Here is a 72,089-nt window from a genome sequence, read left to right on the forward strand (position 1 = left end):
TCGATGCAGTTTGAGGGAAACACCATTACCGGAGATGAAGAGTTTTGCAATGCATTTGCCTCATATTTCTCCTCTGTGTACACCAACAATTCCTCGGTACCGTCTAACTCAACATCGGCTTTATCCTTCATAAGTGATGAGGTTAATTTATGCACACCACTAATCAACGATGATGAGGTGGAATCTGCTATTTCGTTGTTGAAGCTTTCCTACGCACCTGGGCCTGACAATATTCCCAGCGCAAATCTCATTAACTGCAAGGCTGCTCTCATTCCCATACTGACCAAACTATTCAACAAATCCTTGCAATCGAAATGCTTCCCGCGTCTTTGGAAATCATCGTGGATGTTTCCTGTTTATAAAAAATCTGACAAAAGTAATGTGTGCAATTATAGAGGAATTTCAATGTTATGTGCGTGCAGTAAACTGTTTGAAAAGATAATGTCTGGTCATATGCTCCAAGCCTTTTCACCATTAATTTCTAATGTTCAACATGGCTTTATGCCGAAACGATCGATTGAGACCAATCTAATATACTTACTTAACTTTTGCCACTCCTATATTGACAAGGGCTTACAGGTTGACGTCATTTATACTGACTTCTGCGCTGCTTTTGACAAGGTCAACCACTTTCTATTGCTATCTAAATTATCAAAGTATGGTGTTCACACAAATGTTGTTGAGTGGTTAAGAAGTTATTTAACTGATCGTTGCATTAACGTTAAGATAGGAACTAGTTTATCTGCCACATTCCATAATTTATCTGGTGTTCCTCAAGGGAGTATATTAGGACCTTTACTATTTATTATATTTATTAACGATGTCGTGTTTGCTATTCCTCATGTTAAATTGTTATTATATGCTGACGATCTAAAAATGTTCCTACCTGTTAAATATTCTGACGACTGTGAAATGTTGCAAGACTCGTTAAACTATTTTTCTGCATGGTGTTTTAATAATGAAATGTTACTTAATGCTAGCAAATGTAGTTGTATAACATTCTCAAAGAAAAAAAATCCTATTATTTATAACTACAAAATCAATGAAGACAGCGTTCCACGTTTTTCTCAGGTTCGGGACTTAGGAGTTATTTTAGACAGTAAGCTTAGTTTATCTAGCCATTATCAAACTATCGTCACTAAAGCTCTTAAACTGCTGGGATTTGTCTTACGTGTCTCGGCCGACTTTAAAGATCCTTTCAGTTTAAAAAACATTATACTGTTCTTTAGTCCGTCCCATCCTGGAATTTGCCAGTGTAGTTTGGTGTCCCCATCAAATCACATACATAGAAAAAATTGAAAAAAATCAGAAAAAAATCACACGTGTTATGTTTCATCGTCTTCCCTGGTCAAACCAAATTCCACGTCCTTCGTATAATGTTCGGTGTTTACTATTTGGCTTAGAGACTTTACAGCATAGGAGAACTACGGCTCAGATAACTTTTATGCATAAATTATGAAATGGAGATTTTGATTCACCTGACATTTTAAATTTTATTTGCTTTTCTACTCCCTCTAGAGGTCTTAGAAGTAGAGAGCTACTAAGAAGCCCTTTTAGATCGACTGGTTTTGGTGCCAATGATCCACTGCTCAAAATGATTGATGTGTATAATAGGTTAGGGTTATCAGCAGATTTCAATCAATCCGTTAGTCAGCTGCGTCAGCATATTCAAGTTAGTTCTAGGGCCATACTTTAAACCTGTACTCTGTAAGCATTAAGTTATTTAGGCATACTGCCCGATAACTTTGATTTAAATAATTAAATAAATAAATAAATAAATAAATAAATAAAACAGTATTGAAATATACGAAAAAAATGAAGATACAAGCAAAAACAAAAATTTCATTTCAAATAGCATCGGACCAGACTCGATATAGTAGAAGCTGCGGCGATAGCATCTGGTTTACGGAATAATTGGTTAAGATTCCTTTAAAAAAATATCCTGGCCATCTTCCAGTAATCTTTTTCTTTTTTTATAAAATCGAAGGGTGTTCAATTTTATTTTTCTCTGCCAACTCGAAAGCCAAAAGGTGAACATCGGTCAATGTGATTCCAAACCAGCGACTATTTTTTTCTTCAGTTAAGCCTACTCGGCCTAAAATAAGCCTAAAATACGGTTAAAGTCATAACAATATTATTTTTCATAAGCCTAAACCATATACAAAGTACATGTTTTGAGTCCGAGTTTGGCAAACGTTCTGTGAGAGAATAATAGCTAAATTCCATAATTATAACTTCCTAGGTTTGTTGACATCTTGAATTTTAAAGCTTCTACGGTATTTTTAATTGCGTGTTTGTTCAGCTTGATTATTACGTTTGTCGTACATCGTTAAGGGACATCTTTATGAAATACAGGCACTTTCAAATTACGATATAAACAAAGTTAACATGCTACAAATAAGCATTACACTACTACCAAGTGGGGTGTCGAATTTACCCCCATTGGCCGCACAAGTTTTAGTGACATTTTATATTATATAGATTAATGTAAAAATTACGCCTTGTGATACAGAATTAATCAATAGTATTTATAAAACAATACTATTAACATGGAAACTATAATTTTGTTGAAATAACGCCACAATTCCTTAAGTCCCAGAAGTAAAAACTTACATCGGCTGTGAATCAGAACCACCATGTGTTTATTTTGTTGTTTTTTGACCATTGACAGGTTTCTGATCAGTGAAATGTGACTCAAATATTCGAAACAGTTGACATGAATAATATGTATAAGTTTTTTGTCTTCAAAAAGTTCTATAAATACAAAAACGGCAAGGTGTCGAACTTACCCGCAGTGTCGAACCAACCCCGACTTCCCCTACGCAGTAGTCCGGAAATGGCTAGATCCGAGCAACCGAGCTAGTTCGGAAAACAGCGATGACTCGAACTGGCGCCCTTGATCGGACGTTATGCATGCAGGAACGCCAAATCTGGATATCCACCCGGAAACAAGAGCGTCGGCGATTGCTGTCGCGGTCATGTCTGGAATGGGAAATGCTTCCGGCCACCGAGTGGATCTGGCGATTGCGTGTGGCAAGTGATTTTCGATCGTTGGCACTGTAGGCAGCTCCTAGCAAAAGCGATGCTTTCCTTGCGAATGTTGGGCCATACAAATCGCTCCGTCATCATTGTGGCCGTTGCACGAGTGCCAGGGTGAGAAAGATGATGTGTTGCCTGCAGCGCTGTGTTACGAAAACGTCTCGTAACGAAGGGTCGAATGCGATCGCCTGAACAATCAAATAGCAGTTGTTTCTTACTGCCTGGAATCGAAAAAGACTTTAGATTCAATGACAATTTTAAATTACCTTGCTGAATGTCCTGGATTTCCTCGTCGATTTTTTGGTCATCAGCAAGGGCGTCGTAATCGAGCGTAGGTACAGTTTGGATGGCAGCGATGCGGGAGAGCAAATCAGCAACGATGTTCTCCTTGCCCACTATATGCCTTATGTCCGTCGTTATCTGTCCGATGAAGTCCAATTGACGAGCTTGGCGATCGGAAGCTTTGTCGAGCTTTTGATGAAAGGCGAAGATGATCGGATTGTGATCCGTGTAGATGTGGCAATTCCGTCCTTCTAGCATGAACTTGAAATGCCGCACAGCCAGGAAAATCGCTGTAAGCTCGCGATCATACGTGCTGTAGCGAAGTTGAGCCTTGTCGAATTAAAAAAAAAAATTCTAGCGGTTGTGCGTTTCCATCTACAATTTGGTGCAATACCGCGCCTGCAGCGATATCTGAAGCGTCGACCCAGAGAGGTAGTTCGTCTGATTTGGCGGGGTGAGCTAGCAAAACTGCTTCGGCTAGCTGTTGCTTGCAACAGTTAAATGCGGCCATCGTCTCATCGGTCCAGGTCAGCGGCGTACGATCGTTTCGCTTATTGCCGGGAATCATCGTCAGCAGAGGAATCTGCACCTGGATCGCGTTTGGGACGAACCGCCAATAAAAACTGATCATGGCCAAGAAACTTTTCAAATCTTTAACTGTACTGGGCTGTTTGAAATTCTTAACGGCCTCGACGCGCTCCAAAAGCGGACGGATCCCCTCAGCGGAGACAGAATGTCCCAAAAAATCGAGTGTGTCACGCCCGAATTCGCATTTGGCTACATTTATTGCCAAGTTGTGTTGCTTCAGCCTCTCAAACAGCATGCGTAAATGCTCCCGATGCTCATCAGGCGAAGACGAAGCGATGAACAGATCGTCGATTTACGGAAAGATGAAATCAAGTCCCCGAACGACCTCGTGAATCAGGCGTTGGAAGGTTTGAGCTGCATTCCTTAATCCTTCCTCCAAACGTCATAAAGGAGAACTCAAAGAGGCCAAAAGGTGTCGTGATGGCCGTTTTAGATACGTCGTCAGGATGGATGGGAACCTGGTGAAACGCCTTCTGCAAGTCAACTTTGGAAAATATAGTTTTACCTTGCAAAATGGTCGTGAAGTCCTGAAGGTAGGGCAGAGGGTATCGATCTGGAACCGTCTGGGCGTTTAAGGCACGGTAGTCCCCGCATGGTCGCCAGGACCCATCCGCCTTTTTAACCATATGAAGAGGGCTGGCCCAGTTACTGCTTGAGGGTCGGCATATGCCGAGTTTCATCAGGTGTTCGAATTCAGTTCGAGCTGCTTCTAGTTTGTCGGGAGGCAGGCGTCTTGGTCGAGCGTATACCGGTTGTCCTGTAGTTTCGATTCGATGACAGATCGTCGATTGGCTGATCGTCCCCGGGGGTGCGAGACGGGTGATCGTCGGGAACTGAGCCAGTAAATGCATCGCCCGCTACTCGCTTCATCTCGTTAGATAAACGACTAGGTTTCATGTCTCCTAGCGGCATGTCCGAGAGGACACGTTGAAGACGGCGCTGCTGGCTATCGGCAAAATGCGCTATCAACTGTCTTTTGATGTATTTGTACTTATCGTATGCCGGAGTGCCATCGATGATCGAGCGTAGTTCCGTCAGCTTATTGGGTGGCACCTGAGCCATCACGATATTATATCGGCGCACATCGTATGCTGAGCTGATCCCCGATGCCGCAAACCAAAATTTCAGCGACATGAAATAGGTTTCGATGTTTGTGTCGGTCATGCTGGGCGGATTTAGTCTCGGTGCTTTTATTTCTCCTACGAGTTATTGTGCTGCATCTCTACTCGTGCCTTCGGCGGCGGCGTCGGTTTTTTTATCTTCACTATTCATCATAGCGCGAAAACGTAATCAACCGAATTTACACTTAATTTGCGATGCACGGTTCGATGCGGTAACGAATTAGCAAATTACTGATTAAATGATGGTGGATCACGTCGGGGACACCACTTTAGCGCGATCTTTCGATTTGTAGAAATTTAACGGGGAAAGAGATGTGATCGAGATAGGTTGCGAGATAAGACTAATGTTAACGCTAGGGTTATCACACAGCAGACTGTGTGATAATAACACAGCAGTCAGAGCGCGGTATGAGCATACGCGTTATATAGATTGGAGGTGTGTGGTGCAAAACTCACGAACAAGAGCGCGGACTTATTACTGGAGAGAGGCCGCGTGTTTTTTGACAGATAAAACATAAAGATTGCGAAGAAATCAAGTGAATAAAAACGAGAATATAAAAACAGAGTAAGACACACATTTAGTTACAGTTTTATTTAATAAACCAGAAATTCCGAAAGCAGTATCCTGCGCAATCATTGGTCCTTCGAACTGGATTTCTGGACATAAAAAAACTGTAAAATTTTGTGTATCGAGGTTCTTAACCTCAATCACGCGTTGCGTAAGTTAAGTGAAACACATGCTTCTAATACACTCTGTATTGTAGAAAAAAAGTCTGCTGAATATTTGCTGGTTGGTGAGATGGCTACAGAAACGAAGAAAACCCAAGCGACGATTGTGACGCTGCGATCCCGAGCCCAGATGCGAGCAACAGAAGAGTTTATTAACGGGTTCAACGAGGAGAAGGCGAATCAACTGGCAGAGAGGTTATCCAATTTGGAAGCAGTTTGGAAGGCGTATGAAGCGGCTCAGTTGAAGCTGGAATCGTACGAGGAAGATGATAAGCAGCTGAACGAATTGTTCGACGCACGGAACGCGTTTTATGACAGGTATTGTTCAGCTAAGGGTTTTTTAACGTCACGTAAAACCATGGCAGTCTCTGATCTGGATGTCACGGATACGGGGAAAGGCACAAATCTGGCTAATTTACGTCTACCTAAGCTGGATTTGCCAGCTTTCGATGGTAGCACGACGGATTGACTCAGTTTTAAGGATCGATTTGTGTCCATGATCGATGAGGCAGAGGACATGCCTTCCGTAATGAAGCTGCAGTACTTGTTGTCAGTGCTAAAGGGTGAAGTGTCAAAACGTTTCCAGCATGTGCAGCTTACAGCCGACAATCACAGCATAACATGGCAAGCGCTATTAGATAGGTATGATAACAAACGGGCACTAAAGCGTGAATATTTCAAGGCCCTGCATGCCATTTTGCCGATGAAGGGCGAGTCGACTGAAGAGTTACGCCGGGTTTTCGATGAATTTACTAGGCTGACCCAAGGAATGAGTGCGTTGAAAGAGCCCATAGGACAATGGGATACACCGCTGTGCAATCTGTTGTTCTATAAGTTGGATGGTAGAACCTTATTGGCTTGGGAAGAGTATACTAGTAAGGATCAGGAAGATTTGTATACCAAGTTGCAAGAGTTTTTACAAAGACGGCTGAGAATCCTTAGTGCAACAGTTCAATCGACCTATGAAGTATCAAGATCGAGTGCGGGCAAGGTAGCCGGCGTGAAGCAGCATAAGGATATTGTGTGTGTTAGCACCACGCCACCCGCTATCCTCCGCTGTTATGCATGTGCACAACAACACTACTTACATCAATGTGAAATGTTTAAAGGAATTAAAGTAGCTCAACGTGAGGAGGTTATCACATCGAATAAGCTGTGTCGGAATTGTTTTCGAGTTGGACATATAGCCCTGCGATGTAATTCGAAATTTAAATGCCACAAGTGTCATCAGCGCCACCACACACTCTTACATGTCGATCCGATTATGCAAAATCTATCTCCAGATAACATTGTGGTTGCAAATACTGCCGCATCGGGAAATACTATTGTTTTACTACAAACCGCGTTGGTACAGGTGATAGATGATAATGGAAGAATGTTTGATGCAAGAGCATTGTTGGACTCTGGTTCGATGTCCAATTTCATCTCGACGGCTCTTGCAAATCGTTTAACTAATCGCAAATGTTCTGCTAGCGTATCTATTTTAGGTATTGGCCAACGAGAAAATCATATTCATGAAGCAGTAGATGTGATCGTGGCATCCAAGACGCAGCAATGCAGCACAAAGCTAAAATTTTCTCGTTTTAGATTCACCTACCGCACAGCTTCCCACTATGGAGGTGAATACAAATGAATGGAAGATTGAAGGATTAGTACTAGCCGATCCATTCTTTTACAAGCCAGGCCAGATTGATCTAGTTATCGGTGGAGAAGCATTCTGGGCCATTCACATGAACGAACGAATCGGTGTTGGGTCTGATAAGCCAGTATTTGTGAGTACTAAGTTTGGATGGACAGTTGCTGGATCGACTTCAGCAACAAGCCAGAATCGTCACGTGTCAACAAATGCAGTTGTGCGTCAGGACACGTTAGAATCGACCATCCGGCGATTCTGGGAGATAGATGCTTTACCATCCTCATCCTCGGCTTCAGACGAAGATCCATGCGAGACATTCTTCTCCGAAACTACTTCTCGCAACAACGAAGGAAGATTAGTTGTCAGATTGCCGAAAGTAAAAACATCAAGAATCAGTCTAGGGGAGTCCAAAAGAATAGCACAAAGAAGATTCTTCAACACCGAACGTAGACTACAGAAGAATCCTGAGGTATACGAGCAATATCGAATGTTCCTAAAGCAATACGAAGAGTTGGGACACATGGAATTACTTGCAGAGCCTGTAGATGATAGTATGGTCCATTGTTACTTACCGCATCATCCAGTGTTGAAGGAGTCCAGTTCAACGACAAAAGTAAGAGTAGTTTTTGACGCGTCGTGTAAAACTACATCAGGGTACTCCTTGAATGATGCGCTTCAAGTTGGTCCAACTGTTCAAGTAGATCTTTTCTCGCTGATTGTTCATTTCCGGACTCATCGAATCGCTATTAGTGCAGATGTCGAAAAAATGTATCGACAGGTTATGGTACATGTTGATGATCAGCCATTACAGAGAACTGTATGGCGTCCAAGTGCTGCAGAAGAGCTTAGAAGCTACCAATTAAAGACTGTTACTTATGGAACAGCTTCTGCTCCATTTCTAGCAACCCGAGCTTTAAAGCAAATTGCCCTCAATGCAGCTGATAAATACCCAATCGAAGCACACGCTATCACAAACAATTTCTATGTCGACGACTTTCTATCTGGTGCTAATAATGAGGAGTCTGCTGCTACGTTGCAGAAAAACGTATCCAACTTATTACAGCAGTATAGGTTTGTTCTAAGAAAGTGGGCATCGAACTCGAAACGCGTCCTAGACGATATCGCAGATGAAGAGTTAGCAACCCCACGTTGTCACAATCTAGGAACTGATCCTGCTATCACTACTCTGGGACTTGTATGGTTCCCCGGAAGCGATAATTTCAGCTACAATTTCAAGAATGTCGCATTGCCTCCAACTATTACCAAACGCACACTTCTATCAGCTGTTGCTAAAATATTTGACCCTCTGGGGCTGGTTGGACCTGTTGTGTGTAAGGCGAAGTTACTAATGCAACAGGCTTGGACATCTATCGACCCAATTACTGGTAAACCTATTGATTGGGATGTTAATCTTCCAACGAAACTGCAACATGCTTGGAAGGCCTTTCAACAAACGATTCAAATTATGGAGAATTTAAACATTCCACGCTACGTTTTTGGGAATGCAGGTTTAGAAAAAGGCGAATTTCATATATTTGGCGATGCCTCCGAAAAGGCTTACGGTTCCTTTTGCTACATACGTGCTCCTTCAGAGTCAGGGGTTTCAATTCATCTACTAGTGGCAAAGTCTAAATTGGCTCCTGTTAAAACTCATCATTCTATTGCCAAGCTTGAATTGTGTGCTGCATTATTGAGTGTGCAATTTTATGGCAAAATACCGACTGCATTAAGATTCAATCCTACGAAGATTATATTTTGGAGCGATTCTACCACAGTTTTGCATTGGTTAAACGCATCACCATGTCGATGGAAGACATTCGTAGCAAATCGTACTACACAAATATTAGACGCTACAAACATTAACCAATGGAAACATATAGCGGGGATTGATAATCCAGCAGATTATATCTCCCGAGGTTTAGATCCAACGGATCTATTAGACGCAGAGAGATGGTGGTTTGGACCATCATGGCTTTCTTTACCAGAAGATCAATGGCCAGCAGGTCATTTCACTCCTTGCGAGTATGCCGACATACTAGAAGAACGTCGTAATACAACCATGTTGGCATTAGCAGCCGTTGCAGCAACATTCTCTGATGAATTATTTGCCAAATATTCATCATATACTAAGCTTCGACGCGTTTTTGCATACTGTTGCCGGTTGCTAGTTAAAACGAAACATCGTAAAGGAGCGAAGGTCTGTGTAGAATTTCCTGAAGATACTAATCCCAAATGGCTATCGACAGCGGAATTACATCTCGCAGAAGTCAACTTATGTTTATTACATCAACAACAAATGTTCCCAGACGAACTACATGCTTTGACGAATGGAAGCTTTATCTCACGATCATCGCAGTTGAGGTGGGTTAACCCAGTATTAGGAAAAGATGGATTAATTCGGGTCGGCGGACGACTTAATTTAGCAAACCTTCCATTGTGCACAAAAAACCCAATCGTGTTGTCAGCGAAACATCGATTGACGGTTATGCTGGTTGAAGCCTGTCACAAAAGGCAACTACATGCGGGCCCACAACAAATGCTCGCCTCGTTAAGACAACGGTTCTGGATCATAGGTGCAAGAAATTTGATTCGATCGGTGTATCATCGATGCGTTACATGTTTTAAGAAACATCCAACATTTATTAATCAGACCATTGCCGACCTACCCAGCAGCAGAGTGGTTCCAGCGCCTCCGTTTTCAATTACAGGAGTGGACTACTGTGGACCCTTTTATGTAAAATTTAGAACACGGAAGACAATACCACGGAAGGTATACTTATCAATCATTGTCTGTTTTGCGACGCGAGCAGTACATATCGAAGTAGTTAGTGATTTAACTACCCAAGCCTTTATTGCCGCGCTACAGAGATTCATCTCACGTCGTAGAAGGGTCAAGGAGCTACATTCAGACAACGGCACAGCATTTAAGGGTGCAGCAAATCTTCTGCATCAACTATATGTACAATTGAAAAACGATCCCAAATCGCGAGAGATTATTTTCAACTGGTGTGCTGTGAACGAGATAACATGGAAGTTCATTCCACCGCGAGTTCCTCATTTTGGTGGGCTTTGGGAAGCCGCGGTAAAATCAGCAAAGCAACATCTACTTAAGAAGTTAGGATCGTCAACACTGCTTTACGATGACTTCTTGACGCTATGTGCACGTGTGGAAATGTGCTTCAATTCGCGACCACTCACTCCTATCCCCAATTCACCTGATGATCTCGACGTATTAACTCCGGGCCATTTCATCACTGGATCTAACTTTCTAATGGTGCCCGAGGTAGACGTCAAGCACATTCCGGATAATCGCTTAACATACTGGGAGCATACGCAAAGGCTAATGCAATCGATTTGGGCAAGATGGTACCCAGAGTACCTCCAGCAACTTCAAGCCAGAGCTACAAAGGTATGTAAACCACCAGTTAAGATAGAGATAGGACGAGTCGTAATTCTAAAGGAGGATCATGTTCCACCGGGCCAATGGCCACTTGCAAAGATAGTAGCGCTTCACCCAGGCAAGGACAATATAGTGCGAGTTGTTTCATTAAAAACGCCAGATGGAAAAACAATTACTCGCCCAGTCGTCAGGATAGCATTACTCCCTATAAATGAGTAGTATTAAAATAACATTGTTATTTCAAGGTAGCCGGGATGTTAACGCTAGGGTTATCACACAGCAGACTGTGTGATAATAACACAGCAGTCAGAGCGCGGAATGAGCATACGCGTTATATAGATTGGAGGTGTGTGGTGCAAAACTCACGAACAAGAGCGCGTACTTATTACTGGAGAGAGGCTGCGTGTTTTTTGACAGATAAAACATATAGATTGCGAAGAAATCAAGTGAATAAAAACGAGAATATAAAAACAGAGTAACCGTATTAATACACGATGCGCAATCTCAGATTGCGCATATATTCGTTTTATCAAAACATATGTCATTTCGCGTAGCCAACCCTGAGCTATAAACGTCATTTCCATACAATTTCAGATTGCGCCAAGATTGCGCATAAATTTTCAAGATTATATGTCCGAGATATATAAATTTTTTTTGACAGATAAATATATCAAATCGGGCCGTTTGACAGATAAATATACGCGCAATCTGAGATTGCGCATCGTCTATTGCTACGGTAAGACACACATTTAGTTACAGTTTTATTTAATAAACCAGAAATTCCGAAAGCAGTTTCCTGCGCAATCAACTAACTTAATTTTATTCTGTACAAATTCAACTGGAAGATTTCGTGGTAGTAGTGTAATGATCCTTACATAGCGTAGGTAGTATAAGTTTGTAGTATTAGTGTTAATAGAGGAACGCGTATTAGTTTTGCAATAGACACGGAAGCGTAAAGGTGTGTACGGAACCTTACAAAGGTTAAAAGCTTTTGGCACTTTACAGTGCGTTGCAGTAATACGCAAGGTTGCCACACGTATGTGGAGGCTTTAAGCCCTCATCTGCCACTTCCAAACGATTGTGCATCGCCGTCAACGCCTTAAGATGCTCTGGAAGATTGCCGTCTTCTGGCAGCTTCAAAGAACACATCTTTCGCATTAGCGTCATCAACGTATTCATAGATTCTACTTCGTGTATACATGAGAGTGTCCCACATTTCCTTCGCGGTAGTTTTCCGGCGAATTTGGACCAACGGATCGTTATCCACGGCCAAACCGATCATATGACGCGCCTCTCCGTCTTTTTCAGACCTGGCCGCCATCTCTTTCTCCTCCGTTGGCTTCGGTTCGTTCGCGGTTTTCATCAGCTTCTCCTTGGTCAACTTCAGCTCCATTTTGAACTTCCATATTTCCAAATTCTGGTGGTTAAACTTTTCAATCTTGCCGTCCGCCATTTTTTTTCTTGCGACAGGGTTCAACCTTTGTTTCGATCAACCAAGCACTTATGAAACTCCGGAAAAAATGAAACGATGAGCTCCACTGATTCCAATTCCTTTTAATCCGCGTTACACTGAGCCCATAACCTATTGAAAGTATGTGTAGTGTTTAACGTTTATTGAAATATAATGAACATTTAATAAGATATAACAAGCCTACTATGCAACTCTGATATGTTGCTTTTTCCAATAGTAATTGCTTCAGTGAAGTTTTCACAATGGGCAGCACCGGTTGTTGTAGTAAAAAAAGCAAATGGTGCCATTCGCATACATGGAGATTACTACACTGGCCACAACGATGCGCTACAGCCAAATGATTACTCTTTGCCTTTACCGGATGACATATTTTCAAAGTTGGCCAAATCAATAATTTTCAGCAAGTTCAGCACCTAACCAATGCTTTTCTGCAAGTGGAAGTCGAGCCGCTGTGCCGCCCACTGCTTACGATAAATACTCATCGCGGGTTATATCATTATAACCGCCTTCCACCAGAAGTTAAGGTCGCTCTAGCTGCGATCCAGATGATCATGGACAAAATGTTAGCGGGTCTAATTACCGTTTCTAACGAAACGAATTAACGAAAAAGAGCACGACGAGATTTTAGCTAAAGTATTCCAGAGACTTTGGATTCACAATTCGTGTAAATAAATGTAAGAGAGAGAGAGAAGACGAAAGCGGAATGGATTGAGGGAGGGCGACGAATACTTCATCACTTGCGAACCATGAACCAACACAACCGTATCACGACGACCGAAAACCGACCGAGGGGTGGAGGAGGTGGACCGAATGAGGGAGACCGTTGACACAGACTTTTTTCTGTTCTGACGGTGTTTCTTTATTGAGTTCTGATCAACGACTGACTGCTCAGCCCAAGTTCTCTTCTTTATAACATTATTCCGATTGCATCAGACAATACTAGCTTTCAACTCTACATACAATTCTACACAAATGCGCATTCTACATAAAATGCAGCAAATAACATATCTCGGACACGTAATTGATCGTCGTGGACTAAGGTCAGATCTGGCAAAAATCCAGGTTATCAAAAATCTTGCTGAACCAACAGATGTCACCGGTGTTAGATCCTTTTTGGGTGCAATCAACTTCTACGGGAAGTTTATATCATACATGAGAAAGTTGAGGCATCCTTTGGATAATTTACTCAAGGCAAATACTCCATTTCATTGGCCGTGGGAATGTAAAAGGCTTTTCAGACAATTTTAGACAATTTTGTTGTCAGACCTACAATTGGCTCACTACGATCCGCAAGAAAAGATTGTGGTCTCGGCTGACGCATCATCAATTCGCCTTGGGGCAACTATAACTCGTCACTTGTCACTCATAGCGGCTGGTTGTGCTTTCTCACTCTGCTATTTCCAAGTTGATTTTTACCGCGATTTTCTTGGTGTTTAAGTGCTTGAACTGTTTTAGTTCGGTTAATTCGCACTCGCGCGTTCACGTATCACAAATTTGTGCGGCACCTGTGAATTTGTACGGTTCAACAAATAAACATTGCGATCCGCCTGCGGTTGTTGTGACCACTCACTGTGCTATTTTGCGATGGCGTCCGTGATCTGTAAGAAATGTGAAGGTGCTATTAGCAACGATCCAATTCCGTGCTTCGGTCTGTGTGAACACTATTACCACGATAAGTGCATTGGACTTTCAACCCCGCTCCTGCGTGATTTTAAGAAGTCACAAAATTTATTCTGGGCTTGCGCGGATTGTGCTCAGCGTTTGCGGGCCGTTGACACTTTACGCTTCTCGCACGGCCTTTCTCGTGATGCTGCCTACCTGTTGGAATCGTTGCAGTCCGATTTCCGCGATACCTCACGTTCTGTGCAGGCGACATCAGCTGGCTTGCGACTTGAACTTTCCTCTTCACTGGATTGTTTTAGAAACGAGATAGCTTTGATGAAACAGGAATCAGCATCGTCAATTCGTTCCGTGAAAGATTTCATCGACTCACTTACTGCTTCTCACTCAATGGAACGCAACTACTCACAGGCTCCACTACTCACAACGCTTGATGAAGTTAAGCATGGCATCAAGGGGCTTGATCTCATGCACCGTGAGTTTCTCACTTCCTTCAACTCACTAATGAACAAGCTCAACTCTCATCTTGCCACGCATACTACTACATCGAGTGCACACCATTCCGCGATTCCTGCTACGCACTCAACGACCACGAATCCAGTTGCGGCCTCTAAGCTCACCCATCAAGCTGTTGGTGAGAATCCTTCCAAACGTCGATTGATGGATCGCTCTCCCGACTCGTCGCCTACCAATACCGTTACACGCGCTATGCTGTCATCGGGTACAGGGTTGTCCTACAACAATATTACGACCGTTCCTGAACGCCCACGCCGTACTTGGGTCTTTATCTCCCGTATTGCTCCTGATACTCCGATTGAAGCGATCCGTGAAATGGCCTGTTCCAACATAGGGACAGACGACATCTTGGTATACAGCCTTGTACGACGCGACCGGGATCTTTCTACGCTCTCCTACGTATCTTTTAAAATTGGTGTACCGGATTCGCACCGGGCTATTGCTTTGGCTGCTTCAACCTGGCCTCGCGGGATCTCTTTTAAGGAGTTCATCGACCTTAATCCCCGCTCCGTCAATGTTTGGCGACCCACTACTACAGCATCCCATGCACCTTCTGCGCCTGTTACCCGTGAATCGGATCATCATTCATCGCCACCTTCTATCAACCACACGACACAACTGCGAAACGCTGATTTCACTATTTCGCCCGATCATGGTCCTATGAGCTTGCCTTATACGCAGTACTTTCAGCAAGCGTAAACCGGCTGATCCGGCTGAAGATTTTCATGAACTACCGACTTTACCCGAATTGATGGAAGCTAACCCTGCATCTAATACACACAATCCGTCTGACTCTCTTCCGCCGTTAATAACTTGCAGCGAGAGCACTCCCGGCGCATCTCGCTCTCTCATTCCTTCGATAGATCGACTAAACATCTACTATCAAAACGTAAGAGGATTGCGCACAAAACTAGACGAGTTACGCCTCTCTCTATCTGAGCTTGATATGGATGTGTTCTGGCAACCGTCGGCATCGTGCGTTAATCAGTTCATTCCTACTGGTGTATCTCGTGAAAATGTTTCTCTGCTTGATGGAATGTCGGTAAACGGTTTGCTGCAATTATCCGGCATAAAAAATATACGCGGAAGACAATTAGATCTTCTATTTGCCAATGCTGCCTTCTTGGAGTGCTGCTCCCCCGTCATAACTTCACCTGTTCCACTCGTCGCGCTAGACAATCATCATCCTGCTCTTGAGACAAGCGTGCTCCTTACGCACTCTCGCCCTGCATCCTCCCAACGAATACCTACGGCTCGTATGTTCAATTTTAGGAAATTGGACTACCAAAAGCTTCATCGTATATTAGCCGATACCGATTGGTCCTTTATTGATGCTGACTGTGACATAAATCAAGCTGTAGCAGCGTTTACTAATGTAATCACTTCCGCCTTCCCTTCCTGCTGTCCTCTCCTTAAACCCGCTCCTAATCCTAAGTGGTCGAACAGAGCTTTACGTCTATTAAAATCGGACAAAAACCGCGCTCAACGCGCCTACCGTTTAAATAATACTTTACACAATCTTTGTGTATATAAATATGCGGTTAAGGCTTATCGTCTTCTTAATCGCCATCTGTATCGTCGCTACGTTCGGCGTCTTCAAATGCGCTTCACTATTGATCCTGGGTCATTCTTTCGTTTTGCGAACTCTCGGCGAGGCTCTGCTAGCCTTCCATCCACCCTGTTTCTTGATCTGTCCTCTGCTACGTCCAATCCTGATATATGTAACCTGTTTGCCAAACATTTCTCTAGTGTATTTGTCGATCCTAGTACTTTTAAGGTTCCTTTGGACGTAGGCTTGTCTTACACGCCCTCTGATGTGATATCATGTAATTCAGTCGTTGTAAGTGAAAGCCTAGTAAAATCCGCTTTATCCAAACTTAAAACTTCGTTTTCACCAGGCCCCGATGGCATCCCTGCCTGTGTTTTGAAAAAATGTGGCAATACCCTCACTCCTATTCTCACTCGTCTTTTTTCTCGCTCGCTTAGTGTAGGGATTTTTCCTAGTCAATGGAAACTAGCTTGGCTTGTTCCCATTTATAAGAAAGGTGACCGCACACTAGCATCAAACTACAGAGGCATTTCTATTATTTGTGCGTGTTCTAAAATCCTCGAGTCAATTGTCCATTTATCTGTAATGCCTTGTGTAAAAAATTATATTTCTGCAGAACAACACGGCTTTATGCCCAATCGCTCAGTGTCCACCAACCTAATGTGTTTTTTGTCTTCTCTGTATCACTATCTGTCTAGTGGTAAGCAAGTAGACACTATCTATACCGATTTCAAAGCGGCATTTGACAGTATACCTCTATCATTACTTGTTGCTAAGCTTCGAAAACTAGGTTTCGGTGGCTCTATATTGCCGTGGTTCAACTCCTATCTTGAGAATCGTTCATATGCAGTTAAAATCTGTGGCTCTTTCTCTGAATGTTTTCTTAGTTCTTCGGGTGTCCCTCAAGGTAGTGTCCTTAGTCCCTTACTGTTCATTCTCTTCCTCAATGACTGTACTTCGATCCTTCCTCCTAACGGCTTCTTGCTATATGCGGATGACGTTAAAATTTTTCTTCCTGTATCTTCTACAGCTGATTGTCTAGTCCTTCAATCCTGGCTCTGTAAATTCTCTACATGGTGTGCTTCTAACGGTTTAGTCCTGTGTCCTGAAAAATGTTCTGTCTTGTCTTTCTTCCGATCTTCTACAAGTATAACTCATGCTTATAGTGTCTGTGATGCCCCTATTCCCCGTGCGTCCTTGTCTAAGGATCTTGGCGTCTTCTTTGACCCGAGTCTTTCTTTCAAGGAGCACACGGACTATGTCATCAACAAGGCCAACAAAAGTCTTGGTTATATTTGTCGCATGTCCACTGAAATTCGTGATCCTTTTTGTCTTAAGTCCCTTTATTGTTGTTGGGTCCGTTCCGTACTGGAATATGCCTGTGTCATCTGGTCTCCTGTTCAACTATCTCTGCTCCAAAGGATTGAGAGGATCCAGAGACGTTTTACAAGGATCGTATTTCGTAGGTCGCTGGGTCATCACTCTATTCCGCTTCCTTCGTATGACGATAGATGCACTCTATTAGGCCTTGCCAAGTTGGAGCACCGCCTCTCGGTCGCTCAGGCTTCTTTCGTCGCTGGCATATTGCTCAATACGATTGATACTCCTTCACTTCTGTCGCGCTTACATTTGTATGCACCTTGTCGCACCTTACGTTATCGTTTTCGTCTCCAGTTACCTATATGTCGTACACGTTTTGCTCGCAATGAGCCTTTTGTAAGAGCTATGTCGTCTTTTAATAGTACTTCTGATCTGTTCGATTTCAACATATCCTATCCTGTCTACCGATCCCGTCTTCGCTCCTTTTCCGTACCATAAACTCCTTCCAACTCCTTCGTGAATAATTGTATACTATAGTCAGTAAGCACTATTGCTGTAACCCAACGTGGCCGAGCAATTAATAAAATAAAAATAAATAAATAAATAAATAAATAAATAAATAAATAAATAAATAAGCCAGCTGTATCCCAATGGCCTCAGACGTGTAGTACAACACGCTTCTCGTGCCCTTATTGAGGCAGAACGTCGGTACAGCCAGATTGATCGAGAGGGGCTAGCGATCATTTACTTAGTAAAAAAGTTCCACAAAATGATTTTCGGTAGGCATTTTACGCTTCAGACACATCATCGACCTCTACTGCATATATTAGGATCGAAAAAGGGCATTCCGACATTTACTGCTTTCAGCGTTTGCTTTCTTCAGCGTTTCGCACTTACTTTGCTGGCGTATGGTTTTAACATTGAGTACGTGTGCACCGACGATTTCGGAAACGCTGATTTGCTCTCAAGACTCCAGAGAAACAAAACAAGACCCACTTCTGAAAAAGGTGTCAGTTTACATCAGCGAAGGCTGGCCCAGAAACGCAACGTTTACGGATGATCTTGCTCGTTTTCATGATAGGGAAAATGCACTAACAACCGTAGAAAATTGCATTATTTTCAGTGAGAGGGAGGTAATCCCAAAAAAGCTGCAGCAAAAATGTCTTCAGTAGGTGCATCAGGGCCATCCAGGAGTGCAGCATATGAAAGCGTTAGCTAAGAGTTTCTTGTATTGGCCTACAATAGATACAGACATCGAAGATTTCATTTCATTTCATTTCATTTATTAATTTAAATATGTCTGCCTCTGGGGTTGAACATATAATTGCTTAAAACCTAGTTGGCCCTATTGGTACTAAACTAACTGTAACTTAACTAAACTAAGGGGAAATAGTAAAGGATGTAACAGAATGGAAATCCATAATGAAAGAAAAGTAAGCAGCGGATAAGAAGTAAATATTTAAAACAAAGAAGAAATTAAGAATAAAAAAGACATAATTAGAAAAAATAACAAAGAGCCGGAACATAAAATTAGAAATTAAAATCCCGGTAATGTTCATTGAATTGACGCAAACAAATTAGCCACGGGTCGTTATAAGTCCAAAACGCTGTATTGCGCCAAACGCTGTATTGCGGAAAGGTATTGCAAGAGCAGTCTGATTTCTTAAACACCTGGAAGGAACATACCAGCTAAGTTGGGAAAGCAAGTCTGGAGCATCTATATTCCCTCGTAACAAATTACTGATAAATGACACACATGCTTTAGTTCGTCTAGATTCGAGGGTGTCGAGATTGAACAATATGCAACGATCACTGTATGACGGTAATGCGGTGGTGGAATTTCCAAAGAGGCGACGATATAAGCACCTAGTGAAGCGCTTTTGCACGCCTTCGAGTTTGTTTTTCCAACCTGCCCTGTTAGTACAGAAGACAACAGAAGCATACTCAACAACAGGGCGCACTAGGGAACAATACAATGCCTTAAGGCACCTCAAATCGGTGAAGCCCGAAGTCATGCGAAAAATAAGGCCAAGGTTTGAATAAGCTTTACCGATGACCAATTCAAGATGACTATCGAATAGCCATAGCCTTTCGTCTAACATAACACCTAAATCGCGAACACGTGACACCTTGTTGATAACAGTGATTATTAAGAACATAATCGTGAATAAGAGGGGAATGACGACGACAAAAAGAGATGACGCTACATTTACTAGAGCTCTAAGAAGTTTGACGCACACCAGGAAGAGAAGGAGTTAAGAAGGGATTGGAGTGCGCTGCAATCATCCTCTTGCATTACTGGAACAAATACTTTAATGTCATAAAATAAAACTAATGTCATTTATGAATAACAGAAACAAGAGGGGACTTAGTACACTTCCTTGAGGGACACCAGAGGAATTGGAAAACGGTAAAGAAAAGGACGATCCGTAACTTACATGAAGATTTCTATTAAAGAGGTAAGACCCAATCCAGTGAACGAAAGACGTAGATAAGCCTAATTTAGAGAGCTTCATCAACAATAGTTTATGAGATACTCTATCAAAAGCAGATTTAATATCAGTATACACTGTATCAACTTGGTAACCTGTGTCCAAGTACTGGAACAATTTGGATATGAACGACATAAGGCTAGAGGTAGTGGAACGTTTTGGCATAAATCCATGCTGATTAAAGGTTATATACTGCTTCGATAAATACAAAAGCTCAGAATGAACGATGATTTCCAATACCTTGCCACTAGCGGGAAGTAGGGAAATACCACGATAGTTGCTTACTTCAGATTTACTGCCTTTTTTAAAAATAGGACAGAGCCAACCTGTTTTCCATAGAGCAGGGAAATATTTATGATGAAAGGAGAGATTGAAAATGAATGTCATTATGGGAGCAATAGCGTTGGTACACTTTTTAAGGATTGATTGGAGGTATACCATCTGGGCCAGTAGAATAAAAAGGTTTTAAGGACAATATAGCTGTAGCAACATTTTAGACGGTACAATTTAGGGGACGGGAATACAAAACATCGCGAGGTGTAGTAGAAAGTCCACCCTCTAACAACTCCTCATCATTAATGTAATCAGAGTAGGCGTTGGAGAAGTGATCGGCGAAAAGTGCACATATCTCTTGTTCGGAACATGCTGTTGACGAACCATAAGACATAGTACTGGGCAGACGATGATTGTTACGAAGGGAAGAGATATATCTCCAGAACTGTGTTGGGTGTAAAGTAAATCGGTATTGCAAGAAAGCTATGTAGGACTTATAACGGACCCGATTATAAATGCGATACGCCGTTGCTGCATATTTGAACAGTCGTTTTGTGTGTGGATTACGGTATTCCCGATAGTCGCGTAAGTAGCGCTGCTTATCACGTTTCAAGGATTTAAGGATTGAATTGGACCAGGGAGGAAAAGAAGGGGCTTTACGTAAAGGACAGCACAATGGGAAAGCTGAAGACACTAGCTGTGTGAAAACAGAGACAGCTTCGTCCACCGAAGGTGCCGAGTGCACACGTGACCAATCGGTATCTAACAGCAAATTATTAAGTTTTTGAAAATCACACTTTCTAAAATTATATGAGCGATTGAAGTTCCCTGTATTACTCCTAACATGAGACGACAATGGATTAACGGATGTGTGATTAATAGAAGTACACAATTCTAATGCTGGGTGATGCTGATCTTCAGGTAATAGAGGTGTTCTCTCACGAAGTCGCAAAAAAAGGATAAAAAAACACTAGAACGTAGAATGTCTTTAAAACGTTATAATCATACCATTTATTCCACTCAACTACACGTATACGAATGCTCGATCGATCCGCTGATCGATCGCACGAAGCCCACGATAGCCGATTCCCCAGGATGCTGAGAGAGAATTTACGCACAAAATTCTCTCTCACGCACGCTCCCACATGACGTATCGATAACCTGACGTGGGGACATGAGGTTATCGGGTCAAAGTGCGTTTCGGAACGCAAGCGCAATCTTTCGAAACGCATTCGAAAGATGCTGTTCAAAACCGGTGACCGTTTCGCCGTTGACGGTTTCGAATCTCATCGATTTACATGACCAAGAGGAGAAGCGGCTAATGAAGGAACTCTGACGTGAGACGCGTAGTTAACATGAGGAGAGTAGTAGAAAATTAAGTTAAAAATTAGAAAATTAGGTCTAATTGCACATTCCGATAATTTAAAATGCCACTGAGCTGACGCAAGTTATAAAAACGAATAATGTCGAAAAACGCATCAACAGATGTAGGGGAAACTTGTGCACGAAAATACTGATGTATTGTGTCGTATATCCATGAAATATCAGCTCGATTAAAGTCTCCAAAAAGCAGCATACGATCATGTTTTTTCATCCTCGTCACTATACTATCGATCGTTGCATCAAGTGCACTGAGTGTATTTTGATTTTTGGCGAGAGAAAGGGGTATGTAGATTGCACCGATGAAGATAGAGCAGGAAGGAAGCTTGATTTGTAACCAGCACTGTTCGAGGCAAGCGCTCGGCGGTATAACCTCACAGGTGTTTAGATGACGAGATGCTGCGATGAGAGTGCCTCCGCCCCGAGAGAGAGAACTGTTGTATGCCGTACGATCGCCACGGGTTACTGTTGTAATGTGTTCGGAAGTTACGGTCGCCATGTAATATGATGAGCGTACATACGGTACAACTGATCAACGCGTACCATCGCGGTAGGTCAGTGTTTCGCTGACATGTATCGAAGTAGAATAATACTTTGTTCGAAGCGGACTTTTCGACACTTGATCGTCCAGGCGATCATAGAAACCTTTAGGAGGTTTCCCTTACTGGAAACGTTGGAGTTTAGAGGCCTTACCTTGGGTAGGGGGACATAACTAAACTCTTTAAATGAGAAGTCGATAGATGTTGGATGGGCATAGTCCTATCCTGACAGTCCGAACGAATCTGACTTGCCACGGTCGGAATTTGTTTTATTTATACTCAATAAGGTTCGTACATTTGGTTTTGGAATGTGTTTTTGTCCTAATTAAAGGTTATTGATATGAGGTGCAATTTATACATTATATTGGAGTGAGGTGTCTATCATTATGTGCCTATGCTGCGTTTTTAGTGTTTTTACGAAGGTTCTGGAAAGTATAAACTGTTCTAGCAAAAGAACGGGTGCGTTCGTCGATCTTTGCCTACACTGCACTTTTAGCAATAAGTTGCTATGCGTTCTCTGTTTGTCCACTTTACCGCAGTAACGCTTGAATTGCTTATGTTGCCCGTTTCGGTTGTTTTTGATAAGTGTGTCACGTCTGTTATTTGTTTGAATGGACGGCCTGGACTCTTCCGGTTGCGGTGCTATGGTATGATCTGATTTGCTGAATGTGTTAAAATGAATGTGTTACAATGGTGTGGTTTGGCTTTCTAAAGTGTGTTACAATGTGTCCATAGCTGATAGTGTGTATTATAATAAGTTGTGTATAGTAGATATGCTCCACTGTATACTCAGAGCCGAATAGAAGCGAGGATGGAATATTCTCATCCAACCAGGTTTCGGCGAGTATGATGATGTTGTAGTCGGACTCCGATGAAGATAACCGCAATTAATTAACTTTGGTAGGCCCACCACGAATGTTACGATAATAAATATTGAGTGTTGTTGAATGTTGCGTATGACCGAGAAAGGGAACAATAGTAGACGGGACCATAACAGTCGATGTAGACGGAAAGGCAGGCATTGCACATACTGCTGCTGCTGTTGATATTGATGTTGTTGAATTAATTGTAGTAGGATTTGGTCAAGACATGCCACCCATGTCAAACAGCTGCCAAATCACCCTCACATTCCGCTCCGGTACCATGGCCGAGGGCAGCAGGCTGTTGTGGGCAGCCGTGCCAACCCCTGGACTTGCCGTGGCAGTTGCGCTGCCACCGGTCAACGCCCAGGAGGATGAAAGTGTGTCACGCACACTGTCGCACACATTAAGCACAAGGCTTAGTGTGTGCCGATCACCGAACAGAGTGTGTTAGCGAGCCGATCGAGCAGGAGCTCTTGGCAGGGGCACTCGGTGCGGCTGGTGCGCGGCCACTATACTTGTGATGCTTGCGGGACACTGCGAACGGTTTGGGTCGCCACCGCCGCCAAGACCAAGGCCCCCGGCTGCTGTCCCATCATTGGCGATCACAGTGTCGGCAACAAGGAAGGTCGTCGGGCTGCAGCTCCAGCAACGCCAGCAGCACCACAGGCTTGGCAGCTTTCCGCCTAGCTGCTGGAACATCGGATGGGGGTCATTCCACCCATGCTGCAGCCCCCAACTTCATCGGGCGAGGACGCATTTCGCCCAGCTGCAGTGAGAACAAGGATCCATCGGCAACGAGCAATATCGCCCCGTCTCGAGCTCAGTACATCATCAGCGAGGCAGCAATTCCTCTGCGGCTCGAGCCCTGCATCTCATCACGGCGACGTACCATTCCACCTCGGCAGCACAATAAGGACCGACAACGCACAAGTTGCATCGGCTGCAACACTGCAACCCCACATCGGCGCTTTCCGCCTAGCTGTAGCAGCAGCAGTTACCGGACGGGCGAGGTGCCATGCCGGCCCAGCTGCAGCCACCGTTTCCAGATGGGTAAGGACATATGTCACTCTGGCTGCAGCACAGTGCCCGGTAGGGCGAGATCATATTTCACCCTGGCTGTAGTCGAACAGGCGTCGCCAATTGCGCCTCTGCTACAGCCACAGTGTCCAGAGGGGACGACGTAGCACACCGTCCCGGCTGCAGTCGAACGGGCGTCGCCAATTGCGTCACGGTGGTCTTCTAGGCTAAGAAAACCGCCCAGTTGGTTCGACCTGTACCGTCGGTTTTAAAAAGAGGGGGAGATGTTAGATGAAAGAAGACAGCCAGCTGCTCGCGTGCTCTTACTGCAGTTGACGCGCCGTGAGCGCCTGAGGGCGATCTGTCGGGATGGATCATTCCATCACACATCACACGGACTCTTCGTATCGGCGCATCGCGGCATATACTTGGTTGTAATAAAGTATTCGATTTGAGTTTAGAACAATATAATATTTATTTGTATTCTTGTGTGTACTGTCCACCTCTCGTCATATCACATACGGACATAAAAATTAAGATGCTGCTTCAAAGCGGGATGCAAACTCTGAAGTCAGTTGTGCCTTAAGGTCATCCTGCGCTGTCGTCATATCCATGATCGCTACCTAACTGGAGTCGTGACGATGAGCAGAACACAACCACAGGAACTGCGATCCTTCGTTAGTGAGCTCCTTCAAAACTACATTGCTCACAGCCAGACACGAGCGGTAGTCCCATCGCTTGCAGTATCAGTCGTATACGTAGTCGGGTTCTTCGGACAAGGCGGCACGCACACACGATAGACACAGGCCCGCCATCACAATGCACTCCGAGTCAATAACTGCGTAAACAAGATGCACAATTCACACGAAAATAATGCAGTGAACAACTGTATCCACGTAAGAATATCGGGTAAAGCGAGAAACGAACTTAACGTAAGTATTCGGATACAGAATAATAGTATTCGATCGCGATAACCAAGTATTTAACTAGGTGAAACGAGAAGTGGCGAAAACGCGTCTTACTGTGGGAAGGTGTAGGTGTGGTTTTAATCTAATATCGATACAATATTCAGATAAAAACTTAATGAACTAATACAGTTTCTATAACTGTGCATAGATTGGTTCAATTCGTTATCATTTTTATGTGATAGTTTTCAAAGTTGACAGGATTCCCGCTGGGCAAAGTGACGGAAGAAATCATGTCGTTCGGCGAATTTTCTCATGCCTTCTTTTTCCCTCCTACGGCAAATTGTCAAGCAGCTCGTCGAGCTACCCGTCCGTGGCTCCGCCTCTTACTTCGCGCCTGAGCGCGCTGTCGAAGGTTTACCCAGCTAGCAAAGCCGAAGGTCTTTGTCCCAAGGAAACATTTTGGACCTAGCTTGAACAAAAACTGGGCTATCTTGCTCTATCTTCTATACCGCACCTGCTTGCACTCATTCGAGAGCGTTAAAATATACTCTCTCGATTTCATGTTCTCGCGAATTGCCTGATGCTGTAAGAATGTATGAGTGTATGTGTAGCATTTTTCTCTGTGCTTACTCTACTCCCCCCACGTTCGTACTCCCTTCTTCCATCGATCCGATGCGCGTTTCCTTACTCGACCGCGCAATAACATTTGTAAGGTTCCGCCGCAATGAGGTACTGTACGAAAATATACAGAGCATTTCCATTTATTTCCATTCTCGATATTGGTGTGACGGTGTGACGGTGGTGTGACGGAGTAAATTATATGTAAACCACTTGCAACATCTCTCCTTTCTCCCTCTCCTAGAACTCATTTAAACAATATTAGTGAGAGAATAGGGTGAGAGGGAGGAGCATCAGCTTTTTTGCTCTCTCTCAAAAAATAAGGCCAAAATTGTCTGCCTTTGGGTACCAGTTTGGGTACTGATATAGGGACCCATCTCAGGTCCATAGTTTTACCCATTCATCGCGTTTTGGTCGTTTGGGGTATGGGAGCCATCGCGCTCATCAAGCCTCACTTAGTCGCGCGCATAAAGCAAAATATGCGCGATAACAAAAAAAAATCCGAAAGAGTTTCGTGTTACCCTCTCTCGTGCTTCTTGTTTTATTCTCTCTCGCATGTCATCACTCTCTCCTAGTTTTTCCGATTGAAATGAGAAATCACTCTCTTGATTTGGTTGTGGCAGCCTAGCTGCTTCACACTCTTTATTTCACTCCTTTTTGCAGTAGGCTATTTGGTTTCACACATGTGTTCTCACATACACACACACGGTGGTTGGTAGCAAAGTGTATGAAGACCAGGTGGTTTCGTCCCATACAAATTGACAACTAATTTCAGAATCAAAAAAAGTCTTATTGACAGAATGGGTGAAATGAATTTCCATAGGAACCGTTCGCTTTGTTCTTAACAACACATACGTAGTACATATTGGTGTCCTCATCGATGGCATTATTTTGATCCAAAAATGGATTTTAATTATTTCAGATTTGGTTTAGCTTACAATAAGAAATATTTTGTGTGTTTTTTAAGGTGTTTCAGTGCAAGTAACGAAGATTCTAAGATTTTTTGTGTATTCGGCAAGTCGTCAGAGAGTTTGTTTGGGGAAATGTTTTCACTCATGCAGTCAAAAAGTGACGTTCGAATTTGGTCATAAAAAACAGTCTTTGAGACCACCTGGTCTTCATAAACTTTGGTTGGTAGACTGGCGCGGCTGTTTCCAATTTTGTCTTCTCTTCTTCCTCTCTCTTCAAACCGCGCTGGAGCCCGTTTGGAGGTGCGCGTGTTCAGCCTGCTTGGTTCCGGGAAGATGTCATCAGATTTGGCGCGCCTCAACTGCGGTGTTGTATGAAGGCTGTTGATGAAAATACAAAATTAATACACACACTTTGTTGAAAAGATTACACTTGATTTGAAGATGTGACAAACTTACCTTTGTGCTTGAGGATCAATTGAACATTGAACGCCTGTGCACACAGTGTCGCAATTTGAAGAGGTTTGGGGGACAGCTAGCGGTAGCAGCACACTTCTTAAACTAGTAAAGTGTATTTTTTTAATTAGAATGTCACATGTCACATAGCACTAGACATTTACCGAAACAATTTGATGAGAACAATTCTTCCTGCGATAAAGTAGAAACCCCCTGTTTACACATGCCAATCGCCAGTAGCGAACCCATCGAACTCCTGTCAAAATTATATGGAGTTGAGGGTACGAAAGGTTCGATGGATGGGTTTTTCATCAATTGCGGGTATCCAGTAGCTCAGTTTCGAAAGGTTCGAGAGGGCTAATGTAAACACGGAAAGAACACCGCGGATGGTGCAGTACGGGAAAGTGTTTTACGCAGGGACAATAGTTCACGCAGTACTCAAACACACACTCTCACGGCCACGGTTCAGAGCACACTGAGGGCGGTGGCAACGCTGATCGGTTGCGGTTTTATCAGACGAGATTTATATGGGATTTGACAGATAACGTCGGACGTGCGATTTCGTCGTCCGACGTTATCTGTCAAATCCCATATAAAAATTTGACAGGCCGTCCGATAAAATCGCATGCGAAAAAGCGTTGCAACCGCCCTGAAGCCGCTCTTTGGCTTCGATGGAAAAGAGCAAACACCCAGACGAGTGCGATGGAAGAAAAAGACTCTGCTTGGGTCTCATACTCTCGCTTTGGCGTAGGCCAATCAGACTCTGGTTTCAATAAGAACTCGGGTCCATACTTCCGCAGATTCTTGTTGTTCGTGATTTTGGTTGCCGCGTCTGCAGGATTTTCCTTACTTGGCACCCAACGCCACTGGTCCATTGTCGTTGTTTCTAGAATTTCACTCACACTGTAAAACTTCGAGGCGTTTACAAAACCTTTTTTTGCTCGATCAGACGATTGATCGAGTCCGTTGCCAACGCGCAGGCAGTATTTAAAGACGAGGAAAAAAGAACTTCCGACACTGACACACCGATCTTTTTCTCTAAATAGCAAGTGTTTATTCAGACTCAAAATGAATTCTTATTTTTGTGATATTTGTGGGGCTTGGCTAAAACGATGGTGTACTTATTTAAAACAATACAATAATATAATTTATTAATCCTAAGCCCTTTTTGTGTGTGACCGTCCCGCTCGGCCGCCTTATTTCAAGAGAGCACGATCGTCCTTTCGATCGTGCTGAGTGGCCTCTCGGCTCGCTGAGTGACCAGCCAGTCGGAGCCGAACTGTTTGCGCAGATTGGCTCACTTATCGCATTTCGCCCTAAAACACCTCCATAACATTTCCCTCTCTTAAAATGTACGGTACACCTCGAACCGACTGGGCAATCTTCTATTGCGAGAAGAGCGTCGTGGTTCCTGTACCCGATTTCAGCTTTCTAGGACGTGCGGTTGCCGCCCAACAGTCAAAAGCCGAAGATTTTATATTGACCTTTCGTTTTTTCTATCTGTCTCTCGCTCTAATTTGAGTGATTTTCCCTTCGTGAGTACCCAACAGTCAAAAGCCGAAGATTTTATATTGACCTTTCACTTTTTCTATCTGTCTCTCGCTCTAATTTGAGCGATTTTCCCCTGATGAGTGTCCCCGAGCCTCCTCGTGTGGTTGTTGTTGTTGGAAGTTGAAACCGAAACCTCTTCGTGCGCCGGCAAAATCAGCGAAGAACGAAATCGAGTGGCTCAAGCGAAAAAACGAAACCCACCGGTCACCAGCACTCAGAGATCCGCTGAGATTGAAGCTGGCTTTGAAGCTGAGTTGGCGAAATTATTCAACCGATCCGTCGGGTCCCGAAGCCGAAGCAAACCCGAAGCCGAAGCAAAACCCGAACGGGGTTCGGCACGACCCTTCGTTAAAATAGCCCCCTCCCCCTTTTTTGCCAGGATTTCTTTCCGAAATGATACAGTGCGAACCATTATATCAATATGATTCGATTTATTGAATATTTTATATAACATAAATACAAAAAAAACACAACACATGCACAATAACCACTGCACTTAATTCTAAATTAACGCACATAATAAAAAAACACTTTTTACACTCGCACAGAGAAAAATCAGCACAGCACTTTCTGCTCCACATCGCTGTCGCGCCTAGTTCTTCTCGCTGCACTGTACGGGCCACCATCTCCAACACCACGACACTGCCACAGGTTTTTTTGTCTCCGTTCGCCGTGAAACACACATGAAATGGAAGAAAAATTATATTAATTAGAAGGGGGGATGTTGGTTGATAATTTTAATCACTTTTACTTACCTTAAATTAGAATGATCTCCATTTTTACGGGGTTTATCCGCTGACCACCAAGAGCTGAAACACCACACAAGCACCAACCTCACTGGACTGAAAGTGAAGCCTACTGCGTGAATGTGTGTATGCGCTTCTGCCAAGCCAACCCCGCCGTACTGCGTGTGTAGCCAAGTGCGTGTGTGTGTATATTTGCACCACTGGACACAGAACACAAATCTCACCGCGCAGCAGAGCGTGTGTGTGTATGCATGTGTGTATTTGCACCACTGAATTCTGAACGTCCACCGCACCGCACCACACAGCGTGTATCGCCAAGTGCGTGGCTGTGTGTAGTATCACCGTGGACTGCAGAAAACTGCCTGCACTAGAACAGAGCGCTGGTGTGGCCACATGTGTGCATGTGAGTGTGTACTTGCTCCACTGAAAGCCGGTATCGCACCAGATTTCGGGTGTCGCCTTGTGCGTGTGTGTGTTATTGTCACAGCACACTCGTTCGTCATTTTTTTTCGTTTTTTCGCTTGAGCCACTCGATTTCGTTCTTCGTTGATTTTGGCAGCGCACGAAGGGGTTTCGGTTTCAACTTCCAACAACAACAACCACACGAGGAGGCTCGGGGACACTCATCAGGGGAAAATCGCTCAAATTAGAGCGAGAGACAGATAGGAAAAGTGAAAGGTCAATATAAAATCTTCGGCTTTTGACTGTTGGGAAAAAAAAATGACGAACGAGTGTGCTGTGACAATAACACACACACGCACAAGGCGACACCCGAAATCTGGTGCGATACCGGCTTTCAGTGGAGCAAGTACACACATGCACACATTTGGCCACACCACGGTGATACAACACACAGCCACGCACTTGGCGATACACGCTGTGTGGTGCGGTGCGGCGGACGTTCAGAATTCAGTGGTGCAAATACACACATGCATACACTTGGCGACACACGCTCTGCTGTGCGGTGAGATTTGTGTTCTGTGTCCAGTGGTGCAAATATACACACACACGCACTTGGCTACACACGCAGTACGGCGCGGTTGGCTTGGCAGAAGCGCTTACACACATTCACGCAGTAGGCTTCACTTTCAGTCCAGTGAGGTTGGTGCTTGTGTGGTGTTTCAGCGCTTGGTAGTCAGCGGATAAACCCCGTAAAAAATGGAGTTTTGTTTAATTTAAGGTAAGTAAAAGTGATTAAAATTATCAACCAACATCCCCCCTTCTAATTAATATAATTTTTCTTCCATTTCATGTGTGTTTCACGGCGAACGGAGACAACAAAACCTGTGTTTGTGATGTGCAAATGTTGGTGCAAATGACGGGTACAGTGGAAAGATGACAACCATGCTCAACAGCGGTGGAGTGCAGAAAGTACGGTGAAAATATTGCGTTTTATTCACGGAACAGTTGATAAAAGTGTTTTTAATATAATGTGCCATAATTTATGTAATTTGCGAAGTGTTGACCGTGTGTAAAATAGTTGTTAGTGCTTCTCATTAAACCGATTTATTTGCTTAAATAAATCAAATTGTTCTACTACATGTGTGTGACACTGTTTCATTTTGGAAAGAAAATCTGGCAAAAAGGGGGAGGGGGCTATTTTAACGAAGGGTCGTGCCGAACCCCGTTCGGGTTTTGCTTCGGCTTCGGGTTTGCTTCGGCTTCGGGACCCGACGGATCACTTGAATAATTTCGCCAACTCAAGTTCTTTTTCAAGCGCGTATTCAAGCGATCTCTGAGTGCTGGTGCCCGGTGGGTATCCACGAGCTCCCTCGTGTGGTTGTTGTTGTTGGAAGTTGAAACCGAACCCCCTTCGTGCGCTGCCAAAATCAGCGAAGAACGAAATCGAGTGGCTCAAGCGAAAAAACGAAAAAAAATGACGAACGAGTGTGCTGTGACAATAACACACACACACGCACAAGGCGACACCCGAAATCTGGTGCGATACCGGCTTTCAGTGGAGCAAGTACACACATGCACACATTTGGCCACACCAGCGCTCTGTTCTAGTGCAGGTAGTTTTCTGCAGTCCACGGTGATACTACACACAGCCACGCACTTGGCGATACACGCTGTGTGGTGCGGTGCGGTGGACGTTCAGAATTCAGTGGTGCAAATACACACATGCATACACTTGGCGACACACGCTCTGCTGTGCGATGAGATTTGTGTTCTGTGTCCAGTGGTGCAAATATACACACACACGCACTTGGCTACACACGCAGTACGGCGCGGTTGGCTTGGCAGAAGCGCATACACACATTCACGCAGTAGGCTTTACTTTCAGTCCAGTGAGGTTGGTGCTTGTGTGGTGTTTCAGCGCTTGGTTGTCAGCGAATAAACCCCATGAAAAATTAAGATTTGTTAAATTTGAGGCAAGTAAAAGTGATTAAAATTATCAACCAACATCCCCCCTTCTAATTAATATAATTTTTCTTCCATTTCATGTGTGTTTCACGGCGAACGGAGACAACAAAACCTGTGGCTGTGTCGTGGTGTTGGAGATGGTGGGCCGTACAGTGCAGCGAGAACTAGGCGCGACAGCGATGAGGAGCAGAAAGTGTTGTGCTAATTTTTCTCTGTGCGAGTGTAAAAAGTGTTTGTTAAATTATGTGCGTTAGAATTAAGTGCAGTGGTTATTGTGCATGTGTTGTGTTTTTTTTTGTATTTATGTTATATAAAATATTCAATAAATCGAATCATGTTGATATAATGGTTCGCACTGTATCATTTCGGAAAGAAATCCTGGCAAAAAGGGGGAGGGGGCTATTTTAACGAAGGGTCGTGCCGAACCCCGTTCGGGTTTTGCTTCGGCTTCGGGTTTGCTTCGGCTTCGGGACCCGACGGATCGCTTGAATAATTTCGCCAACTCAGCTTCAAAGTCAGCTTCAATCTCAGCGGATCTCTGAGTGCTGGTGACCGGTGGGCAGCTTCAATCTCAGCGGATCTCTGAGTGCTGGTGCCCGGTGGGATGGCATTCGGCAAGCGTACGAGCAGAGAACGGCCCAACCAGCAAAACCGAAGCTATTGGAAAACTTTCCTGTGTGCCAAAGCGAGAGAGCATGTCTTCTTTCTCTAGATTTTGGACGGCACAACGCCGATCGTGTGGCCTATGAACGAAAAACGGGAGAAGGGGAAACCGATATCCTTCGAGTGACACACACGCATGCATCTGCATGCGTATTCCGCTGAACCGAGACTACACATCTCTCTCGATCTCCCATGATTTTCTGCTATCGCGCTCATCCGGGTGTTAGGCATCCTCAGTCTGTCCAGAACTTTCACTGTGGAAGGATGTGTTGGAGTGATGTGTGATTTCTTGTGCCCCGTACTTTGCTCGTTTACGTTTTGTATCGTGTTACATCTTCTTCAATTATGGAATGATTTATCCTTGTAAATTTCAAAGGTAAGTTTCTTATCCTCGTGTATGCTTCAATGTGTATATTCAACTAACGCTTGTCGTCTAAAAAGTTACAGGTGCACGCGCATGTTAATCGACGGTTGCCAACACCCGCAAAACGATCGACGGAAGGAAAACGGTGTCCGGTTTTAAAATATAAAGATAAGCGTTTCTATAATCCTATGTGCAAAATATTGTTTAGTTTGTTATAAAAAAACATGGATTAATTATTGGTTAATTTTCATCGACAGATTTCATCACAGCTCTTTCGTAGAAGAGCGCACTTCAAGGACGCCTAGGATACGGCTAAACATGCGCAACACCAGTCCGTGACGTCATTTCCAGACAGGCGCCGGCTGAACACGCGCAGCACCAGTCGAGGATATCCTAGCGCAGAGGGTAGAAGGAAGAACGAGAGGAAGGGTAACAGAAAGCAACCGCAGCATTTGGAAGGGGTGAAGCATCCTGCCGTATACAGAGTGTGAGTGTGCCAAAACGTATGTGGAAAGAGTAACACCAATAAATAGCATGTGAAAGTGTGCATAAAGCAAAACGAAAAAGCGTCACTACTACAACCAGCAATCCGAAAATATTAGGGGAGGGATAAATACAAATGTATGCGTGAGCAGGACCAGTAATCCAAGCATTTGAATGTGTGCGTCGGTTTGCGCCGTGCTGAAAGTTTTTACTTTAGCTGCTGCTAGTGTAAAAACTTAAGGAAAGCTTAAAGTAAAAAATATTTACAAGGGGCGCCTTCGGAAATTGTTGGCTGGGGGGTTGGCAGAGAGCGATAGGCGAACCTTTTTTGTAGTTCTTATCTTTTCACTGCTTTTTCTTACTTTGCTTTACTGAATTAGATTAGCTTAAGTGCGTATAGTTCAACTTTCGTAAATCTTTTGCGAGCAAATAAAGACATTGTATAAGCTGAACTCACAAACGCCTACTACGCGCCTCCTTGTGCTTACAAGCTGTGATGATATCTGTTGATGAAAATTAACCAATAATTAAACCATGTTTTTTATAACAAACTAAACAATATTTTGCACATAGGATTATAGAAACGCTTATCTTTATATTTTAAAACCGGACACCGTTTTCCTTCCGTCGATCGTTTTGCGGGATGTTGGCAACCGTCGATTAACATGCGCGTGCACTGTAACTTTTTAGACGACAAGTGTTAGTTGAATGTATCCATTGAAGCACACACGAGGATAAGAAACTTACCTTTGAAATTTACAAGGATAAATCATTTCATAATTGAAGAAGAAGGAACACGGCACAAAACGTAAACGAGCAAAGTACGGGGCACAAGAAATCACACATCACTCCAACACATCCTTCCACAGTGAAAGTTCTGGACAGACTGAGGATGCCTAACACCCAGATGAGCGCGATAGCAGAAAAATCATGGGAGATCGAGAGAGATGTGTAGTCTCGGTTCAGCGGAATACGCATGCAGATGCATGCGTGTGTGTCACTCGAAGGATATCGGTTTCCCCTTCTCCCGTTTTTCGTTCATAGGCCACACGATCGGCGTTGTGCCGTCCAAAATCTAGAGAAAGAAGACATGCTCTCTCGCTTTGGCACACAGGAAGGTTTTCCAATAGCTTCGGTTTTGCTGGTTGGGAAAAGGACACGTGTAGCCGTGAGGAAATTTGTCTGTGTCTCTTTTGCCTTGTCCTTGCCTTTAGATCCTGATGAGTGAAGCATGCATACCTTTCGTGTACGTTCGGGGTATAAGCTCTGTCCCTCTCATGTTAATGGTAAAGATAGAATAGTATGCCATCGGCTCTGCATTCGGGCGTGGGCAGGCCCGTGGATGCCGTCTGTTCGCACGCAATACGCTATCGTTGATATCGTGGTTAGACTTTAATAATTCCCAATTGGTTTGAGTTAGCGCAATTGTTAATTCATCAAATTTCGTACGTCTAAAGTTCAAATCTCTCCGTTCTGGGGACTCAGAAGACGACAAATTCTGTTGCGGAACCATGAAGCTGGTAAGTAGAGCAGGGTGATGTGGATCAAGTTTAACTATGGATTCTAAACTCAGTTCTAATGGGCTCAATCGTTCAACGGTCTGGTCATCCGCAAAAATTAAATCATGTATAGTATTGTTACAGTTGGTGATTGAATTAACTTGCTGAAGGCCGGCCAAATTAATTTCATCGAGGAGAATTTGGCAGGTAGGATGTATTCGGGAGTTGCTGAAGTCAAGCGAAGGAAAATCGTTCCGAGTAATCCATTTAAGATAGGGTTGATTGAAATCTCCGAGAATAATCAAATGATCGTCTTTATATTTTTCCCTAGTTTCATGTAGCGTAGTACAGAAAGTATTTATAACATCGGGGTTGTCAGCTTGGTCAGGAGGGAGGTAGAATGAGCAGATGACTAGGGAAACATACAAAACTTTTACACGCACCCAAAGACACTCAATTGATGATGTATTAGTAGTGCACACCCAACAGTCAAAAGCCGAAGATTTTATATTGACCTTTCGTTTTTTCTATCTGTCTCTCGCTCTAATTTGAGTGATTTTCCATTCGTAAGTATCCACGAGCTCCCTCGTGTGGTTGTTGTTGTTGGAAGTTAAAACCGAACCCCCTTCGTGCGCTGCCAAAATCAGCGAAGAACGAAATCGAGTGGCTCAAGCGAAAAAACGAAAAAAAAATGACGAACGAGTGTGCTGTGACAATAACACACACACGCACAAGGCGACACCCGAAATCTGGTGCGATACCGGCTTTCAGTGGAGCAAGTACACACATGCACACATTTGGCCACACCAGCGCTCTGTTCTAGTGCAGGTAGTTTTCTGCAGTCCACGGTGATACTACACACAGCCACGCACTTGGCGATACACGCTGTGTGGTGGACGTTCAGAATTCAGTGGTGTAAATACACACATGCATACACTTGGCGACACACGCTCTGCTGTGCGGTGAGATTTGTGTTCTGTGTCCAGTGGTGCAAATACACACACTCACGCACTTGGCTACACACGCAGTACGGCGCGGTTGGCTTGGCAGAAGCGCATACACACATTCACGCAGTAGGCTTTACTTTCAGTCCAGTGAGGTTGGTGCTTGTGTGGTGTTTCAGCTCTTGGTGGTCAGCGGATAAACCCCGTAAAAATGGAGATCATTCTAATTTAAGGTAAGTAAAAGTGATTAAAATTATCAACCAACATCCCCCCTTCTAATTCATATCATTTTTCTTCCATTTCATGTGTGTTTCACGGCGAACGGAGACAACAAAACCTGTGGCAGTGTCGTGGTGTTGGAGATGGTGGCCCGTACAGTGCAGCGAGAAGAACTAGGCGCGACAGCGATGTGGAGCAGAAAGTGCTGTGCTGATTTTAATTTTTCATTGTGCGAGTGTAAAAAGTGTTTTTTTATTATGTGCGTTAATTTAGAATTAAGTGCAGTGATTATTGTGCATGTGTTGTGTGTTTTTTTTTTGTATTCTATGTTGGTTCGATATCCAATAAATCGAATCATGTTGATATAATGGTCCGCACTGGCAAAAAAGGGGGAGGGGGCTATTTTAACGAAGGGTCGTACCGAACCCCGTTCGGGTTTTGCTTCGGCTTCGGGTTTGCTTCGGCTTCGGGACCCGACGGATCGGTTGAATAATTTCGCCAACTCAGCTTCAAAGCCAGCTTCAATCTCAGCGGATCTCTGAGTGCTGGTGACCGGTGGGCAGCGAAGCCGCATATTTGATATTCGTGGCAATAAGAACTCCTCCACCAATACATTTATCACTATTTACGGCAGAGCGATCCAATCGGAAGGTATTGTAGCGGTGGCTGTCAAACAATAGAGAAGATGGGTAACTATCGGTGAGTCAGGTTTCGGTGAGAACGATCCCATCCCACTCGGAAATAGCTGTACTGGTAAAGCATTCGGTATTTTTTGTGCGTAAACCTCTAGCATTTTGATAGAAAATATAGAAAGGATCCTTTAGTGATACATCGTGTCGGCGCGGACACGTTATTGTTTGTGTAAAAAAGGTGATCCGGAAGAGTTGCCAGCAACATTTATTTGCGGTTCTGTTGTTGATGCAGCGTTTGTTTGTATGACCGCGGTAGAGATCGAGTAAGAAGTAGACGGCTGTGGTGATGTGATAGTGTTGGTGAAATTCATGTCCTGGTGAGTAGTGTTTGTTTTCGCAGGTTCCCGAACAGCTGATTGAGGATAAAGCGGTGCGTAAGGTGAATCCCGAATATGGTGTGGATATTTTGGGAGCGCGTGGGCGAAAGTTAAACTCTCTGTAAACAAAACCACACGGCCAAGTCGTGGGAGAGAGCGCGATCTCTTTTAGTTCAGAAGGGACACCAACTTTAAATGATATGTATGTGAGAGCGTTTGGATCGCGGCCGTTGGGCAAAATACGTTTCACGGAACAGTTAGTGCAATTCAATCTCCCTTGAATAAATGTTTTCATGCTTTCTTCGGTAACTTTTGGTGCAACTCTCGTAATAAAAATCCATGTTTTTGGTTCTGGTGCTGGTATAAACTGTATAGCGCTGTTCATGGTTAAGTCGTTAGAAGTGCCAATGTGAAGAGCTGGGTGAGAGAATTCAGTGATCGACGTTTCAGTACGCTCTGATGGGTGTGTGCGTGAAATAGTGTCTAGTTTAACGGATTCAGGCGTGGATGACTCTATATTGTCAGGATCAGTGTGGTATGCGTTAACGGTTAATAAACTTGTAGTGGGGATACCAGTTTGCTTTGGTGCACTTGAAGCTGTATTTGTAGGTTTAGTGGATGGTAATTTGGATGAAGGCAAGTGAGTGAACCTTTTATCTAGCTCATGAAACAGTTCATTTATCATCTCATTTTTCAGATCGCACATCAAACCAGAAATAAAAGAAACGAAGTCGGCTCTAGATTCACGACACTTTTCACACATCCAGCAAAGGCCACGATTACGGGCCATCTCTTTGACACAAGCTGCAGCAATTTTAATGCATTCTGGATGAAACGCAGCCTTGCATTTCGAATAAGGCAAATTTCCACAGCAGAGAACCGGATCCTTGGTGATGGTAGAAGAGCAGATGGCACAATCCATTGCGATGAGAGAGAGAGAGCGTGTTCTACGCAATGCGTGAGGTGTAGTAGTGAGAGCGGTCTCGAGGCAACGACACCATCAAGAGATGGCGAACAGCAACCGAACGCACGAACGCACAGCAAATTACCCAAGTAGCAGAGCCGAAGTTGTTGAGAGATTTTGCTGTGTGCCAAAGCGAGAGGCCCTGTCTTCTCTCTCTAGGTTTTGGACGGCAAACCCAAGGACGCAAAAACCGACGGCGGCCTGTGTAATCTGGGCTCCCTACAAAGCTCTCCATAAAGCTCTCAGGCGCCACAGGCGCCCGAACCATCCGTCACGCACACATCTAAACGTTCTGGTTTCTTCAGCCGCTCACGCATACCAATGTGTTTGCTCCACCCCCTTTTTCGGATTGCTTATAGAAATGATGAGGCTGTTCACATTTGCTTTATGCACACATTCGCATGCTGTTTATTGAATAATATCCCTCTCCCTTCCCACATGTGTTTTGGCATACTCCCGCTGTGTAGACGTCAGAACGCTTTCCCCCTTCCAAATTTACCGTTCTTCCTCCTCTCGTTCTTCCTTCCTCCTACTGCGTTCGACAACTCCACAGTACGCTTGCAACATTCCCCTAATCGATTGCACAACTCCCCTAAGTGATTGCAAACATCCACAGCTTGCATGCAACATTCCCCTAACGATTTGCAACATTCCCCTAAGTGGTTGAACTATTCCCTTATATGATTCGAAACCCTGTAAAGTGTTAAAATATCAAACGAGTTTGATGTGTTTAAGTTTTATTTAGATGCACGCGATTTTATTACGCTGCAAATCAAAGTGAACGAAAGCGCACAGCGCACAACGCGCAACGAAAGAAACGAGGGGGAGGGGGTGTCCAGCGCTACGCGCAAAGTGCGGCAACAGCGCAGCGTAAACCGAAAAGAACGCGCGGGAGGGGGTGTTCAGCGCAGCGCGCAAGTGTGGCAACAGCGCAGCGCAAATCGAAAGAAACGCGAGAGAGCAAGAACAGCTGATCCGCGCATCCAGCGCAGCGCGAGAGGAAAAAAACGGAAGGGAGGGGATATCAGCTGATTAGCTGTTTTGTATCGCGAGAGCGCCCCGTGTAATTTGAAGGCATGCGAGAGAGCGCTGCGCGCGCTCACTCTCAATTCGGAAAAAATCGCTTCCGCTCGACAGCCCCCTCCCCTGTTCGCGTCGGGGACAGACAAAGAGAGCAAAATTTACAGGCGAGGGGCATGTAGAAACAGGGGGAAGGGGTTCGGTCGATTTTGTATTGGCCGCCATAGTCGAGCGGAAGCGATTTTTTTCCGAATTGAGAGTGAGCGCGCGCAGCGCTCTCTCGCATGCCTTCAAATTACACGGGGCGCTCTCGCGATACAAAACAGCTGATCAGCTGATACCCCCTCCCTCCCGTTTTTTTCCTCTCGCGCTGCGCTGGATGCGCGGATCAGCTGTTCTTGCTCTCTCGCGTTTCTTTCGGTTTGCGCTGCGCTGTTGCCGCACTTGCGCGCTGCGCTGAACACCCCCTCCCCCTCGTTTCTTTCGTTGCGCGTTGTGCGCTGTGCGCTTTCGTTCACTTTGATTTGCTGTGTAATAAAATCGCATGCATCGAAATAAATTAAATTACATCAAACTCGTTTGATATTTTTACACTTTATTGAAACTTAAGGCACAGTTCCACACATCGCGAACCACAATCTTGCCACAAAACCACACATATTTTTTATTATAAATATTTAAAAAAAATCGTCACTTCAAGCACCCGCCTTACTGCCTGTATGTTTTGTATGTTGAATACTGTAAAAAAAGCATTGAAATAAAGCAGCATAATTTACATATTCATGTTGAATTATGAAAGATTAACGCTGCTTTATTTCAATGTGCACAACACTTCAACACTTGAAAATACGACCGAGGCCGTAATAATGTGAATTGAAATAAATAACACTTCAACACTTCACTTCAAATTACATCGAGCGCCCGGGACTTAGGCTAAAACGCGCGCGGCCTCACACTGCGAAGGCTTGAACTGTACTGACGATTTTGTGTGGTAGCAAGAAAGGGAACGCACGAGGAACACTCGCTGCACTAGTGCGAGCGAGACACCGACACCAGCAAGCCGCTGCGAGAAAACCAAACTGAGCGCGCTGGCTGAAAGTGAACGCACACATTCACACATGTGTGATTGTGTGAGTGCAAAAACTGTGTAGAAAGCAAAACACGCTCTCGCCGCCGCGTAATTCCGCGTATTTCCAACCGTCTCCCCCTGCTTCTACATGCCCCTCGCCTGAAAGACGCACACTTTTACATTCTCATTGCTAGTAGGGTCGGGAGCTCACTAACAGCAGCAACAATCCGTTTCAACGGTGACTCTTCAATTCACGATCCACGTACGCAAAAACAACCAGTCCAAAGTGCAAAGCAAGAGCGGCACAAAAACACGTCTAAACTCCTCGATGAGTGGTTGTTCCTGAAATGAAGGAACACTAACGTGAGACGCGTAATTATCATGAGGAGAGTTGTAGAAAATTAGGTCTACTTGAACATTCCGATAATTGAAAATGCCGCTGAGCTGACGCAAGTTATAAAAACGAATAATGTCGAAAAACGCATCAACAGATGTAGGGGAAACTTGTGCACGAAAATACTGATGTGTTGTGTCGTGTATCCATGAAATATCAGCTCGATTAAAGTCTACAAAAAGCAGCATACGATCATGTTTTTTCATCCTCGTCACTATACTACCGATCGTTGCATCAAGTGCACTGAGTGTATTTTGATTTTTGGCGAGAGAAAGGGGTATGTAGATTGCACCGATGAATATAGAGCAGGAAGGAAGCTTGATTTGTAACCAGCACTGTTCGAGGCAAGCGCTCGGCGGTATAACCTCACAGGTGTTTAGATGACGAGATGCTGCGATGAGAGTGCCTCCGCCCCGAGAGAGAGAACTGTTGTATGCCGTACGATCGCCGCGGGTTACTGTATACTCAAGCGAGGATGGAATGTTCTCATCCAACCAGGTTTCGGCGAGTATAATGATGTTGTAGTCGGACTCCGATGAAGATAACCGCAATTCATTAACTTTGGTAGGCACACCACGAATGTTTTGATAGTAAATATTGAGTGTTGTTGAATGTTGCGTATGACCGAGAAAGGGAGCAATAGTAGACGGGACCATAACAGTCGATGTAGACGGAAAGGCAGGCATTGTACATACTGCTGCTACTGTTGATATTGATGTTGTTGAATTAGTTGTAGTAGCTGTTGTTGTAGTTGCTGTTGTTACTATTGTTGTTGCTGTTGGTATTGTTGCTGGCGTTGATGTACGTATTGTTATAGACGTTGCAGCAAAATGTTCGTCTATGATGTGGGTTGATGGTTTGGCTGCGTAGGTTGTAATGCAGTGTCGGGGATACTGGTGGTGATGGGGACAAAAGATGCGGGGGTGATGAGGTGAGTATTGGTGATTGTTCGTCGATTAGTGGCGGCGACTGTGGAGCCGGTGGTTGCTGTTGATGTTGGTGCAATGCGTGTGGTTGGTATGGGAACTGAAACCCCCGTTGCGAATGGTAATCGGTAAATTCACGAAACGCAACTTCAGCTGGCCAAATATTTTGAGACAGAGCCACATTCTTCAAAGTTGATGGAATGCCGACTTTGAAGGAAACGAATGATCTGCATCATACTTGGTTAACCGGCGAACATGTATATCGTTTGTATTGAGCTTATATTTAACCCAATTTGCCATATCGTCGGGAGTCACACCAGGACTGATGATGGTAAAAAATAGCCACAAACGAGGTTCAGGATTAGCCACGGTTTTTATCTTAATACAATTATCATCAGTGTTAGTGCCTCGCAGTAGTGGTCTGCTGCGATTTTCGAGTATTTCCCGTTGAATGTGTGAGTGTTGTCCGAGATGAGTGCCTTCGTAAAACTGTGTGCGTGTTGACTCTAAGTCACGGATATTAATCGGAGCAACAACCCTATTCTCCGTAAAAGGTAACTCTTTCAATAGCTCGACTTTCATTAGTGCCAGGGAATCCGTGATTGTTGATGTTAGTTCCTTGATGATAAGTGAAGTTGATGCCTTTTCGCAATTCTTGCAAAACCATTTTAACTGGGAAAATCTTCGTAAGTCACGTAAGGATTCACTTGAGAGGCCAGTGTAGGACGGATGAAAGTGTTGTGCGCAGGCAGCATCACATACAAACTTCACACTCACTTTATATATGTGCAGTTGGATGTGAGTGTAGTAATAAGTGCGTACGCGTATCGAGTTGATAGTAGTGAAGGCGATAGATGCAATGTGCGTGTGCAGACAGCTGTGTGTGTGGAAGCACTTCAGATTATGATGGCGAACACTCGATCTTCAACACCAGCACGGTACGCCAAAATTAAATTCACTTAATAAACCTGCAATCGGGCGACAATCACTTAATGCAACATCCAACCAGCACGATGGACAAGTTCAGTGATCAGAATTTGCGTGATAAACGTGTCACAGGCGAGTAATGTATGGGCAAATAAACTATTTGAAGTGGATAGCTAGACGAATCGAACCGCACTCATGAACAGATGGAGATAAACTGTGCGACTTAAGCAGACAATGCGAAAAAACCGACTTTGAGGTTATTTATGAAGGTATCGTCAACAAAACGTACGACAATGACGACATAAATAACCGCCAAAAAGCAGTTTACACAGTATTATCCAAAGACCACATGCTTTCCATTCGAGCACGCCAAAAAGCCAAGATATGCGGTTTTGACAGCTACGAAACCGACCACCCAAAAATATTTATACTCGAGTTCGACGGGTATAAATCACCATTTACTATAAAAACAAAAAATGGCCAGCATTTAGACTTATTCACCTATTTCAATTCTAAAATAACGCTTGTTGAAAGCTACCTTGGCCAAACATTTACGCAACTGTAATGACCGTTTAAATTTAAACCAACGTTTACGCAACTGTAATGACCGAAATGTGCAAAATCGATAAGGCACTCATGGAAACAAAACTGACCTTAGCTCGATGTCGAAGCAAAAGAATACGATGCTAGGAACTAGGGGCGCCATATGGTGTGAGCGAAGCGAAAACAATACTATGAACTTTGTATCTCCTTTGTAAAACAATGACACAATATGAACAGTGTGAAGCCTGCTCGCAAGTGGGATGAAAAGTGAAACAAAAGACAATTGTCTGCGCTAAGGCACGTGCGCGCTTTTGGTGAGCGATCGGCCTTTCTTAGAATTTCCTATGTTAATACAAACCACACATAAACCCAAGGTTATTAGACTCTATACAGGTTACGACAAAAACCCGTTTTGGCCGATTTCCAATAAAAAAATGAATGAAAATTTTGACAGACAAATTGGAATGGTTTGTTTACAATTGGACTGATTTATTTACAATTTGTCGGGATTGGAATCGTGCAATGGTATAATGTTTGGTGTTAAATATTGTAAGTTTTAATTTATTTAATTATTTTGTAATTTTATAATTACTAATTTTGTGATAAATTAACAGTTGTGACAAGGGAGAAATCGAGTAAGTGAGAATCCAAGACATGAGCTCATCGCGTGTTGGCCAACATTGGAACCTGGCAGGCACGGAAACATGGAGACATGTAATTCCATTTGGCTCAGGTGCTCTCGGGACATGGCTTTTTCTGGGAGTACTTTTGTATCAAGGGTTTCACGTCGTCCCCGGGCTGCCAATGGTGTGTCGGTGTACCAGAGGATGCAGAACATGTGATGTTCGATTGTCCCCGTTTTGCTAGTGTCCGACAGGAATTGCTTGGTGAGGGTGGCCCAGATCCGGTTCGGCCAGATACCCTTCAGCAGCATATGTAGCGAGACCAAGCCACCTGGAGTCGTATCTGTGTAGCCGCTCGACAAATAACTGTAGAATTGCAGCGTTCCTAGGATGCAGAAAGGGCCAATCGCGCAGCTGAGGATATGGCTCAGCGCGAGGCCGAGCTGGAGGAAATTACGGCACATAGAGCGGAGGTGCTTGCCGCTCGTAATAATCGACGTTATGCGAGACGTAGAGAGCAGCGTGCGCGGGAAAGAGAGGAACGCCGGGGCGGACGGTCCCCTTCCCCTCCACCGTCACCATCTACCGCTTCCCGACGTGAGGCGAATCGGGTAAGAATGAGTCTGTACCGACAGCGACACCGGTCAACGAACATGCTGGGGTGATTGTTCGACGAAAAGGAACGGCCTGAATACTGCATCGGAGGAATACGATGACGGCCGAGTAATTGAGGAAACCTCAGACCGACTGTTTGTTGAGGAGCCCCGCAATGGGCTAAATACGGCAGAGTGGGTCGCAGCTATAGGCAACTAATGGTGATAGGTGAAAGGGGAAAGAGAGGCTCATTATGAGCAAACAACAATCCCTTTCCAAGATCCCTCGCGGGACACAGGGTAGGACTGGGACGAGGGCTTAAATGTTTGTACTAAATAACGATGATAGTATTAATAAAACAAGCGATGATAGTATGTTGAATAAAAAGGCAATAGGATAACGCACATCATAGGGTAATGCACATCATGCATCATCAATGATTCCGACCCGCAAGTGGAGCGGGTGTGCTAGATCGGAGTCAGAAACAAATCCGACCCGAGGAAGTAAGGACTTCGAGTTGACTCGAATGATTAGTAGTTGTAAGAAAGCATAAGCGGCTCCGACCCGTTGGTGCAGCGAGTTTGGGTCAGATCAAAGTAGGTTCAATATCCGATCCGTACTCGCTGCACCAATGGGTCGGAATCGCTTATGCTTTCTCGTATCTAGCGAAATCGTTGCACATACTACATCTATTTGTACGTTTCAGGTTGACCAGCACGACTCCGGGATGCTTCGGATTGTTCCGACCCGGTGAGTTCCAGTTGCCCCGCCTTTCACTAGTGTGTGTATGGAAGAACGTGCGTGAGTTGTTGGATCGCTGACCAAGGAGTAGGAGAAGGAGGTAAAAATGAGTTAATGTTTAACGAGCCCGTTGTAACAATAATAATTAGAAAATAAACTTCAAATATATTTGTGTTTGTCGGAAGCATTTATCAAATACGATTTTCCTTCTATAAGGTTGACAAAGTGTAATTTTCATAACTTTCGTAACAACAATTTACGCAATCACAAAATATTATTTAAATAAACACTATGTACAAAACATGTTGATACTCATACTGTACGGGCCGCACACCAGCAGCACCGTGCACCCCTACCGAGAGCACCTACTTGCAATGCACTCGTCTCACACAAATGTGGGGATTTGTCACCTATGATGATGTGGTACCCACCACAAATGCTTCAAACATCCTTTTCGCTCTGATGTTGTAATTGACTCGAGCATAAATGAAATGGACCCCCGCCGTTGTTTAACACTAGCAGCTGCCGGGACGACATTTATGTCTCGTCTTTTCGCTCTAGCACTTAAATTAAGCTGCACCCGAGGCGGCATGAATCCTCGACCCCCACTGGAACAAGACTGCAGCCGGGACAGCACGAACATTCGTTTCCTGTAAACCGGAACTAGAACAGAAGCAGCATAGGCGATCACCCTGAACCCGACGATTGTGGCGAATCGGAATGGAGCTTTGCCGCTTCCCACACATCACAGTAGGGTCGCGTTCAGGACTGCATAATTTCTCACCCTTTTTAACAATCCTGCCAAACCTGGAGAACAAACGGTACTGGGTAAACAATGGGATGATATCCTTGGCAAATCAGCAGAACTTACTAAGCATTGAACAGGCCAACAAAGAAGTCGTATTCTATTAACGATGAAACGTGGTAGGATGAAGAAAACTTGAATCGTTAGTTTCAGCTGCTGCAATCTTATTAATATTGCTTATTCCAACCATCAGCTGACCAGCGTCGATTTTGACAGACAAATTGTAAACAAGGTTTACAAAATGGTGACCCTCTCAATCGCTCTGTCGTAACCTGTATAGAGTCTAATAACCTTGCATAAACATGTCCCAACGGGTGCATGCTGCGTTGAAAAAACTAGGGTCCTATCATTCTGTCCGATACTGTACCAGTAAACTACAACAACAAATCCATGTTTATGGCTCCAGTTACAAGAATGCTCCAAAACCGGGGTATTCAAATAGCTTGCACATCGCTGTTACCCGCAAAATTCCTAATGAGTGGAAGATGGTATACCATTGATCATGGTATCAGGGAAACCACCGCGCCGCAACAAATAAACACAGACATCGTCACAACATGGTCCTATACACCACTACCGAGCCTAATGGAAAGTGGTGTCTACGATTATGAAAGTCTCAAGAAAATGAAGGAAATGGTGTACGAACAAGGGGACAGAAAAATAGCGACTTCAGTATTATACAAAATGATAGCAGGTCAACATCCAAATCTTCAAGGATTTAGATTCGAATCGCTCATATCTGAAAAGGTCGTAAACGGAGCATTTACAAATATTGGAAAAAACTCATAAATTGGTCTACGTGGCTAGGAAATGTAACATCAACAGCGCTGGGTATTTACATAATAGCAAGAGCGCTTAAATTCATTATGGACCCCATAATACATGGCAGAATATTATTCGAAATATATGGCTATGGTTGGCAGCTGCTAGTAGCCTTGTGGGATTTATCAACCAACTTTCTATCGCACCGCAGCAACAATAGGCAACAAACGTATGCCAACGAAGAAAGACGATACAATTTAACTAGCGATCGTCAACATCACAATCGAGTTGCACCGGAGAATCAACCAACGTACGGTTGGCACGCCGCTCACCCAAACCAAATAGAATGTAGAAGCAACCAAACTGCAGCCAGAGAAGAACTAACGCCCGAAGAACCAAACGCCGTAAATACCACGCAAACATCACACGTCATCGCGCAAAGCATCACACCAGCGCAACGAAAACTCTTTGAACTGATGAAATTAAACTCTAGGTGAGCGATATATAGAGCAGATTAGAACACACATTACCCGATTAACAATAATGTCTCCATGATGTACTACCAGTCGCGTGAATCTGGTAAAACTAGTAGTTTTACGAGGGGCGGAATGTTGAGAACGCGACAATCCGGATTTTTTATATTTCTTTCTACCTATAAAACAGACTAAAATATGATAGTTCAAACGTACTCGAGAACAGGCGTACCATCAAGGAGACAAACATATTGTTATCCTAAACCCTTCAAGTAGGGCCGTCTGGTGACTTGCATTTTTAGCAGTAATATTAATTCAATTCATTTCGAACCTACAACGGTTAACTTAGGTGTTATAACTCGTGGAAGGAAGACACATGTGTTTCGTTCGTAGTTCAGACACAGAGTGCCGTTTATTCTCACTGACAGCTGTTTGCTACCCAACTAGCAGTTTCTGTCGATGGACAGCTGTCAGACGTATATGACAACTCTCTCCTCCTAACAATATAAAGTGATTACTTGCTAAAGTGTAAAAGACAATTCATATTTATATTCTAAATTAAAGTAATAATCCCTAATCACGGTATCGAATTGGTGGTTGTCGAGTTCTTGTTGATCTCCTAACTTGAGTTTGAGATTCTTCTCCACAAGCTAAATCTTCATTGATATTATCAGATCTAACCATCTCCGTTTCTGAATCATGAGGGAGTTGAAACTCTTCCATCCTATCTGGCAGATAAACTGATTCATCTATCCAAGGTTCTATGTTTTGGTTACTACTATGGTGGATTGATATTTCTTCAGGACCAGATCTCATTTGGTTTACGTGCCTTTTCCACATCCTTCCATCGTCTAATCGTATTTCGTAATGCAGTTTTCCTAGCTTCTTTGTAATCGTTCCAAATTTCCACTTTTCGGTCTGGGCAAGGAAATCTCTTGCTGCTACTCTTTCGTTTACTGCAAATGATCTTGTCGTTTTGTGTACTACTTCGGGATTGGATTTCTTTTCGATTTTTGGTACCATAACATCAAGCCGAGACCGTATCTGTCTGTTTAACATTAACCGCGAGGGACTTTCCCCTGTGCTTGGATGAGTTGTTTTCCTGTACGCTAGCAGTATGTTTTGTAACTTTTTTGGAATTTCAGATTTATGGCATTGCATAGTTTTAATTTTATCTTTAATTGTTTGTACATATCTTTCTGCCTGACCATTTGTTGCGGGATGGTAAGGAGCTCCTGTTTTATGGGTTATTCCGTTAGATTTTAAGAATGTTTGGAATTTTTCTGACATGAATTGTGTACCTCTATCGGTCACTAAAATTGATGGCAAGCCAAAAGTGGCAAAAATTTCTCGCATTTTGTCTATAGTAGTGTCTGTATTCATATCCGGTGTTATTTTTACTTCAGGCCATTTGCTGTACGCATCTACTAGAATAAGAAAATATATACCCATAAATGGCCCAGCGTAATCCGCATGTACTCTTTCAAAAACTGATTGTGGACGCTTCCATACATGAGTTGGTACTTTAGGAGGATCTTTTCTTACTTTTGCACAAGAAACACAGTTTTTTGATAATCTTTCTATGTCGTTATCCATATTTTTCCACCAACAATAAGATCTAGCAAGAGATTTCATGCGTGATATGCCGAAATGGCCTTCATGAAGTTCGTCTAAGACTCGCTTTCGTAATTGAGGTGGAACGTAGACCCTAGCGCCTCTCATAAGACATCCCTTTTGAAGAGAAAATTGTGTCTGGTCGATTCCAAAACGATCGTTAATGGATACTGTTCTCCCTGAATTTAATCCGTCTATTAGTAATTGAACATTTATGTCTTTGCTAGTCTCTTTACTAAGTTCTTCTACTGATACGGGAAGATTTTCTATTTGATTTAGTTCAATTTCATCGGGTTCTTCTGTATCCTCCAGCTGAATGTCTCGGATTGGCAATCGTGACATTCCGTCAGCATTTCCGTGTTCTTTTGATGGTCGATATCTAATCTCAAAATTGAATGATTCTAGAAATACAGCGTAATGTTGCATGCGAGTTGCTGATAGCGTTGGCAAACCTTTCTGTGGTGATAGAATTTGAGAAACTGGCTTGTTATCGGTTATTAAGATAAATTTTCTTCCATAAAGATATCGGTAAAACTTTTTAACTCCGAAAATAATCGCATATGCTTCTTTATCCACCTGAGTATATCTTTGTTGGGTTGGTGATAGTGTTTGAGATGCGTATTGAATTGGATATTCTTTGCCATCTGGATAGATGTGACTTAAAACGGCGCCAACTCCGTAGGGCGAAGCATCTACTGCTAGAGCTATTGGTAAGCTAGGATCGTAGTGTACCAAGATTTGTTATTTGTTATTTGTTATTTATTTATTAAAATTCAACGGACCGCAAGTGGCCCACTTGAAGCGAATTCATTTACATTCATTCATTATAACATAGTCACATTACGGTCATTCATTTGTCACGCTTAGTCTTAAGTAACATAATTAACATGTAAAAGGTCGCACGACACGAATACTATTCAACAATGCGGTGCGCGACATGTCAGGTTGATGACGATCACAAATGACATTAAACTCACGGCACATACGAATAAACGGATCAGAGGAGCCAAAGCGAGTGCGGCGTTCCTCCACGTCAAGTAGCGATCTAGCTCAGAGCGATCTCGGCGGGACATACATGTTGAGCCTCGAAAGAAGCGCGGGCGAGTCGATCCGATTGTCAAGAAGTCCCGCGACAAACAGCCTCTGAGCGTTGCAGTTCCGCTGCTTCAGCGTCTCGATGCCAAGCAACGCACAGCGTCCCTCATAGTCAAGTTGGACACTCCAGGAGCGCAAAGCGAACCGCGTGAATTTGCGCTGGATCGACTCTAAACGAGCTAGGGGACGAGCAGCTGTAGGCCACCATACTACAGAAGCGTATTCTAACACTGGTCGCACCAAAGCACAGTATAGCGTCTTGATGCAAATCGGGTCAGTGATGTCTCGTGCTATTTGTTTTAGTAAGCCGATCAATTGGTTACCCTTAGTGACAACGTGCTCTAGCTGATCGTGGAAGCTCAACTTTTCGTCAAGGAGCACTCCTAGATCCGTGACACAGCTTTTGCGACCAATGGTAGATCCATTTAACGCATAGTCATACACTAAGGGGCACCGCTTTCTCGCAAACGTAACGACAACACACTTCTCGACGCACAATTCAAGACCATTCAAAGAGCACCATGACTGGAACGCACTTAGAGTGGCTTGAAGGCGGAGTTGGTCTGACCGGTCGCGGATAGGCAGGAACAGCTTCGCGTCGTCTGCATACAGTAGGTGGCCGTCAGGAGGGAGCAACCGTGTTACGTCATTCAGGAAAATGACAAACAGCAGCGGTCCAAGATTACTCCCCTGCGGCACCCCAGAAGAAGCATCGATACGGCGCGACGTATGGGGTCCCATCTTCACGCAGTATGTGCGACCAGTAAGATAGGAGCGCATCCAGGCCAGCAGCTGCACAGGCAGACCAAGCGTTTCGAGCTTTGCGAGCAGCAAGGCGTGCGGAACGCTATCGAAGGCAGCCTTGATGTCCGTGTAGACTGCGTCGATCTGCGAGCCGGCATCGATGGTCCTGTGGCAGAGGCTAACGAACTCAACCAGGTTGGTGGTGGTTGAACGCTGAGGGACAAATCCATGTTGAGCTGTGCTAATGTAGTTCGAGGCAGCTGCGAGGAGAGGTTCGTACACCAGGAGCTCGAAGACCTTAGCGCAGGCACAAAGCGATGTAATGCCACGGTAATTACATGCATTTGATTTGTCCCCCTTTTTGTGCACTGGAACAAGCCACGAAGTTTTCCAGCAGGCAGGATAGATGCCCGAACGCAGCGAGTCGCGAAAAATCGAGGCCAGGATAGGCGCGATGGTGGTGCCACAACGCTTAAGCGTGGAAGCCGGGATCCCGTCCGGCCCTGGAGCAAACGAAGATTTCAGCCTGTCAATCGCTTTCGAGACTGAATACTCATCGATGATCGGCAAGTTTGGGGCCATAGCATCCACCGGTACGTTTGATAATGCGTCGGCTATCTGCCTCTCATCAGTTACAGCTGGAAGGAAGGTGGCGGCAAAGCGCGAGGCAAAAATATCACATACAGCAGACGGATTGTTGCCGTTGCGCCCGTTGTAACTGACGGAGCTAGGAAAACCAGAGGATTTCCGACGATTGTTTGCGAAGTTCCACAGTACACGTGAATTGCCGCGGCAGCGCAAAACCGTACGCCGTACGTGCCCCAGGTAGCGGAACCTGTTATAGCGCCGATAGAGAGAGTGCGCAGTGTTATAGTTGCGCAATGCAGCGGGACACCTACGCAACAAATAATCGCGATACGCGGCAGCTTTAGCCGTTTTGAGCCTGCGCAGCGTTCTGTCACCCCAAGGGGGGCCTCGTTTAGGTCGTTTCACCGGCGTGCATTCATTCAGGGCTTGCAACATGAACCGCTCAAAATCTTTCACAGCGAGGTCAAGAGTGGCGTAATGGGAACAATCGAAGACATACGCGAAGATCCGTTCAGATTGCATTTCCTTTTTGATCCATTCAAATGCGTCCTGGCAACCTTCATGCCATTCGAAAGGAATTTCGTTTTTAAGTAAATTATTTATGGGATAGATCTTTTCACTTAAATTTGGGATAAATCTCGCGTAATAATTCACAAGGCCTACAAAAGCTCTTACCTCATCTTTGTTCCTTGGTTTTGGCATTAGTTGAATGGCAGTAATTTTCTCCTTCATTTTGTGAATACCGTACTTGTCGATTCTGTATCCACAGTATTCTATGCAATCTGCAAGGAAATTACATTTGCTATCATTCACTCTCATATTATGGTCTTGAAATCGTTTTAAAACAGTGCGCAGTCTTTCCACATGGGTCTTGTCATCAGGAGCTGTTATTTTAACATCATCTAAAAATACAGAAACGCCTGGAATTCCTTGGAGAATCTGTGTGATTTCTCTTTGGAATATGGCTGGGGCAGAAGCAACCCCGTACATTAACCGTGTTGGTCTGAATAGTCCCATGTGAGTGTTCAGTGTTAAAAATTCCTGATGTTCAGGTTTAACTGTCATCTGTAAATATGCCTGCGCTAAATCTATTTTCGAGAATTTTTCTCCCCCAGCCATGTTAGCAAAAAGCTCCTCTATTGTGGGCAAAGGAAACTCGTCTATTACCAAGTTTTTGTTCACCGTTAATTTATAATCTCCACACAATCGTACACGGTTTCCTGATTTTTTTACGGGTACTATTGGTGTAGCCCATTCACTGCGATTGACTTTTATTAAAATTCCTTGATTTACTAAATCGTTAATTTCTTTCTCGACACTTTCTTTTAATGCAAATGGTATAGTACGATTTTTTAGAAATATTGGCAACGCATTTTCTTTTAGGATAAGAGATGCTTGAATATTTGAAATCTCTCCTAATGACTTACGAAAGACTACCTCGAATTCTTCTTTTAATTTTTTTATCACTTCTTGATTAGTATTAGAATGGGTGACAATTTGATTTACGTACGAGTTCCCCTTACTTAATAATTCGTTCCAATCAAATTTCAAGTCTCGCATCCATGTTCTTCCTACAATAGGTCCTCTTTTAGACTCTACCACAAATAGTGTTAATTTTGTTTTAGCATTTTCCACTATAACACTAATTGTACCAAATAACTTTATAGATCCTCCACAATAGCTTTGTAATTTTATATCTGATTCTCTAATAGGGATATCTTTAAACCATCTTTGTTTGTCGTTCATACTGATAATAGAAAACGGGGATCCTGAATCTACTTCAAATTGAATTTTAGTATTATTGACTTTTAGTGTTATGTATATTTTTGCGGTATGGTTTGCATTTTGGTATAAATTGTTGATCAAAATTGAGTTTACCTCTTCGTTCTCCTCGCTGTCTTGATGTTGTTCATCAATTAACCTCACACTTTTGCTTCTATTGTTCGTGCGACAGACGCGCTGCAAATGTCCAATTTTCCCGCACTTTTTGCAGACGGTTCTTTTGTGCTTGCATACATATGCAAAATGTGATTCTCCACATCTATAACACTCGACGTTTTTCTTCGTTGTGTTGCTCACGATGTTTACTTCTTTCACTTCAGCACCTCTGCTATTCAGCACTTCAGCACTTCTGCTATTCAGCACTTCAGCGCCATCTCCGGCGGCTTCCATGGCTAAAGCAATTTGCTTAGCTTTTTCCAGTGTTAGATTTCTTTCTTCAATCAGCCGGTTGCGTATTCTTGGATTCCGTACACCAAAAACTAGCTGGTTCCTGAGCGCCTTTGTCAAATATTGCCCGAAATCACAATTAGCCGCCACTTTTTGCAAAGCCGTGATGAACTCCATTACAGTTTCGCCTTCAGTCTGAAGTCGTTGACGAAACTTCCATAGTTCCACCATTTCGAGGGGTTTCGGGTCGAACAGCTCATCCAAACACTTCACTATTTGTTCGTATGTTTTGTCTTCTGGTTCTTCCGGAGAAATATGATCACACAATAAATTGTATGAATCAACACCCATGTAATGCAGAAGCATGGCTTTTTTATTATTCGATTTAACCTCAAATACCGACATTGCTCCTTCGAAGCGTTTCACCCAGCGGGCCCATTGCATGAGCCCTTTGTTAAAAGGTTCCATATCGAATTTTGCCATTGTGGTGCGTTGTTCACTCTGTGCGATGTTCTGCTTTGTACCACTGCTTGTTGGTTTCTCTTCGATCATGACACTGTCTCCACTTATACCCGATTGTTTCAGCTTTTCTTTAACTGCGTAGCGCTAGCGTTCCAGGGTTCTCAGAATTTGTCACTCGTCGCCAATTGTTATAACTCGTGGAAGGAAGATACATGTGTTTCGTTCGTAGTTCAGACACAGAGTGCCGTTTATTCTCACTGACAGCTGTTTGCTACCCAACTAGCAGTTTCTGTCGATGGACAGCTGTCAGACGTATATGACACTTAGGATTACAGCATGCACGTGTGTCAAGCTAGACCAATTCCGAGAAGCGTAGAAAAATTCTACATCCATTTTTCTCACGGCCATAAAATTGTTAAACCTAAAAATCACTCAAACGCAGATGCGTTAATAACATTAACCAGATAAAGAATTCGTAAGGCAATAAGTTCGAGTATTTGTCAATGATGCGATACATCCGGAACATGCACCACAGAATTCAAGTGTTAGGTACAGTCACGTCAAAAAGGGAAAACCACAACGCCTGCAATCAATGCAACAATTTGTTCTCACCAGAGAAAGCAATAAAAAAAGGGACCACTACCGAGCCTAATGGAAAGTGGTGTCTACGATTATGAAAGTCTCAAGAAAATGAAGGAAATGGTGTACGAACAAGGGGACAGAAAAATAGCGACTTCAGTATTATACAAAATGATAGCAGGTCAACATCCTTCAGGATAACGCTTGACATAAAACAGCACACCAGAACCAGAAAACCTCTCAGAAGAATGCGTAGGCGTGGCGAAAAGGGAAAAGGCTAGCGACACGAACATATGCGTAAAAGGAAGATAAAATAACCTTCCCACAATAGAAGAATAGTATATAAGTGTTATGGAGGCGTTTAGGGCGAAATGCGATAAGTGAGCCAATCTGCGCAAACAGTTCGGCTCCGACTGGCTGGTCACTCAGCGAGCCGAGAGGCCACTCAGCACGATCGAAAGGACGATCGTGCTCTCTTGGAATAAGGCGGCCTAGCGGGACGGTCACACACAAAAAGGGCTTAGGATTAATAAATTATATTATTGTATTGTTTTAAATAAGTACACCATCGTTTTAGCCAAGCCCCACAAATATCACAAAAGTGGCGACGAGAAAAGTTAATGTGATCGTTTCGTGTTGTAAAGTGCTGACCAAATTTTAATTCGTTTTTTGTTCGATTTCTTCCGTGTCCCGCTCACACACATACACCCACACAATTGCGCCACCACGTCCCAAGAAGCGCAAGATGAACCCCGCTGATGCAACGATGGATTTACCGACGGAGGAGGAGCAGCGACGTGCATCCTTAGGCCGACCTGGATTTTTCAACCCGGCGGTGATGCAGCAACCCGGAACATCGCAGCCGCACGTTCCCTCCGTGCACGAAGTAGCGTCCCATCATCAGGTGTCCCCAAACGGACACCTCTATCCTCCATCGCAATTGGAACCCGCATCAGCGCAGCCGGTATCAGCGCCATCGCAATTTGTGCAACCGCCATCGCAAACGGGCTCAGCTGTAGTGGATAACGCCGTACTCCTGCAAACGCTGAAAATGATGCGGCAACAAATGACCCAGCAACAGCAGCTTACTAGTAAAATAATGGCCCAGCAAATAAGTCAGCCCGTAGTTACGCCAAATTTTAATCCAGAGCAAGCAACGGAAGCATTAGCCAATTCGATTGTGGAATTTCGGTTCGATCCTAAAGCTGGCATCACCTTCAGAACATGGTTTTCCCGGTACGAGGAGCTGTTCAACGAGGATGCTTGTCGGCTAAGTGATGCAGCAAAAGTGCGACTTCTTTTAAGGAAGCTAGGTGCAGCCGAGCATGATCGGTATTTGTCGTTTATCCTGCCCCTACGTTCAAGTGAATTTTCATTCAAGGAGACGATCGCAAAGCTCGCTGTGCTGTTCGACGTACAGGAATCCTTGATAAGCGAAAGGTACAAGTGTTTGCAGCTTACAAGGAAACCTGAAGAGGATCTGCTTACCTACGCATGTCGTGTAAATAAATCATGCGTAGAGTTCGAGCTCAGCAAGCTCGACGAGGAGCAGCTAAAGTGCCTCTTATTCGTTTGTGGATTAAGAGAAGAACGAGACGTCGAAGTGCGAACCAGATTGTTGGCGAAAATCGAGGATCGAGAGCAGATTACGTTGCAGCAACTGTCAGAGGATTGTAGTCGCACTGCCGCACTAAAAAGAGACAGCGCAATGATACAAGAAAATGAACGCCAAGTACTCGCATTGCATAACAACAATAATACAAAAATATTTAACAACCATACTAAAGCTAACAATTCGAGTTTTCAGCACCGGCAATTCCCCAGAAGAAATAATTTCCAAAGATATAGTAACCAGTACAAATCCCACACATGCCAAGATTGCGGAATAGAAGGGCACCGAGAAGGACACTGCAATACCGCAAGTCGATTCGGAAAGTTTCGGCACAGCCCATCAGCGGAGGCTAAAATCGTCACGGTGAATGCTTGTGTAGTCGCAGTAAACCGTAAGTACGTAAACGTGCTAATAAATGGGAAGAATGCCAGGTTGCAACTCGATACGGGGTCCGATATCACGATCATAAATCGACCCATGTGGAAAAGCTTAGGAGAACCTTTATTAAATGCATGCGAGATAAGAACAAAGACAGTGTCAGGAGCTAACCTTCACATAGACGGGGAATTCGAAGGAATTATTATGGTTGGAGGAATTACGAAAACAGCCACAATACGGGTAGCTCGCGTAAATCTTTTATTATTGGGTGCAGACGTAATAGAATCTTTTAACCTGGGATCGTTACCAATGAATGCGTACTGTGAATCAGTGTCAACAACGACACCAATTGCTAAAAGCTTAGAATATCCCAGCGTTTTTAAAGGATCAGGCAACGATTATTATTTTACAAACGGAACAACGACTGCTACATAACAAAAAAAAAGAGAAAATGGAATATATAAAATGAGATGCATAAAAAGGAATATGATAAAAAAAGAAACGAATCCAATATCCAAAGTGACGCATGCTTAAAGGAAAGTTAATCAACAATAGTGTCGTATAGACCACAGCTTGCACGTTTCATGAAAAAAGGCGATCTATTTTGTTTCAAGAGAGAGTGGGTAGCAATCCCCATGTGCAAAAGAAATGTGTTGCGATGCAACCGATTCTTTCTACCCAGAGATAAATTAAAACGTTTTTTTAGCCGAAATTAGAATGGTATAATTTATTACTATTTCGCAAGGTGGCGCTAAAAAATCACGTGCGTATGCTCGGGTGCGCGAAGGAATCTGCTCGTCATCCTGCTGCGTCGGTCATTTCCCCTAAGGGCTTCGGTTCGTGCCGTCGCTGGTCGGGTTTCGATAAACCGATTAATTTCGAAGCGACCAGCAGCGCCCTCTATCGCGTGACCCGTGCAAGGAGGCTTTTGCATCTGAATTGACGGTTGACGGCGTCAGCACTGGCCCCCAGTGTTTGTAAACATTGCAAACACTTTCATGCGGATACGTCAATTACTGCTATCTTGACAGCCGGCCTTTCGATTATTTTTCCGGATGCCGTTTGCACGTGTACTTGTCTGACCGCGCCGTCTCTCGATACGATGGCTCGAACTACGTGTCCCTTTGGCCAGCATCCGCGCGGGAGTGTTTCGTCGACGATTAGCACCACGTCGCCCACCGTAATAGGTTTCACAGTGTCAAACCACTTGGTCCGCTTGGTAAGAGTGGGCAGGTAGCACGACACCCACTTTCGCCAGAAGATATCGGCGTACACCTGTGACGTCTTCCAGGTGTTTTTTATAGACTCGGCCGACACATCGTAGCTGGTTATCGGCTTGGCCCCGCACGAGGATCCGAGAAGGAAGAGGTTTGGCGTAAGCGGGGAGTCCTCTTCACGATCAACCGGAACATCTGTAAGAGGACGAGAATTGATGATAAATTCCACTTCCATCAACCAACTGTTGAACACCGCATCTGATGGATCAGATACTGAATGTTTGCCAATGTTTTCTTCACCGATTGTACGAGCCGCTCCCAGGCACCTCCAAAATGCGGTGCTCCTGGCACCTTACTTTACGCTGGTAAGGTTCAGCTCCTCGACGATCTTACTCATGTTTATATCTTTTAGCCCTTCCTGGAGTTCCCGATTGGCGCCGACGAAGTTGGTACCCCGGTCAGATACTATCTCGTTTGGTGTTCCTCGGCGAGCTATGAAGTTGCGGAGGGCGAGGATGCAGGAACTAGTGGACAGTGTATGCGCGACTTCAATGTGTATCGCCCGCACCACCAGACAGGTAAAGAGAACTCCCCATCTTTTCTCCGTTTTCCTACCGTTTACTACCGTGAACGGTCCAAAATAGTCCACTCCGGTAAAGGTGAAGGGTCGAGTGCAGGGTGACAAGCGGCATTCCGGTAGTTCTCCCATCATCGGTACATTCGGTTTCGTCTTTTTTATTCGGCACAGCTGGCACCTAGCTTGCACTCGACCACACGCTGCTCTTAGTGCGGGAATATCGTACCGTTGGCGAACTTCATTTATTAGGACAAGGTGGTTCGCGTGTCGATATTTTCGGTGGTAGAAATCGATGATCAGGTCCGTGACGAAATTAGCTTTGGGCAGGATCACCGGACGTTTTGTATCTTCGCTAATGAATGAGCACGCGTCGATTCTACCTTTGACCCTAAGGACACCATCTCGATCCATGTAGGGGCTTCTTTTGCGCAGCGGACTAGAGCGATGAACGAAAAGTGTGGGCTCGGCGTTGTCTCTGGCTTTGTGAAGGATGCGGTACTCTTCCGGATATACCATCTGTTGCACCTCTCGCAATATACTTCTGTCCGCCTGATGCAGTTCTGCGATGCTTAGGGGACCGAACGATCGTCCATCCTTTTGACTTTTGGGCACCTTGCAGTTGTTGATGAAACGCCACACGTATCCCATAGCGTTTTTTAGTTTAACCTATCGCGAAAATCGTTCCGCTTCGAACACCGGCACCTTGACGACATGATTGCAAACAGTTTTTCGAATCTCCTCGTTTGTTGTTCGCTCGCGCATGGTCAGTTTAGGCCATTCCGACTCTGGTTGGCTAAGAAAGGATGGTCCTGTAAACCAGTCGCTGCTTGTGAGATGGTGGCCAAGTTTTGACCATGTGGTCCCTTCATCCGCGACGTTGTATTTCGTGGGCACCCAGCGCCATTCGTGGGGATCTGTAGCTTCTAGTATTGCGCCAGTTCGATGTGCCACGAACGTACTGTATTTTCTATGGTCCGAATTGATCCAAAGGATAACATCCTTCGAGTCGGTCCAGAAGAACCGTTCCGAAATCTTCTCTCGATGGGCATCGGCTATACTTTTCGCAAGTTTTGTACCCAGTACAGCGGATTGTAGTTCGAGGCGAGGCACTGATAGATACCTTAACGGCGCTACGCGGGTCTTGGCTCCCACGAGAGTTATCTCTGCGTCGCTATCCCGATAGTAGCGAAAGTAGGCCACGGCAGTAAATCCGTCCTTCCCAGCGTCTACAAAGACGTGCAGCTGCAGTTTACACTTCTCTAGTGGTAGCGAAAGTCGGTAACACCGCGGGATTCTAATCGCTTCTAGGTGAGGGAGGCAGCTGATCCATTCCACCCACTTTCCTTGAAGATCTGTTGGGATGGGTTCATCCCATCCGGCTCCACTTCTCCATATCTCTTGCAGCAAGACCTTTAAGTAGAAAAGTAGACCGGCGATCAGACCTAATGGGTCGTAGATTCTCATCAATACTTGGAGGACTTCTCGTTTCGTAGGGACAGTCTTCCCTTGTAGAAGTTCCAAATCGTGAGCGGGAGCCCTGAACCGAAATGTATCCGCTTGGGTGTCCCACCACATTCCCAGGATCTTCTGCGCCACGGGTGTGGCACTAATGTCTAGATCTTTGTGTGTCTGGCCGCCTTCGTCTACACAGCTAAGGACTTCTCGATTGTTCGATAACCAGTTATGTAGCAGGAAACCTCCATCTTCATGTATTTCTGTTATCTGTCGTGCTAGTTGTTTTGCTTCGTCGACAGTTTCTGTACTAACGAGCAGGTCATCGACGTAGTGATCGCTCTTTACGGATTCTACTGCGCGCGGGTATAACGAAGCGTATCTGTCCGCGTTCGTATTTTTTACAAACTGCGCGCAGCTCGGTGAACACGCTGCTCCAAACGTCATCCGCATCATCACGTATTCGTCGATTTCTTGATCGTCCCGCCAACGCCACAAAAACCGTTGACTGTTCTGGTCGTCTCGATTTATAGCACCTGGTGGTACATCTCGCGTATATCGGCCGCTACTGCTACTCGATATTCTCTAAACCTCTGCAGCACTGACGGAAGAGGAGCTAAAATATCTGGACCAGTTAACAGCATAGAATTTAAAGAAACCCCTCTAAACGTTGCTGCGGCATCCCAGACTATGCGTACTTTGCCCGGCTTGTTGGGGTTAATCACGGGAAAAATAGGCAGGTACACTGGTGGACATTAAAATAGGAAAAAAAAATTTTTTTTGTGTTTTTTTTGCATACACTAGGTGTGTCATCGCCAACAGTTCGAGGCGTACTGAATTTGTAATAGCCGAATTTTGCCTTTTATACTCTCATTTTTGGTGCGCTACTTATCTGAGTTTTGAGTGCCGGCAGCGTTTTGCGGCAGTATAAAAGGAGGGCCAAACCGTGTTGTGCTTCATTCTTCCATCAGTGGTCAAGGTGAAAGGTTGCTGTTTAAAAATTCCACAAAATCATCATGGGTCGCGGAAAGCACTGCACACCAGAGGAGCGAAAACACATTCAGGGGCTGTATCGTGAGAACGTGCCAATCAAGACAATCTGCAAGGCGTTCGGCCGTTCGCGGACGTTTGTTGACAACGCCATTCGTAGCGAGGCTACGGGTAAATCGACAGGTCGTCCGCGAAAAACAACGGCCGACGTTGACGCGCGGATTGTTGAGATGATCAGGGCGGATCCTTTCAAAACTTGCACTCGTATCAAGCAGGAGCTTGGTTTGCAAGTTTCGGCGAAAACGGTGTCTCGCCGTTTACACGCCGCTGGGTTCTGTGCCCGGAGACCGAGGAAGGTTCGTAAGCTGCAGCCGCACCACGTAGAAGCGCGCATTCGGTTTGCCGAAGAACATTTAGCTGCATCCATCTTTTGGTGGAGCAAAATCATTTTTTCGGATGAGTCCAGAATCAATGTGGATGGTTCGGACGGTATTAAATACGTCTGGCGCTTTCCTAATCAGGCGTATCATCCGAAAAATACGATAAAAACCCTAAAGCACGGAGGCGGCCACGTAATGGTGTGGGGTTGCTTCTCCTGGCACGGCACGGGTCCTTTGTTCCGTATCAACGGGACACTGAACTCGGAAGGGTATAGAAAAATACTTAGTCGTGAGATGTTGCCATACGCCCGACAACAATTCGGAGACGAAGAGCATTACATCTTTCAGCATGATAACGACTCTAAGCACACATCGCGAACAGTTAAATGTTATTTGGCAAACCAGGATGTGCAAGTTCTACCGTGGCCTGCGTTGAGTCCTGACCTCAACCCGATTGAAAATCTGTGGTCAACTCTCAAGCGTCAGCTTAAGAACCAGCCTGCACGTTCAGCCGATGATCTATGGACACGCTGCAAGTTTATGTGGGAACGCATAGACAGAAGCGAATGCCGTAATCTCATCGGCGATATGGCCAAACGCTGTCAGGAAGTGATAGCGAATAACGGTCACCAGATTGACCGTTAGAATGTGTTTTCGCTCAGTGGAACACCGCAACACCTCCTCCCAACAACCACTTAAACAGTCCTTTTCAGGGCTACCAAATATTTCTGACAAGAACTATGTCTTTCGGTCACAGAAAAAAGTTCCTATTTTTATGTCCACCAGTGTACCAAACTCTTGGGTGGGTAGCTGTTTTTTCGTCCTCCGATAGTTGTCGAACGTAACCTTTCTCCAGGTAGCTCCATATTTTATCGTTCAAGGTTTCTCTAAGCCCCGTAGTTCGTTTCATTCGCCGTTCTAAACACTCCAACCTCTTCCGAGCCATAGGTTTGTTATTAGGTAGCTTGAGTCCTTCATGTCGCCACAGTAATCCTGTTTCATATCTACCGTCTATTCGTTTCGTTCGAGCGTGCAGAATCTGAATGGCTTGTTCATCGTGCTTCGACATAAAGGTTTTAGTATCATTTGTTCGAACGTCTTCCAGAGCAAAACCTCCTTTCAACGCAGCTTCGATCCTTGCGTCAAGGTTTTGACATTCGTACAATAGCAAACCATGAGTAGATACGGGATGTTGCTCGAAAGCGCTGCGCTCTTTACCGATATTACCTGAAACCACCCAACCAAGACGCGTTTTTGTTGCAGTAGGTTCATTAGCGTCTCCTTCCACCGTCCTTAGTGGTCTAGTCAAGTGATAGTTGTCGATTCCGATCAGTAGTCGTGGCACAGCTGAAACATAAGACGATATCGGTAGCGAATGAAGGTGTTTATATTGATCCAATAACCTTTCTACTTGCAGCGATTGCGACGGCAAACCCAGTGAACGTACCGTTCGTACGGCTGGCATAATGAACTTTGTATCGCCGTCCCGCGTTCCAGAGATGGTAATGGCTGTTTCCACAGACTCTCGCTCCTCACGGGCTTGACCACCGGTCCAGCTTAGACACAGCGGCTTTGCTGATCCTTCGACTCCAAGCTCCTTCACCAGCCGGTGCTCCATTAGCGTGACAGTAGATACCTCTCATCTAGGAGCGCCGTGGTGTTCAGTGTTCGTCCACCTGGTCCATGCAGCGTTACAGGAACATAGCGAAGCAGTATACCACCATCGCCATGCGACCCTGTGGAGTGAGACATGTTAGAACCATACCTTCTATCTTCGGCCAGCCTCCGCTTGGGTTGTAAATGTAGTAACGGATGATGAGGTCTGGAGCATCCATCTACGTCGCACCGTCGTGTGACGCGGCAAGTTTTCCTATGGCGTCGTAAGCACGTGCTGCACAGACGCTCACTCCTAATGTGCTTCCATCTATCGGCGGGAGCTAGCAGACGAAACGCCTCGCATTCGTCCAGTTGGTTGCAATTCTCACTGCATGCACACTTCCGTTGGGCGGACTGGTCCGGTTGGTCGGACGGTACATGGACATTCAGATGCTTAGTGGTGCGTCTTTCTTCCGTCTGTTTTGATGACGGAGAAGCGATCAGTGCAGCTTCCCTGGCGTTCCGCATCCACTCACTGAATTCCGCAAGCGTGGCTGGCGCTTTTCCCACTCGTTGCATTCCCCATAAGAACGCTACAACTGAGGGAAGGCGTCCGACTAATTCTTCCAGAATCGGACCGTCGTAGCGTAGCTCCAGACCACTGGTTTTCACGGCAGCATGAATCTCCTCTACCATAACGCCGTATTCGACTATCGACTCTAACTTTTCCACTCGAGGCGTCGGAGCCTTTCTAATCTGCTCCATTAGGGTATTCACTATAAGCTGTGGGCGTCCATACATGGTGCGTAGGGTTTCGATGATTTCTTCTAGGTTTTCCGCCTTCCGAAGACGCAGCTACACTGCCTTAAGCGCCTTTCCTTAAAGCGCGTGCTGGAGACGGTTTACGTTTTCTCTGTCGGTGAAACCGCAGAGTTGCATAGTTTCCTCGAAGGTGGAAATAAACATACCCCATTCTTCAGGGTTACCGGAGAATGTTGGTAGTTTTCCGGCACCAGCTTGCCTAGCGGACGCTTGACTTCGTGTTATATCGCCAGCGCCCTCCATCGAAAGTCCATACGTTGTTGAACATGACGCGTAGCCATGCATGGGAGGCGGCGCTTTCGCAGTCGTCTCCATTTTGCGCTCGATGCTCTCCAGTCTATTCATCACCTGGTCGAGCGGGATGGTACACTGCTCTTTCATCTTATTGAGGGTGCAGAAGGCACAAAGCCACTTCCGTGAGGAGGATGACTCACTTCCGGTCAAACAGGTAAGGTGCACGTACCGGTTACACCCGTTGCACTCAATCATATCGGTATCACCAGGAATGTTGCAGGCGTAGCACGTTTTCCGCGGCGGTGCGCTTTTCTGTCTCACCCCACTCTCCATGCAGGCCTTCATCTGCTCAAAGATGCGACTTATCTCCATCATCGTGTTATCCGCCGGCTGACGGTAACCCGTTGGCGTGGATGTAGATTGCTCTTTCGTGGCGTTCGCGCACTTATCACAAAACCATTCCTGGTCTTTAGCGGCATCATCTATTGCAATGCACTTCGCGTGGTAAGCCGTTCTACATTCGTCACACACAATACCCAACAGTCAAAAGCCGAAGATTTTATATTGACCTTTCACTTTTTCTATCTGTCTCTCGCTCTAATTTGAGCGATTTTCCCCTGATGAGTGTCCCCGAGCCTCCTCGTGTGGTTGTTGTTGTTGGAAGTTGAAACCGAACCCCCTTCGTGCGCTGCCAAAATCAGCGAAGAACGAAATCGAGTGGCTCAAGCGAAAAAACGGAAAAAATTATGAACACTCAAGTGTGCTGTGACAATAACACACACGCACGCACAAGGCGACACCCGTAATCTGGTGCGATACCGGCTTTCAGTGGCGCAGTACACACATGCACACATTTGGCCACACCTGTGGCTCTGTTCTAGCTCTGTTCTGGCTCTGTTCTAGTGCAGGTAGTTTTCTGCAGTCCACGGTGATACTACACACAGCCACGCACTTGGCGATACACGCTGTGTGGTGGACGTTCAGAATTCAGTGGTACAAATACACACATGCATACTGTTACGGCAAGCGTAATGGTAACGCGTCACCCTTAGTACGCCTAGCGTAAGGTAGAGGGCGCTTTCAAGAAATTTACCTACGTGTAAATTTTACTTAATCATAATTCTATTACGCAGTGCAATTTGCTGTAGATCGGTATCGTGCAGCTCGAATTTCCGCAAGTGCAGCTCGAATTACCGCAAGTGCAGCTCGAATTCCCGAATTCTGCCGTATATAAGCGAGTGTTTTTCCTGAATACATTTAGTCAAGTTCCAGAGTTCAAAGCAACAACATCGTGTCTTCATCATTACCAAACTTCCTCTTCATCATTAACATTTGGTCCTTCGAACCGGATTAGTGTGCGAGTGATCCACAGTTCGCGTTTAGGGAAGTTTGTGAAAAGTAAAGTTTGTGTTAGAAAGTGAAACTATGCCCGTTGACCATTCTCCCGTCAAAGAAGTGGTTCCAGCGGCCAACGACATGGAGGAAAGCCAAAGTTCCACCGTCAGAGAATTTGGCTCCGTTCCAGACGTCACCAAATTGGACCGTCAACGCACTCACCTGGAGTGGCAGCTTGACCGTCTAGAACAGATGTTCGTCAAACACAGCACCGACGTTCACTCGCTGAAAACCATAGCAGACCGAGTGAAGGTGCTTGCTTTGGACTACAAACAATGGTACGACTCGATCTTGGACGTTGTGAGCGACGACCAGGCTCAGGAGGCAATCGAGCGATATGGCGTGTTCGACGACAAAGTATTCGAGTTAAGCAAAAACATCGAATACCAGTTGGCATCGCAGATCCCATTGCCTACAACACCAAACCCATTTTTCGGCAGTGAGCAGAAACCCACGACAGTCCCGGTGCGTGCAAGACTTCCCGAAATCGTGCTACCACATTTCGACGGAAATATTCGCGACTGGCCTGCCTTCCGTGACGCGTTTCAATCACTGATACATTCGTCAGAACAGCTGACCGAATGTGACAAGCTGCATTACCTTGCTGCGTCGCTGACGAAGGACGCACGCGCGGTGATCGACGCATTGGAAATTACATCCAAAAACTACGACGTAGCCTGGAAGCTGTTGTCCGAGCGCTACGAGAACAAGTACCTCATCGTGAAAACCACCGTTGAGGCGTTATTCAACATATCGCCACTGAAGAGAGAATGTGCAGATTCGCTAAGCCGACTCGTCGACGACTTCGAGCGTAACCTTCGAATGCTCGAAAAGGAAGGCGAGAAACCAGATGCATGGAGCACGCTACTGGTGTTCAGGCTAAGCTCGCTGCTGGATCCAACAACCCTGCGTCATTGGGAGCTTCACCGGAAGTCTACGACCATCCCAACGTACAAAGACTTAGTGCAATTCGTCCGCAACCATTGCCATGTACTGAAGTCCTTCTCCAAGCCAGCCAGCGGAGCCAGAACCGGCGACACCATGCGCAGCAACCCTCGAGTGCAAACCATCCATGCTGCGACCAGTGCTGTGCATAGTGTTGCGTACAACGAAAAGTGCAAATTGTGCGATGTTTCGAAACATTCAGTGTTCCGGTGTGAATTAATGAACAATATGAGTGTTGCAGATAGAAAGCAACTAGTGCAGTCGAAAGGATTGTGCTTCAACTGCCTTTCTCCAGCTCATCGTTTACGACAGTGCACATCAAGCGGATGTAAGATCTGCCAACAACGGCATCATACGTTGCTGCACGAAGCAGCGCCAGCAACTGAGGCGTCGGATGCTCCATCCACGAGTTCTACCTGTCCTCCTCAGTCCCTTACCCACTGTTCCATCCAGATCGAAAACAGTGTTGTGTTGCTGCAAACCGTGCTGGTCCAGGTAGAGGACAATCACGGACGATGTCATCTAGCACGTGCCTTGCTGGATTCCGGAGCACAACTCAACATCGTTACCGAGCGCCTTACTCAACGGCTGGGTGTGGCGAAACGGCGAGAGAATCATCGCATCGGAGGAATCGGAGAAGTTTCCGTGACGTCACAACATTCGGCTGTGTTAAAGATCCATTCTTTAGACAGCGAATACGCAGCGTCCGGAAAGTTCCACGTACTCAGCAAGCTCACTCGTGAGCTCCCATCAAGCCGTATCAACACAAGCAGCTGGCAGATACCTCGTCAAGTTCAGCTGGCCGATCCTTCGTTTCACAGTCCTGGCCCGATCGACCTCATCATCGGAGCAGAGCTGTACTACGACGTCGTTAAGGAAGGACTCATCAAGCTATCCCACGAAAGAGTGACACTCCAAAACACTGCTTTTGGTTGGGTGATAGCAGGCAGAGTTAATGTTCATGCACCACCACCACCTTCATCCATCGTTGGACACGTCTGCAGTACGAGCATCGAAGAGCAGCTGAGCAAATTCTGGGAGCTGGAGTCATGCCGAGCTACCAGTACATTATCCGTCGAGGAGAGCAACTGTGAGAAACAGTTCGCAACCACCACCACCAGAGACACCGATGGTCGATTCATCGTGCAGCTACCGAAACGAGAGGAGAAGCTGGCTCTTCTTGGGGATTCTAAAGGGATAGCCACACGCCGGTTCCTTGCCTTGGAACGTCGGCTATCCTCGAATGCCTCGTTGAAGACAGCTTACACACAATTCATCGAGGAGTACGCAGAACTTCAGCACATGACAGAAGTAGCCGAGAGTGATACTACAACTTCATCCCCCTCATACTATCTTCCACATCACTGCATCGTGCGACCAGATAGTACCACCACTAAACTCCGAGTGGTGTTCGACGCTTCGTGTGCATCAGACACCGGAACATCTTTAAACGATGCACTGATGATCGGACCCACTATCCAAGACGACCTGATGTCCATTCTATTGCGGTTTAGAATGTCGAAATTTGCCCTGGTAGCAGACATCGAGAAGATGTACCGGCAAATCAACATAGCTTCCATCGATCGTCCGCTGCAACGAATCCTGTGGCGAAATTCTCCAACCGAGCCGATACGAACGTTCCAGCTCAACACCGTCACCTACGGCACATCATGTGCACCGTATTTGGCCACCAAAACCCTGCAAGTGCTATCTCAGGTCGGAGCTAGCACCCATCCCGAAGCGGCAACCATCCTCGGACGAGATTTCTACATGGACGACATGCTGACTGGCGTAAACAGCATTCCCGAGGGTCAACGAGTATGTCAGCAACTCATCGATCTCCTGGCGTCTGGTGGATTCTGCTTGCGGAAATGGGCCACCAACAACAGGCAGATCTTCGAACATCTGCCCCAGCATCTGCAAGATGAAAGGACGATTCTCAACTTGGATGCGAAGTCACCGATCATCAAGACACTTGGACTGAAGTGGAACGTTTCCACCGACGCTTTTGTGTTCAACATCCCACGCTGGAACGCAGACAACATCATCACCAAACGAAACGCGCTTTCGGATGTCGCGAAACTGTTCGACCCAATCGGACTGGTTGGACCAGTTATCATCCAAGCCAAGCTGTTCCTTCAAGAGCTGTGGAGATGTCAGATCGCCTGGGACGAGCCGTTAACACCAGCACTACAAAACCGATGGCTTTTGTTTCGCGAGAAGTTGGCCATGCTGCAAACGATCCACATTCCACGCTGGCTCTTAACCGATCAACGAGCAACGAATCTACAAATGCATTGCTTTTGTGATGCATCCGAGAAGGCGTACGGAGCGGCGATTTACTTGCGTTCGACCAACACCGATGGACGTGTGACAACCAACCTCATCACTGCAAAATCCAAGGTGGCACCACTAGCAGACTCCCGTAAACAAAAGCGTGTTTGCTTACCCCGGCTGGAGCTTTCTGCAGCACTGCTACTGGCACACTCGTACGAGAAGGTGTCAGACGCCTTGAAGCTTCAGGTCGAGACCATCTTTTGGTCTGACTCCACCATCGTCCTGCATTGGTTGTCTGCAACTCCGTCACGCTGGAAAACCTTCATCGCTAACCGGGTGTCCGAGATCCAACACATCACTCACGGCAAGGAGTGGAGACACGTACCAGGAACGGACAATCCTGCGGACATCATCTCCCGAGGAATGGATGCAGATCAGCTGGAAACTTCAACCCTTTGGTGGCACGGACCAGACTGGCTGGCGCAACCATCAGAGGAATGGCCGAATACTCATCAACCTCGACAGGAAGAATTCACCACGGACGAATTGGAGGAGCGACCAATCTGCATGGCTGTACAATCCGTGGCTCCGAACGAACTTTTTAGCCTCCGTTCAACGTTCACCGGACTGCAACGTCTGGTTGCGTGGCTAAGAAGATTCCGACACAATACGAATCCTGCTAATCATCAACAACGCAGATTGGATCATCATCTCAGCTTGGAGGAACTAGCCGAATCTACACTGTGTCTAGTTCGCCTAACTCAAGCTGAATCATTCCCAGAAGACATCAAACATCTATCGAAAGGCGATTCGGTCGGCAACAACTCACCTTTAAAACTACTAGCACCGTTTCTACAAGATGGCCTGCTACGAGTGGGCGGAAGATTGCGACATGCACCAATCCCGTTCGACCGAAAGCATCCATACATCTTACCCGCCAACCATCCGCTGACGAATCAGATTGCAACTCTGTATCATCGGACCTATCAACATGCAAATCCACAACTGCTAATAGCGAGCATGCGAGAACGATTCTGGCCACTGCGAGCAAAAAACCTGGCCAGAAGAATCGTTCACTCCTGCTACAAATGCTACCGTTGCCGCCCCACACCTGCACAACAACTCATGGGCGACCTTCCAGCAGAGAGAGTTTCACCAACGTCAACTTTCTTACACACCGGAGTCGACTTGTGTGGACCGATACACTATCGACACACATCTCGGAAGGCGCAACTCATCAAGGGCTACGTAGCGATTTTCGTCTGTATGGCAGTGAAGGCTGTACACATCGAATTGGTAGCAGACCTGTCTACCAACGCATTCCTTGCGGCACTTCGACGATTCATCGGACGACGCGGGAAACCGGCTATCATCGAATGCGACAACGCTAGGAATTTCTTGGGCGCCTCCCGAGAAATTGCCTCCTTGTCCAAGCAATTCAACCACCAGTGGCAAACATCAGTGATTAAGTCCTGCATCGACGATGGCATCCAGTTCAAGTTCATCCCACCTCGCTCACCCAACTTTGGAGGTCTTTGGGAGGCGGCAGTGAAGTCTTTCAAAACACACTGCAAGCCAACCGTTGGGAACGCCATCCTCACGAGCGACGAACTCAACACGCTACTGATCCAGATTGAAGGATGCCTCAACTCTAGACCACTTACACCACTCTCCAATGATCCATCTGATCTGGAAGTGCTGACTCCAGGTCACTTCCTCATTCATCGCCCCATCGTATCCCTGGCCGAACCATCGCTGGAAAAGCTGCCGTTCAACCGTCTCGATCGCTGGCAAAAGGTGCAGGAGTTTGTCCGTCGGCTATGGAAACGTTGGTCAACAGACTACTTGTCCGGACTACAGCAGAGAACCAAGTGGACCAAGCAGAAGGACAACGTGAAGCTGGATACCATGGTGCTGCTGAAGGAGGACGGTCTACCTCCATCGAAATGGTGTCTTGGCCGCGTCACGCAGATCATCAAGGGAGCTGACGACAACATCCGAGTGGTCATCGTCAAGACGAAAGATGGAGACTTCAAGCGTTCCATCTCTAAAATCTGCGTTCTTCCCACCGACGAGCCATCCAGTTCATCCTAGTTGAATTAGATAATTCAACGCGGGGGAGTATGTTACGGCAAGCGTAATGGTAACGCGTCACCCTTAGTACGCCTAGCGTAAGGTAGAGGGCGCTTTCAAGAAATTTACCTACGTGTAAATTTTACTTAATCATAATTCTATTACGCAGTGCAATTTGCTGTAGATCGGTATCGTGCAGCTCGAATTTCCGCAAGTGCAGCTCGAATTACCGCAAGTGCAGCTCGAATTCCCGAATTCTGCCGTATATAAGCGAGTGTTTTTCCTGAATACATTTAGTCAAGTTCCAGAGTTCAAAGCAACAACATCGTGTCTTCATCATTACCAAACTTCCTCTTCATCATTAACACATACACTTGGCGACACACGCTCTGCTGTGCGGTGAGATTTGTGTTCTGTGTCCAGTGGTGCAAATATACACACACGCACTTGGCTACACACGTAGTACGGCGCGGTTGGCTTGGCAGAAGCGCATACACACATTCACGCAGTAGGCTTTACTTTCAGTCCAGTGAGGTTGGTGCTTGTATGGTGTTTCAGCGCTTAATTTGAGGTAAGTAAAAGTGATTAAAATTATCAACCAACATCCCCCCTTCTAATTATAATCATTTTTTTTCCATTTCATGTGTGTTTCACGGCGAACGGAGACAACAAAACCTGTGGCTGTGTCGTAGTGTTGGAGCAGTGGCCCGTAGAGTGCAGCGAGAAGAACTAGGCGCGACAGCGATGTGGAGCAGAAAGTGCTGTGCTGATTTTAATTTTTCTTTGTGCGAGTGTAAAAAGTGTTTTTTTATTATGTGCGTTAATTTAGAATTAAGTGCAGTGATTATTGTGCATGTGTTGTGTGTTTTTTTTGTATTCTATGTTGGTTCGATATCCAATAAATCGAATCATGTTGATATAATGGTCCGCACTGTATCATTTCGGAAAGAAATCCTGGCAAAAAAGGGGGAGGGGGCTAATTAAACGAAGGTTCGTGCCGAACCCCGTTCGGGTTTTGCTTCGGCTTCGGGTTTACTTCGGCTTCGGGACCCGACGGATCACTTGAATAATTTCGCCAACTCAAGTTCTTTTTCAAGCGCGTATTCAAGCGATCTCTGAGTGCTGGTGCCCGGTGGGTACCCACCGGTCACCAGCACTCAGAGATCCGCTGAGATTGAAGCTGGCTTTGAAGCTGAGTTGGCGAAATTATTCAACCGATCCGTCGGGTCCCGAAGCCGAAGCAAACCCGAAGCCGAAGCAAACCCCGAACGGGGTTCGGCACGACCCTTCGTTAAAATAGCCCCCTCCCCCTTTTTGCCAGGATTTCTTTCCGAAATGATACAGTGCGGACCATTATATCAATATGATTCGATTTATTGAATATCGAACCAACATAGAATACAAAAAAAAACACAACACATGCACAATAATCATTGCACTTAATTCTAAATTAACGCACATAATAAAAAAAACACTTTTTACACTCGCACAAAGAAAAATTAAAATCAGCACAGCACTTTCTGCTCCACATCGCTGTCGCGCCTAGTTCTTCTCGCTGCACTCTACGGGCCACTGCTCCAACACTACGACACAGCCACAGGTTTTGTTGTCTCCGTTCGCCGTGAAACACACATGAAATGGAAGAAAAATGATATTAATTAGAAGGGGGGATGTTGGTTGATAATTTTAATCACTTTTACTTACCTCAAATTAAGCGCTGAAACACCACACAAGCACCAACCTCACTGGACTGAAAGTAAAGCCTACTGCGTGAATGTGTGTATGCGCTTCTGCCAAGCCAACCGCGCCGTACTACGTGTGTAGCCAAGTGCGTGTGTGTATATTTGCACCACTGGACACAGAACACAAATCTCACCGCACAGCAGAGCGTGTGTCGCCAAGTGTATGCATGTGTGTATTTGTACCACTGAATTCTGAACGTCCACCACACAGCGTGTATCGCCAAGTGCGTGGCTGTGTGTAGTATCACCGTGGACTGCAGAAAACTACCTGCACTAGAACAGAGCCAGAACAGAGCTAGAACAGAGCCACAGGTGTGGCCAAATGTGTGCATGTGTGTACTGCGCCACTGAAAGCCGGTATCGCACCAGATTACGGGTGTCGCCTTGTGCGTGCGTGTGTGTTATTGTCACAGCACACTTGAGTGTTCATAATTTTTTCCGTTTTTTCGCTTGAGCCACTCGATTTCGTTCTTCGCTGATTTTGGCAGCGCACGAAGGGGGTTCGGTTTCAACTTCCAACAACAACAACCACACGAGGAGGCTCGGGGACACTCATCAGGGGAAAATCGCTCAAATTAGAGCGAGAGACAGATAGAAAAAGTGAAAGGTCAATATAAAATCTTCGGCTTTTGACTGTTGGGCCAGCCCGTGACCAATACGCTATTGGTCACCCTTTCTTATCTCTAATAAGGCAAGTTTAGCCGCCGGCCTTCTGAGGGTCCCTGTGTTTGTTCGCA

The 72,089-nt window shown here is 45.1% G+C and overlaps 3 protein-coding genes across 4 annotated transcripts; 1 reads left to right on the forward strand and 2 right to left on the reverse strand.

Annotated features, from left to right (window-relative positions):
- Nucleotides 1-28,141: 28,141 nt before the first annotated feature.
- On the reverse strand, nt 28,142-39,078 carry LOC125907476 (uncharacterized). Of its 2 annotated transcripts, none has more exons than XM_049610081.1 (2): nt 35,680-39,078; nt 28,142-30,306 (listed from the first exon to the last, which is right to left on the reverse strand). In XM_049610081.1, exon 1 carries the CDS (start codon nt 37,490-37,492, stop codon nt 36,266-36,268), a length of 1,227 nt encoding a protein of 408 aa, XP_049466038.1. In that variant the 5' UTR covers nt 37,493-39,078; the 3' UTR covers nt 28,142-30,306; nt 35,680-36,265. The 2 variants fall into 2 exon arrangements, with proteins under 2 accessions (XP_049466038.1, XP_049466039.1); XM_049610082.1 differs by lacking the exon at nt 28,142-30,306 and adding an exon at nt 30,315-31,501.
- A 12,363-nt stretch (nt 39,079-51,441) lies between these two features.
- Nucleotides 51,442-53,710, reverse strand: LOC125907307 (uncharacterized). The gene is made up of 2 exons (XM_049608912.1): nt 51,976-53,710; nt 51,442-51,455 (listed from the first exon to the last, which is right to left on the reverse strand). Exons 1-2 carry the CDS (start codon nt 53,171-53,173, stop codon nt 51,442-51,444), a joined length of 1,212 nt encoding a protein of 403 aa, XP_049464869.1. The 5' UTR covers nt 53,174-53,710.
- Nucleotides 53,711-64,345: 10,635 nt separating this feature from the next.
- LOC120956094 (uncharacterized) lies at nt 64,346-69,631 on the forward strand. The gene has a single exon (XM_049608913.1). It carries the CDS (start codon nt 64,346-64,348, stop codon nt 69,629-69,631), a length of 5,286 nt encoding a protein of 1,761 aa, XP_049464870.1.
- The last annotated feature ends 2,458 nt before the right edge of the window (nt 69,632-72,089 follow it).

Source organism: Anopheles coluzzii, chromosome 3 (genome assembly GCF_943734685.1).
Source record: "Anopheles coluzzii chromosome 3, AcolN3, whole genome shotgun sequence".
Lineage (NCBI taxonomy): Eukaryota > Metazoa > Arthropoda > Insecta > Diptera > Culicidae > Anopheles > Anopheles coluzzii.

What these genes read in the sequence shown, in the direction of transcription:
- LOC125907476 (XM_049610081.1), bottom strand. Translation starts at nt 37,492, where the DNA reads ATGGATTGTGCCATCTGCTCTTCTACCATCACCAAGGATCCGGTTCTC.
- LOC125907307 (XM_049608912.1), bottom strand. Translation starts at nt 53,173, where the DNA reads ATGATCGAAGAGAAACCAACAAGCAGTGGTACAAAGCAGAACATCGCA.
- LOC120956094 (XM_049608913.1), top strand. Translation starts at nt 64,346, where the DNA reads ATGCCCGTTGACCATTCTCCCGTCAAAGAAGTGGTTCCAGCGGCCAAC.